The sequence below is a fragment of the Amblyomma maculatum genome, chromosome 1 (genome assembly GCF_055883805.1).
Source record: "Amblyomma maculatum isolate TAMU_Amacu chromosome 1, ASM5588380v1, whole genome shotgun sequence".
Lineage (NCBI taxonomy): Eukaryota > Metazoa > Arthropoda > Arachnida > Ixodida > Ixodidae > Amblyomma > Amblyomma maculatum.
Genome location: NC_139344.1, coordinates 121,352,562 through 121,424,650, shown reverse-complemented (window position 1 = coordinate 121,424,650; position 72,089 = coordinate 121,352,562). Strand labels below are relative to the sequence as shown.

General features: G+C 47.7%; 2 protein-coding genes and 1 pseudogene across 2 annotated transcripts; 2 read left to right on the top strand and 1 right to left on the bottom strand.

Moving 5' to 3' along the window:
• Positions 1-12,052: 12,052 nt before the first annotated feature.
• On the bottom strand, positions 12,053-14,166 carry LOC146203746 (uncharacterized). The gene has a single exon (XM_084585756.1). It carries the CDS (start codon positions 14,095-14,097, stop codon positions 12,121-12,123), a length of 1,977 nt encoding a protein of 658 aa, XP_084441882.1. The 5' UTR covers positions 14,098-14,166; the 3' UTR covers positions 12,053-12,120.
• Positions 14,167-22,047: 7,881 nt separating this feature from the next.
• On the top strand, positions 22,048-45,425 carry LOC146203744 (uncharacterized). The gene is made up of 2 exons (XM_084588920.1): positions 22,048-22,367; positions 42,295-45,425. Exons 1-2 carry the CDS (start codon positions 22,080-22,082, stop codon positions 44,575-44,577), a joined length of 2,571 nt encoding a protein of 856 aa, XP_084445046.1. The 5' UTR covers positions 22,048-22,079; the 3' UTR covers positions 44,578-45,425.
• On the top strand, positions 23,092-24,525 carry LOC146203745 (uncharacterized; annotated as a pseudogene).
• Positions 45,426-72,089: the final 26,664 nt, after the last annotated feature.

The following is a 72,089-nucleotide window of genomic DNA, read 5'->3' as shown; positions in this document are numbered from 1 at the left end:
GGTCTGGAGTATAGCCTTGTTGGCAACGGGTGCTGTTTTCCTGCACCGTTCTCTTCTTTGGTGGTAAGTTCTACAGACCCTTTGCAAAACTCTGGAAGTCAGCTTCTCTGCACAGCAAAAACCCCTTCACCATGGCGGCCAAACCTGTTTTGGGGGTAGAAGTTGGGTGCAGCGCAGAATACTTCTGGGTCAAGCCTGATGTGATGCATGAACTTGGGGAGCAGAATTCCTTCGCTTTTGATAACGAGGAGGAAGCATACGGGCGGGAGAGGCGATATGAATGGCACTTGCTAGGATGGCCTCTTAATGGCCCGATGGTCTCCGCCCCGATGGCCTCTGAATACCATAATTGCGGCAGCAACAACAGGCAGAGGGGTGCAGGAAATGGAATTGGCCATTATTGTCACAATAGACGTCTCCTGCACTGCACCCAACTTCGGCTCTCAAAAGAGGTTTGGCCGCCATGGTGCAGGGGTTTTTGCTGTGCAGAGAAGCTGACTTCCAGAGTTTTGCAAAGGGTCTATAGCCGGATAATGTAAAGAAAAAAATGGCAAATGGTCTTGGAACGCGGGCCTTGTCACGTCTGGCTAATTCTTTGTCAGGCTAGTGTGACAACGTATTAGTATTGACGGCATGAAAGCTGGTCGGCGCATTGACTGCAGGAACGCCTCTGATGGGCATTTAAGCTTTTCTTTCTTGGGTTGTGTCCGACAACAGGGCTAACTGCATTAGCAGTATGATGGGCGTAATAGCTCCTGAAGGATATTTTAGGCTGTTTATTTTTTTGTTTTGTTTTTCTTGGTCAGGGAAGTGCATGAGCTTCCCATAGACTTTGGCGTGAATCAGCTTCGCAGTATTCTGCAGTGACGATCATTTGAGATCTTCTGCTGTACTACACTCGTGTAACAAACGCTAGAGCGCCTTGTCCGCGGGTTTCAACAGCTCGCATGCAGGTACATGCTGGACGGCGAGAAATAGCGACGGAGAAATTCTCGATATAATTGAGGCTAATGACGGGAGAGAGCGCTCATTTTAATTGAAGAGTTCGAAGTAATAGACTGACATGAAAGGGAAACCTTCGGCCCTGATTTTGGCTTACGAAGCCTGCATCGTCCGTAGACGAAGTGGTGTCAGGCCACGTGTTGCACGCCTGCTGACGAGATATCGATTGTCTGTTTTTAATAAGTCTTAGTTAATTGGTCCTTGAGCTGACTCATTATGCACGTCGACTCACAGAAATAAAAGAATCGTGCTAAGACCAGGCATCGAGGATTCTCGTATCTTAACTCTGGTGTTGCGATATCTGAGGTTATCAGAAAGTGCATTCAGTAAGGTTTTTTCTTCCAACGACGAATGCGCGCTTTCGTTAACTAGCGGAAATTAGCAGCTGGCAGTATGCCGCGCCATGCTGCTTAACCTTCAAGAGATTAGGTATTCAGCAACAAAGAGAGGCACGAAGGAGCGCCACTTATCCGGTGGAAAACTCGCGGTATTCCAATTATGCTGCAGCCTACCTTCAAATATCCGAACTATGGTGGCGCTGAAAGCAGTTCCCCAGTGTATGGGACTAAATGCCTCAACAACACACATGGATACATGGATGGTTTGTTCGTGACTTGTTCGAAATTCCATTTTTTCCACTTATTTTAAACGCTAGGGCTTCTGGATAGCAAGGCTTTCCCATCTGGATGATTGGTCGGCCACTTTCAAACTTAATTAAGTGCCCCGAAACTTTCCGTTTACTTCCCGGAAGCCAAACAAGCTCTGTTATGCGGTGTCTGCGCTTCCATTCAAGTTTTTCTCCTTCGTGGGCCTCAGAAACACGGCTGATAAACTCGCGGCCAATACATGAATTATACAGATCAAATTACACTTAATGAGTGTGCATGCGGCGTAATCCTCAGAGTGAGCTATTCGTTTCAAGGTATACTGAATAAAAAAATTGCCGCCGAGATTTCCAGCGCAGATGGTAGCTATCCCATTGGAAGTGACTAAAACAATCCACTTTATGAACAGAAATGAGAGGAAAGTAAGTATTTTAATGAATATTTCTCATATCACCACACCTAGCAGGCTTCTATGAAAGCTCTGACAAAACCTGGTATCACGTCACAACACCCCCATTGCGGCCGGTTGCACCTGTTCATTTTTCCTTTCCCCGCCGGCACTCATTTCTTTATTTATTTATTTATTTATTTTTTTATTTTTTTTTTTTTGGTGCTCCTGTTCCTGCACACAATTCATGGTTCCCTGCCTGCGCACAAACAATTGTCCACAATACGCGCCCTCCGTACGCGTCCCGTATCATTGTTCACGGCGCGACGCGGGGGAACCGACACTGCTTGTAGACGGTCAACCAACTTCAGGTGCGGGGGCGGCGGCGGGATCGCGGGGCCATGACGTTGCTGAGGGAAGTTGTGACTTCACATCCGCCGGCTAACAGTCGGGAGCGCGCTGCCTCTGACCCGGCGGACGCTCCGAAAATGTAAAAAACACAGCCATCCGCTCAAAACTAACCCGAATTATGTGTCTGTACTAGTGTAATCGTGTCTTAAGAATGCAATTGTGGTGCTTTCTCAATATTCTTGGATATTTGTTCAGTACACCTTTAAGTTTTGCAATGGGCCTTTTTTTTTTCTTTTTTTCGGCAGCTCCCGCCACTTACGGTCACCAGGCGAAGCCTAGAAATATTATTTTTAAATTTCACACTGCATGCAGAATATGTTGTTGCGTTACTTTTTTTCTGCTGCGTATCTGGCGTCAACAGTACACATTCGGTTCGCGATCGAATGCGAATGAGTTCCCCAAACTCATTCGATGAAGAATGTCATTCGAACCTAATGACATTAAATTTTCTCGTGTAGCAGGGGAATAATCACACATTAGATGCTAATGTCATTCAATACGAATGACATTAAATTTGCTCGTGTGACAGGGGTATTAGTTGGGCAGGACAGCCATATTTTCTGCAGAAATTCTTTCCTTTTCCTCGTTTTTCTCCCCTCCTCATGCGCACGGAAGCCTACTGGGCACCCTGCTACTGGGCATCCCCTACCATAGCCTCCCTGCCTTTCTGTTCTTTTGCTTCTCTCTCTTCCTTTCACAGCAGGGGGAGGGGGTGACATTTCCAAAGTGTAGTTATGTGCAGAGCTTGTCTCAGCTATATATGCAGATAAGTTCAGTCATCTGTGGACACCCCCTGACAGACCTCCTTCCTGCACTTGATCTACCTAACCCATGAAAAAGGTGAATCTGACGTGAATCTGAGGTGAAGAAGGTGAAAGGTGAATCTGACGGCGTTTTCTCGCTTGTGCAAGGGCAGCAGGTAGGGGAAGGGACAATGCGCGCATTTTCGATGCAGCGACTTAACCTGGAGGGGAGGGGGGGGGGGGGGGAGGCCTTAGGCTAGATCAACCCCTTCCCCCTCCCAGAAAAATCGTGTTGTCATGCACCGCCAACTTGTCACTCTCCCATTGCCTTCATCCCCTGCATACGAGGCTGCTTGCTTCGTTTCGTCAGTTCTTTCATAATGACATGGGTCTCGTTTTTCCTGGCCGCTCTAAACTCTGAGCAGAACCAAGTTTCGCAAAAAAGAAAAAAAAAAAAGACTGCAACTAAAGCTGTGACGGTTTTCAGTGCGCATTTCTGATAGATGTTTGACAGACAATCGACCATTTGCGGAAAAGCGACCGCCACCTGTCGTCCAAAAAGGAAAGCTTCGCCGGCACTTATGGTTGGAAAGGGCTTCTCGAACTGGCATGCGCAAGGCAGCGTTCGGCGCTTCACGTGCGCTTAAATCGTTGTTTTAGTGCTGCTCTTTTTCTGAAAACGTGCATATGCTGGAGAAAGAGGATGACATAGAAGGAGAATGATGTAGAGCGCCTACTTTTCGGGTTGTAGCCAGAATAATGACCACGTATGAGCAATATACGTGCAGTTTGGGTCCTGAACTGCTTGCCAGGCGCATTCCAGCCTATGCTTAAAGGAGGAAGGCCATGTCAGGAACTTGACATAAGTTTTGATGAGAGTGAGCACCATCCATGAAGATCGCAGTGTTTATGCAACAATGCCATGGTTTGCGGTTGATTCGGGCCACATCGTTTGAACTCACTGCGATTGCGTTGCAGGGTGAGATATTTTGGTTAGAAACATGAATGCTGATACACAAAATGAACGTGTATTGCATGGGCGCTAATGCGCAGACCGTGTTACAGTGACATGGGATGCACTATTATGTAACACGTCCAGGCTTTACTGATTAGTAAACGACTCGTATATCTCAACCACGCTTGCGCTCATACGCGAGAGCTTCGCTTACTGACGGACCGCTTCCTGCATAGGCTGCACTCTGCCATGCTCCCGCTGTTCAGATATAGCGCACCTTGCTATTGTGTTGTTGGATTTACGATGAATGTTCATACAAGTATATAAAATTCATTTCCCACCAAATCTGTCGATGGAAGCGCTCTTATCAAACTGATATGTGTTCATTTGGCAGCAAGCGCCAAATACAGCAAGAACGCCCAGCTACAGTTCACTGTAGCCCAGCTACTTCGGAAAGGGCCGGATGGGCACAACCGACCCCATCAACGGCTTCGTCTTTCGCGCCTTGTATATCGTCGTGGTCCTCATTATATATATATACATACAAGTGTCGCTGTTGCATGGCCCATGCTTAGCTTAGATAGAAGGCGTTCCAGTCAAATAGCTGTCTTTAGACTGCATGCAATATTGAACAATGCTGTGCGTTTCTTTACTCCTTATTGAAGGCTCAGCGAAACCTGTCAGCATGTAGCAGGGCTGCTGTTGAGTGTTTCTGTGAGGGCACTAGGATGCTTCTTCTTGCACGGGCGTACTCTGCAAGTCGATAGTTCTTGGTGAAGGTATAGAACTCACTCCAGCAATTTACGTGTCAAAAGCAAGCTCTACACTAAGTTGTCTCAAGGCAGAGATGGCCCCTTTTCCGTAAATGGTGAGGTTGTAAAAGGAAGCAAAACTCATAAGAATAGATTATGGCACCGACAAAAAGGAAAAAAAAAAGGGGGGGGGGGGGGGGGGGGGAGAACAAAAGCGCCTCCACAAAGCAGCAGCAGAAGAGGACACCGAGCACACTACTTCGTTAGCAGACGACGCGCGCTCGGGGGCCAGACATGCAATATCCAGACGGCCGGCTTTCTTTTTTTTTTAAATGCGTGATAAGTTTTCCGGAGCCACGGGCACACACACACACGGCAAAAGCGAGACAAGCAACTCAAATCCTCCACCGCTCAACAGCGCAAGAACGCACGGCTAGGCAGCGCTGGTCATGTTTTCCAACCAAAACCAAATCGCCTACAGAGGGCGCTAGTTGCGCCTTTGTCGCGCATGCGCAGGAGCTTTTCCGCAAATGGTCCATTGAGAGCCATACGTGATGATAACATTTTTTATTGCTGACCAATTCATGACCCGCACATGTTTGAGAAATTAAGAACGTTTGTTTCCTACCCGGTTGAGTGGATGTAGTGTTTTCAATCAGCAGCTGTCAGATGAACGGTAGATTAGGAGCTTGTATTTAACGTTACGGAGCATACATTCGCAGTCCATGTGAGGCTTGTTCTCGAAGCCGGAACACTAGCTGTCTTGCTTGTCAAGTAACTGTTCCCCAAAAAATGTTTGTGTCAGCACTGGGTCATCTTTTGCGAAAGTCAATCTCCATCAGATATGCTGCAAAAAAAAAAAAAAAAAAAGGGTTGGTTAAAGTGATCGCAGTAGACCATCATTATTACCTTGTAGTGATGTTCTCTTGTGCCCAAACTAGGTATAGTAGGTACTTCGATGCGATGGCGTATATTTTGAAATAAAGGAAAAAAATTAGGCACGCAGAATGCGGGGTTGGCCGCTCGGCATGCCTGTGCTATGCGCGTGAATGCACAGCGCGACATCTTGAAATGCGGCAGTTCGCGAGTTCCCGTGATCCCTAAATAAAAGTTGAAACGTTTATCTATATTCATGTTTATTCTATCTACGTCGAACGTTTCTCCGTAGCATTAGAGTCGCCTGGGAACCTGTCGTACTTGCCGCACAACCCAGTCAGCAGCAGGATGTTTCACATACCTGACCAGCCACACTCGAGGGGTCCTTTGCATCCCATCCCTGCAACGCATGCACACAAAGGGCTTGTACGCTGACTGACAATACTGTGCATACCTTCGCACAACAGAAAACTCTCGATAGTATTTTAATGCAGCTTCAGAAAACGTAGCCCATCACAACGCACTAGAAGCGTGACAGCCGGAAGGGCAGCCATATTGGATTTCCAGTGGCGCCCGTGAAAGTTGCCGTTTTCGGCTACAGCGTTGTGCTCACTGAATTTGTCAGAAGTCATCCGCAAAGTTTTTCGTTTCCCCCATGAACCCCATGGCAGCGTTTCTACGGCGCCGTGTCAGCGTCTCGGCGGCAACGCTGAAAGACAGAGGTATCTCAAAATAACGGCTTGAGAGGCTAGTTGGTGCATCATCGTATTCAGAACTATTTGGGTCACGGCCCAAATAGTTGCGCCGATGTGGCAGTGATTCGTTCCGCCATCGGACAACAATAAGTCCGCCTTGCGCGGCAACAGCCCATTATGTGGCCCTTTTTTTTTTAGGACTGCTGCAGCTGAGGCTCTAAGGGAGCACTTCAGGTGAGGGTCAAAGGAAGTACCTTTGCAAGACAAACAGAACCACCTTTGCAGGCTGCGAGGTTCGAAACTGGGTTTGGGCCCACTGCGGAGGAGGGGCGCGCAGCGGGGTTTACGGAGCTTCTCCCAAACGTACACCCCTGTAAAAGCCGAGCACCAGGCCGGGGGACGCTTGTACCCATTTTTACCGGTGGGTGTCCGGCGGTGGGTTTCGAACTGACCACCTCCCGCAGCCGAGACGGGCGCTCTAACCACTTCTCCTCCTTTCTTCTCCTGTGTTTGTCTTTGTTTGCGCCACATATCTGAATACAAAGACAGAGGTATCTGGCGATGCCAGATCTCAGCGTCGACGCAGACAATAATCCCCAGGTGGGGAACAGTGACAAGCCACGCATGGGCAGGTGCAGCACCCACCGCCACACGCGCAACTCGTTTCCACAAAAGCAAGAGCTCCTCTTTTGTTCGCGCACATGCCTGCGCCTTTGTTCCCCTTGCCTCCCCCATCCTCCCTGGTAAGTTCCCGTCGTCGCTGAATTGAACTATTTTAGCTACGGACGGGGAACTTCCAGGATTCTTCCATGCCTTGGCTTGCAGACGCCAGTTGTTACGCAGTCATGTATTCGGTCACCCTTTCCGGCGCGCGCCGAGCGACAACGCTCGTAGACGAGACGCTCCGATGGCGTCCAATGGTGGTAGCCGGTTTGTGCATTATTAGTACCCCTTCTTTTCGGAGAATGCGAAGCAACGTCTCCCTCGCGCCTTTCTCGCGTGGGATGCAAGCGCGTGCTTGGACTCATAATGAAACTTTTTTTTTTTTTTTTGTACCCGGAACTGCAGCGCAACGTTGACAAACACGTGAATAGAAACACAACACATGCGAACACTACTGTAATATGAAACTGAATACGCACTTCCTCTTCATCATACAGCCACAACTTCCTTTTCTACTCCCAAGTACATCTCACTGGCACACCTCTTCTTTGCCAAGCGGATGTCTAGCCAACAATAAATGTTAGTAGCACAATCATTCCAGTCCATCACTCACATCCTTCAAGCATGAAAGCCACAACTTCCACCACACAGACACACACTAGAAAAACCACCACACATCTGCAGCTGCCATGTATAACGCCCTTGGTAAGACACTAGTCCATCCATAAAGCACCTCTAATAAACACAAATCCCTCCAACAACTCAGGACCATTACTCAAGAGAGGATAACATGATGGATAAAGAAAGTGGAGAATCCATGTTTTTTTTTTTTTGAGATTCGGACGATTCACCTCTTCTCGTTTCCTTTTTTTTTTTTTTTTTTATTTGCCGGGTAGAAATATTCCAGGAAGCCTCGGCAGTCCTCGCCGTCACACTTACTTCGCTTGGCAGCCGCAAAAGAGGTACTCTACTGGAAAAAGGTCCAATAACCTTTTTCCAGTAGCACTATTACGCATGCGCGAAGCCTCCTCAGCTGCCATTTTCGCCGGGATGCCACGCGAAAATAGGGGAAGGACATCGCGTCATGTGCTTTTCCGGGAACCGACGTCCCTCGCTTCATCCACGCCACACACCACGCTGCACAATAATTTTATCAATAATCAGGGTTTCACAGATGACTCACGGGTCTCTCTGCGCAGGCTAGGCGAGAAGAGCCCTGCACTCAACTACTGGCAATGGACGCAAATGGACCATTTGCGGAAAAGCTCCTGCGCATGCGCGACAAAGGCGCAACTAGCGCCCTCTGTGGGCGATTTGGTTTTGGTTGGAAAACATGACGCGCCAGCGCTGCCTAGCTGCGCATTCTCGCGCTGTAGAGCGGTGGATGATTTGAGTTGCTTGTCTCGCTTTCGCCGCATGTGTGTGCCCGTGGCTCGGGAAAACTTATCACGCATTTAAAAAAAAAAAAGTCGGACACGTGAAAAAAGGCTGTCTGGATATTTCATGACTGGTCCCCGAGCGCGCGTCGTCTGCTAACGAAGTAGTGTGCACGGTGTCCTCTTCCGCTGCTGCTTTGCGGAGGCGCTTTTGTACTCCCCCGTTTTTTTTTTTTTTTTTATGTCGGTGCCATAATCTATTGTTATGAGTTTTGTTTCCTTCTACAGCCACACCATTTACTGAAAAGGCGCCATCTCTGCCTTGAGACAAGGTAGTGTACAGCTTTGCTGGAGTGAGTTCTATACCTTACCAAGAACTATCGACTTGCAGAGTACGCCCGTGCAAGAAGAAGCATCCTAGTGCCCTCACAGAAACACTCAACAGCAGCCCTGCTACATGCTGACAGGTTTCGCTGAGCCTTCAATAAGGAGTAAAGAAACGCAGCATTAATTGTTCACTATTGCATGCAGTCTAAAGACAGCCATATTTGACTGGAACGCCTTCTATCTAAGCTAAGCATGTGCCATGCAACAGCGACATTTGTATGTATATATAACGAGGACCACGACGACATACAAGGCGCGAAAGACGAAGCCGTGGGGTCGGTTGTGCCCAACCGGCCCGTTCAGTAGTAGCTGGGCGTTCTTGCTGTATTTGGCGCTTGCTGCCAAATGAACACATATTGGTTTTATAAGAGTTCTTGCATCGACAGATTCGGTGGGAAATGAATTTTATATACTTGTATGAACATCCACCGTCAATCCAAAAATACAAAAGGTGCGCTATATCTGAACAGCGGGAGCACGGCAGAGTGCAGCCTACGCAGGAAGCGGTCCGTCAGTAAGCGAAGCTCTTGCGTATGAGCGCGAGTGTGGTTGAGAAAATACGAGTCGTTTACTAATCAGTAAAGCGCCTGGCCTACATCAGAAGCTGCAGGGACGAAGTCAGCAGGAACTCTTGCCCTACATCAGAAAACCCAGACAAACATTTGTGCGTGTTACAAAATAGTGCATCCCAAGTCACTGTAACACTCGTCGGCCCATTAGCGTCCATGCAATACACGTTCATTTTGTGTATCAGCATTCTGCACAAGAGAGATACACATCTTTCTAAGCAAAATATCTCACCCCGCAAAGCAATCGCAGTGAGTTCAAACGATGCGGCCCGAATCAACAGCGAACCATGGCATTGTCGCATAAACACTGCGGTCTTCATGGATGGTGCTCACTCTCATACTGATTAGTGGTATGAAGATTCAAGTTCCTGACATGGCCTTCCTCCTTTAAGCATCGGCAACGATGCGCCTGGCCAACAGTTGAGGACGCACTGCACGTATTGCTCATACCTGGTCATTATTCTGGCTAAAACCCAAAACGTCGGCGCTCTACATCGTTCTTCTTCTATGTCATCCTCTTTCTTCAGCATATGCACGTTTTCAGCAAAAGAGCAACACTAAAACAACGATTTAAGCGCACGCGAAACGCCGGACGCTGCCTTGCGCATGCCAGTTCAAGAATCCCTTTCCAACCAAAAGTGCCGGCGAAGCTTCCCATTTTGGACGACAGGTAGCGCTCGCTTTTCCGCAAATGGTCTATTGTAGGGAGGCGGGGCGTCTCTAAACGTGTCACTCCGCCATGTAGTTCGACCGCGCGGCTTTCGGTCTGCATGGACGTTGCAGATCATTTTCTTCGTTTGCTTCGACAGCCAGCGTCTCTTGAACTTGACTTGAACCTTGTATGTGAAAACGCTTCCAACCCTTGCGGAGTTGGAAGCCGTATAGGTGAGGCTATTATATTCCATTACTTTTTTTGGGTAGCCTCAAGCTCTCGTTACAAGATATCGACGCCGCTATCGCCGCGTTTCAATGAAGGTGAGAGTGGCGCATCTCATCGTGTCGCATTTCATAGCGCCTCACGGTAATGCGATGCGACAACGTTTACATGTAGATCATCTCTAGCGCGGTGGTGGCGGCGGCACGCGGTGTCGCATGTTGAAAGGATTAGTGGCACCAGTCTGTAAAGTTTTCACATTTATGTAATATTTATTTTATACATACCTATTATAAAAAAGCTGTAACAAATACTAAAAACAGCGTATGAAGCAAAATTAAATACTTCGTCGCCTTTGTTTATCGAACCCGAAGCTATTTGAATATCCCACGCTTTCTGTCCATGGCGCCCAACAACGCTTAATAAGCCTATCACCTGCTCGATTCCAGAAGTCATTTTAAAATTTGAGGCATTTTGTCATTGGATTGTGTGGTGCGGGCAACTTCAGATAAATAAAAAGCTTCGTCCACCATTCGTTTGTAGCGAACGCGAGACACCGTGGAGCTACAACGGTGAGGCGAGCGGCCACCATTGCGCTGGACGCCGCCATATTGCCCTTAATGCGATGCGACCGGGTTCACATGCACGGAGAAAGGTGAATTATTGTTCTCAATCCAGCTCTGTCTGGCGCATTAATGCGATGCGCTTTCCTAGCGCATGTTTACATGAATGCAATGCCCTAGGAACCGGGTGCGATGCGATGGCCGTTGTCCTCTTCCCCTCTTTCTTCTTCCGTAACTTATTACATAAGTTACGTTGTTTTGGTCTGCACCCCAATATCCTCGACTGGCTTCATTCATATCTCCAGGACCGCATGCAGCGTGTTGTAATTAACGGTTGTCACTCCGATTCCGTAAACGTCTCCTCAGGTGTGCCCCAGGGGTCTGTCCTTGGACCCCTTCTTTTTCTCATTTTTATTAATGATATTGTTCTTGACCTCACCTGCCAAGTTCGGCTATATGCTGACGACTGTGTGCTTTACCATGTTGTGGAAAGTTCTTCTGACGCATTAAAACTTCAGCGAGACTTAAATTTTATACAGTACTGGTGCTCAAAATGGCAAATGTCTTTGAACATTTCAAAATGCAAACTTGTCTCGTTCACTCGTAAGCGTTCCCTTTTACCGACCTGCTACTCAATAAATAATGTTCCCCTGGAAAAAGTTTCTGAATATAAGTATCTCGGCGTATATTTCACCTCTAACCTTACGTGGACGAGACAAGTTGAGCATATTACATCGAAAGCCTGCAGAATGTTTAATTTTTTAAAACGTAATTTCAGCAAAGCGCAGTCAAATGTCAAGCAGCTCCTGTATTTCACTTACATAAGGCCAATTCTTGAATATGCATGCCCTGTATGGGATCCCCAGTTTATTTACTTATCAGACATGCTCGAACGCGTCCAAAATAATGCTGCCAGATTTGTGTCTAACAATTATAATTTTTCATCTAGTGTCACGTCTATTAAACATCATCTTGGTTGGGAATATTTAGCTCACCGCAGAAAACATTTCAGACTTCAGATCATGTATCGCATTTATTTTGGAAAGTTCAGCATTGACAAAGACCGGTACCTGCTTCAACCTCACTTTTTGTCTAGACGACTTGATCATCAGTGGAAGATCCGCGAAATAAAATGCCGGACAGATGTGTATAACACCTCGTTTTTTCCACTGACGATCAATGGATGGATGGATAAAACTTTATTTGAGCAAAGGAGTTTGGGACTCGCAGATCCCTGGGCCCCCGCACGGCCCCACTGTACTCAAGCGTTCATGCCCCGAAGGTCCATTACGCTGGTAGCCCGGCTTGTGACAGTTTCCTGATCAGCCGGGTCCGTAGAGCGCAGCAGGGCCTCCCAGTCCTCCCAGGTGATAAGGTGCTCCAGGCCCCGCGGGGGAGGGTCCGCCGGGCAGAGTGTTAAGATGTGAAGGGCGTTAGCGTGTGATTCGGGACAGAGGGTGCATGCGGGTGTAGGATAGAGGGGATGATAGTAAGAAAGAGATTGAGGGGATGGGAAGGTGTGCGTTTGGAGACGTCTCCAAATAGTGGCACGTCTATTGTCTAGGGATGAGTGAGGCGGAGGGTATAGCTGCCGAGTGGCTCTGTAGGCCTCGGTCAGCTCGCTGAAAGTGTGCATGCGTTCCCTCGTGAATCCCAGGTCGGAGGCTTCCTGTGCCCGGTGTATGGTACCTCGGGCTAAAAAGTTGGCAGCCTCGTTGCCAGGGTTCCCGGAGTGTGCCGGCACCCAAATCAGCTCCACTTGGCGGGACGGGTTTTGCGCAGCAGACGAGCTTAGAATGTCAAAGGCTGGACTATGGACTCTGCCTCGCGCAAAATTTTGAATGGCAGTTTTGGAGTCACTGAGAATGTAATTTGCTTTCGTATGCGTTATGGTGGCAGCTATTGCAGCTTCCTCGGCTTCTTCAGAGGTGAGGTTTGGTAGAAGTGGCAGCTTAAAAAGTGGGGAGAGAGAGGAGTTTACTGCTGCAGCCGCGGCGCTTATGCCTGTGCATGCTGCATCCACCCATGCGGTTTCGGAGTCGGAGCCGTACTGTCGGTGGAGTGCCTTAGCACGGGCTATACGGCGCTGTTCGTGGAGATGGGGATGCATATTTCGGGGAAGGGGCTTAATAATAAGCTCCTTGTGGATATTCTTGGGTATAGGGAAGAGGTCTGGGTCATTTGCGGGTATCCTGACTCCGAGATGAGAGAGTATGTGGCGACCCGTTGATGTGCGTGTGAGTCGTATGTATTGGGCATGTTTGTGGGCTTCAATGAGCTCCTCAATGCTATTGTGTATGCCTAGGGCTGCAAGGCGTTCGTTAGGCGTGTTGCAGGGTAGTTTGAGTGCGGTCTTATAGGCTTTGCGAATGAGTATATTTAAAGCGTTGATGTCGTGTTTTGCAAGTGAGAGGTAGGGAGTTGTGTAGAGCACCCGACTAAGGACAAAGGCTTGAATGAGGCGACATAAATCGCGTTCTTTCATTCCCCTGTGCCTTACTGTTACTCTCCTAATGAGGTGCGATATGGTACCAGTAATCTGCTGGAGTTTCTTGAGTGTGATGGTGTTTTTCCCATTGGATTGGATGTGGAGTCCTAGTATCCTGAGGTTGGGAACCTCAGGGACGGGCCGGTCTTCAATGGTGACTGAAATCGGGGCACACGGAGAGTTTCGTGGACGGATGATGAGGAGCTCTGACTTCTCCGCAGAGCATGATAGCCCTATGCTGCTTGCGTGAGTTTGGGTGGTGGTAGCTGCTGTTTGTAGGGCTTCCTCTATTTCTCCGTCGTTGCCATGTGTGGTCCATATGGTTATGTCGTCAGCATATAGTGTGTGGCGTAGGTGTGGGATGGTGTTCAATTTGCTAGCAAGGGGTATGAGGGTGATATTGAAGAGGAGAGGCGATAGTACAGACCCCTGTGGGGTGCCTACACTTTTGAGGGTGAATTTCTCTGAGGTTAGGGGGCCAAAATGGATTTCAGCTGTTCTATCTGATAAGAAGGCCTTGATGTATGAGTACGTGCGTTCTCCAACATTGAGGGAGGAGAGTGCACTAACGATCGCTAAGTGGTGGATGCGATCGAAGGCTTTGGAGAGATCTAAAGCGAGAACTGCTTTGGTGTGTCCTGGTGTGAGGGGGTTGTAAATGTCGTTCGTTAACTGCAGCATAGCGTCCTGAGCCGACAGGTGCGGACGAAAGCCGACCATGCTGTGCGGATACAAGTCGTTGTCAGCCATATGGCGGGCAAGTCTGTTTTGAATAACATGCTCGAAGAGCTTTCCGAGGCATGATGTCAGGGAAATGGGGCGAAGGTTCTGTAGCGTGAGGGGTTTGTTTGGCTTGGAATGAAGACGATTTTGCCATGCCGCCATGATTGGGGCAGAGTGCCCTCATTCCAGCATTTGTTGAAGTAATCCGTAATCTGCACGATAGAATTATCGTCCAAGTTACGGAGAAGGGAATTTGTGATTTGATCTGCCCCTGGAGCAGAATTTGTTCGTAGCGCAAGAAGTGCCGCTCGGACTTCTGCCACCGTGATTTCTTCGTCTAATGTTGGGTTCGGGCATCCGTTGTAACATGGGAGAGCGGTAGGAGTGCCCGGAGACGTGTATGTGATTTTGAGGGTGTCGATTAGGATATCTGTGTCATCTATGTTTTTATGAATGAGGCGAGTAACATGGTGTTGCGTGGCAGATTTTGTTCGTGTTGAATCTATGAGGTGGCGAAGGAGTTGCCAGGCTTTTTTGGAGGATAGTTTGCCAGACATGCTGTCACAGATCTGGTTCCAATTGGAGCGGCAGAGGTCTTCAGAGTGCTGTTGGATTTGTGCTTGAAGTGCTGAGAGACGCTTCTTTAGCGTTCTGTTCAGTTTTTGGCTTTTCCATCGCTCTAAGAGGCTATGGTGAGCTTCCCAGAGGTGAGCGAGGCGGCTGTCAAGGGTAGGAATCTCCCCTTTTGTCTCAATGTATAGGAGGTGGGTCTGGAGATCCTGAGTGAGCGAGTTCATCCAGGCCTCTATGTCAGTGATGGGCTCTGACTCACGTGATTGCCGGGTAGCCCTGAAGTGGTCCCAGTTTATGAGCTTGTGTGTGGTGTAGGCTTTGCGCTTTTGTTGAAAGGGGATGGAGGCGAGAATGATGTAGTGGTCGCTGCCTAATGTATGTTGAGTTCTGTCCCATGTCACATTTGTTAAACAGCGGCTGAATACGAGGTCGGGGCTGGTGTCGACACATACACTATTGCCAATTCTCGTGGGTGTGTTGAAGTTGTTGTGGACGGAAAAATTAAGGTTTTGAAGAAGGGTCCATAATCTGCGGCCTCTGTGTGTGGTTTTGATGTAGCCCCAGTCTGTGTGGGGACTGTTAAAGTCCCCCCCAATGAGTAGAGGGTGCTTACCCGCCAATTTATATATACTCTTTAGGAGAGATTCTAGCGAGGCAATGGGTAATGAGTGTGAATGGTATATGTTGGCGACGTAGATGGATGGGAGAGAGTGGGTGGAGTGTATGATTTCTGTAACTACGCATGGGGCATCTGCAGCTACCTGGTGTGTGATATAGGTGAGACTACGGTGTATAAATGTGGCAGCGCGCGGTGCGTCTGTGGAGTCGGAATATATGGGAGTGTAGCCGGGGATGTGGGATTTCGTCCCGGCTTCTTGTAAGAGGAGAATTTGAGGGGTGGGGAGGAAGGTAGGAAGAAGAAGCTGAAATGGTGCTCGCTTGCCGCGAAAGCCACGGCAGTTCCATGTCAGAATGTTCAGGGAATCAAGTCGGACCCGCCCCGCCATGTTGAAGCGTTGGGGGTTTTAAAACGGGAGCAGCAGAGGCGTCTGCTGGCCGTGCAGCCTCTCCTATCTGAGGTGGGGGTAGGGGAGCTGCATGAAGTGCGGTGGTCTGCATGACTACCAGTTTCTGAAACATTGCCTCCATATGGGCTTCCATGCGCCGTTCTAAGGCAGCGGCATATTCGGCAAACTTTGCTGACAAAGTTTGATACTGGCTCTCAAATTGAGAGTTAAGGGTTTGAAGCTTTTTGTCGAATTGTTCGACTAGTTTCTGAATATGTTTGTCGAGTTGTTCGGCAGGGGCGGAATCGGTTTGCGTTTTTGGGTTGGGGGTAATTCGTTGCTTTTTTGCTGGGGGGCTGGAGCTGGTTTCTTTAGGTTTATCTTCTACTGGGCTTTGATTCGTCTCCATTGCGGCATGCGGCGGGGGTGGGGGTGGCACTGGGGCAGGAGTTAGGTGTTGTGGAGCGGGAATGGTGGGGCTATTATGGAGTAGAGTGACGATCAATGAGTGGAACCGGCTGCCAGCTGGCATCACTGAGTGTTACACTGAAAATTTATTTCGGGCTTTTTTATCGGATGTGTGACGTGGCGCCCAGTTCTCTTGCGTGTTTTCTTCATTACTTTGTTTTTTGAGTGTTTTCATCACTTCGTTCGTCGAGCAGTTGCCCCCTTTAGATGCATGTTTTTCATTCTGCATTATCACTTGTGTCATGTTATTTTCTTCATTTTTATGTATTTTATCACTGGCGTTCCCAGCAAGATTACTTGTCATCTCCCCCCCTGCAATAATGCCTTCGGGCGCTGCAGGAACATGTAATAAATAAATAAAAAAATACGGGGGGGGGGGGGGGGGAGTAAAAGACATGTGTCACGTCACTTAAGGCAGACAAAGCTTTGCAGGTGCAAGTAGTGAGGGAGACGCTGGTGCGCGACTTCCCATAAAGCAAAAGCCAATTCTCCTCACCCCGACAAGCTTTTCCCGCTCTCCTCAGTGGTCTTCACTGTTTAGAGGTCTCTCGGGATATAGGCGCGAACAGTTTGCTCAGTGGTAGACGCGTTAGACGCATCGGCGACAGTGCTCCATAAAGGTTCAACTCCGTCCCGCCTTCCAGGCCTTCGCGGTAAGCTGACATAAATTTTGTATTGGAATATACCCTTATCGGCAACTGTGTGAGGGACAAATGATGCTTTCGTTCTAAGAAACAGGTAAAGTCGGTGTTTGGATATTCTGAAGATATACGTTCTTGGTACGCCTCGGACGAAAACGCGAGTATCTGTCAAACAGCGAATAGTCGTAGTCTTCGTTCTCCGAAGCCGTATTATACCCCGGTCATACGGGCAAATTTAATGTCATTAAGTCGAATTGGTGGTGGCCGCTTCTAATCGAATGACATTGCATCAAATGTCATTATTTGCCTGCTGCACGAGAAAATTTCTTGTCATTAGGTTCGAATGACATTTGCCAAATTACCGTCGAATGAGTTTGGGGAACTCATTCGCATTCGGTTGCAAACCGAATGTGCATTCTCGACGCCAGATGCGCAGCAGAAGCAAGAAGCCCGAAAAAAAATTCTACGCGCAGTTACAGTGGCTAGCTAAAAATTATATTTTTTGAGTATTGTTTTAAGAAATGTTAATTAGGTGTCAAATTATTCGCACCGCAGGCTATGGTGGAACGCCATTACTCACAGTCACACAACGGTCCAATCATGCCAGCGACTCACGATCATTTTGCGATCTGTGTTTCTTAAAGCCCCTGTACCCTTTCTTGGTGCTTCTTTGTGGCCGCTTCTCCCCGTGGGGTTATCTGAGAACAATTTAACGTTCTAACTGAGCGCGTGACTGTTTGATGGCTTAATGTTATACGCACTAATATTCCTTAAGTGCAGTATTTTTTATAGCTTATAGTAATTGCCACCGTTTGAGAATAACATGTTTTACTGTGTAGCACCGAATGAAACTGAAAGATATGCGATGCATTGAATGACATTAAATATTATAGTGTGACAGAGGTATTAGATTTGCTTTGCAATGTATTAATGCGTGCAAATACCACATGGACCATGGCTTTATGCGAGGCTTTATTAGTTTAAAATGACCTGCTGCTGTGGATCTGGAGTACAGACTTGTTGACAATGGGTGCCTCTTTTTTGTATTTTTCTCTTCGCTTTATAGTGTGTCCTATTTATGCAAAGAAATATTAAATGTTTCTGGAATGAGGTCTTTTCAAGTTATGTTAGTCCCCTGTTACACTAGCGTGACACAGAGTTAACGATGACACATTGACATTTGGCCAACGCCATTGACTGGTCATTGCCTTTGAGGGGCATTTACAGCTTCTTTCTTGAGTTGTGTAGTTTGCTCTTTTGTGTTTGTCGGAGAAAAGCATAGTGTTCTATATAGTTTGGTGTGAATCAAAGGCGTTGTATAGATCAGCATGTTTCAGCTGCGGTTATCAGGTGAGTTCTTATGCTATGAACTTGTATACCTAACTGCTCACACTACCAACCAAGCTGTAAGCTTTAGAATAGAGACTATGCCGGTTAGGTGAATAGGACAACTGCGGGATGGGAGTACGCATGTGCACAACGCTTCGCTGAAAGGCCGAGGGTGCGGCTTTCATTATGAGCATGTGCACTCAGTTACGCCCCACTTACCATCTTCCCGTAACTGATAGGGTCCCCCATTATAAAACTGGAGGGAGCCCGAAGTTACCGGTTGTAGTATCCATCTAGATGTCGACGTGGACAGTCACAAACGTTGAGTCACTTTAGCACAGGCCCTGTGGTTTAGAGGTAACAAAGGAAACGAATATATCGGCGGTAGGGCGTTTGGGAGATTGGTGGCTAAGTAGCAAGGCGAGGACGAAAGTTTGCTAAATCGGAATTAAGCGAGTGTATTTAAAAATATGCCGTGCTTAAAATTAAAGCCCCCAAAGTTGGAGAATTGCCTAAATTAAAAAGGCTAAAAAAGATGGAGCATGGCGACGACTGAACCACCGTGTTTCAAAGGGGACACTCTTCCATCCATCCATGCGCCCTTTCCGCGGATTACAGCAGCTCACCGGCACATGGTGGACGGCGACATACGGACAGAGCGAATGGTAACAAAGTCTCAAAACCATGAACAGTACAGTGTCCCCCAGTGTTCAGTATTTAGTGAGTTGACTCGCTTGTGAAGCCTGAGTGCAGTTCTAAATCATGTGATTCAGATCGGCCCTATCATTACTTTTTTGTTTCGTTTGTGTGAGTATTGTTCTTCATAATAGAAGCTGTATAATTGGGAGTTTGGAAATAAGTTGGTTTGAATCCAAACCGATGCATGTTGCTTAGTAAGCGATCTGTGCGCGGGTGGGTATGTCAGTCTGGGAACCCTGTAGTGTTGCAAATACTACTGTGGCCTGTCTTTGTTCGTGAAACGCTCAGCTGGCCCGCATTGACCAGCTCGAAAAGTGAGAACTCGAGCTAATTCGTCGGCTGCCTCGTTGCCAGGAAAGAAGGCGTGAGCAGGAGTCCATACTATGCTAATTTGCCTACCAATTTGGATATTACGTAGAATTAGCTAAACCTGTGGGGAAACTCGTCCCACGATTTAGTTACTGATTGCTGTTTTATAATTGTTGAAAATGGTTTTTGTCGATGATCTTGCTATGGCGAGGGTGATAGCTAGTACCTCCTTCCCCGTGTACGTATTAGCCATGGAAACAGCCCCGCTAAACAGTAGGCTACCCTGTTACCCTGCTCGCTACCATTCTTCTTCGTCACAGCCCTCCGCGTCAACGTGCACCACCGATTTGTCATTATGACAGAGTTCTCACCGAGTCATGGCCAGAGCTTAAAGTCAGGGATCCTGTTTCTGGTGTTTCACCCCCCCCCCCCCCCCCCCTCCCAAGCACCTTAAGGGGTCTTGACCTCTTCACCCCCGCGCTCGAATCTATAAAGACTACATGAATTCCTTTTATTTCTGTCAGTGGTTGTCACATTTCTTTGTTGCTTCGGCAATTTTTCAGTTGATTTTAATAACAACCAATAACATATTTTATAAAACGTGAGACGGAGAAAAATAATTTCTCCAGTATAAAACGGTGTAAAAAGCAGGCCACCAGCCACTTTCTCTTTCTTTATTTACATTTTCATTTGTGCGCGAATCACTAGACCCCCTTCGATGAATCTATTAGGCTCTGGTTCTGTATCTATCTGACGCTCCGTATGGTGTTCGTGGTGCATGTTCTTCGGAATGGGCGGAATTATTAGCTGGCTGCGGACCACAATTGGCAGATTCACTCTTGTTCGAACCTGTCCCTCGTAGTTGTTTAGCTTGTTAAGGATGAATCGGTCAGTTGGTGCGTCAGAGAGGCGTTCACATTACCGCAAACCATTCAGATCTGTATATGTTTTTGTTCTTTTCGACAGCCACCGGCATGCGGCCTTATCACTATGATTCTGGCACGCGGATCAGTTCTCTATTTTTTTTTTTTCTTCATGCTCGTTGTCGCGAGATTCAGCTTCATCATATTCTTTGTCGCGCAAGATGTGCCGAGATCTGTCTCGAAGATTCCGGCCACTTGCGTATACGTTTCTGCTATGTTCTAGGTTGTGCTAGTCACCGTTTGCGGTTTTGCCTCGATGTTTCTAATTGAGCGTTGACGGGTGCGATGAGCATTCTTACTTCGACGACCGACGAGCACGTTTGCTGCTATAGCCAGCGCCGATTGATTATCTTAGTTCTTTTGCGGGCGCAAGTCAGACCCATAGGCAACCTGCAATGAAGTTTGCTGTGTCGATTGCCGTGCCGTAACACATATCCTAGCGAGAAGAGCAAACATTTTTGAGGCGTTTTCGCAAGGCGTTTTTAGGCCACCTGCATGAGGCTCATGAGCTTACAGGGATCAGATTGCACGCTGTGTCGAAGCTTTGCATGGCGTGAGATAACTGGGTTACACTAAGAGCGAAGGATGTTATCTGTTACACGCTTATCTGTAATGCTGCTGAATATGCTCGGTCTTTTATCGCGAACCAAGCGGCTAACAGTAGCATTTTCGAGGCGCGCTGAACATTTGCATCTCCACCTAGGCATTGCAGGTTCACTAAAGATTTTAATTCAAGTGCAACACCAGTGTCTTCATTTGTGGCTACTGGGCTTGTCACCACTATGTGATAATGCTGCGAGATCATAACTGCCTCTATGATCTGCCCTAGCGTATTGTGCACGCCTAGACCTAGATGTCGCTCGTTTAACTTTCGGATTGGGAGCCCTATTGTTTGTTTAATGCACTTCTTAAAATGATGACGACAATACGGCAGTAACTGCGATTGCTGGCGGGAGACAGCGCAAATTTTTAAGCGTTGAAGGGGCACGGTGACGTTTATTAGACCGCTAATTTCAGCCAATTTCTAGGTTCTTTGCACCTTGCCGACGTCAGTTTAAAGAGTTATAAAAATCGGTGCGCAGAAAAGATACTTATTCGATTTATAAAATTCTAAATACAAGAAAACGTACTGACGATTACGTTACTTCCTAATTCGAAATTTGAGCAGCTCATCAGCTGTTTCAGCTTTTCGATAGATTTAGGCAAAGATTTCGAGCAAGACACGTATGTAGAATTACAACTTTTAGACAGGGCGATTTGCAGTGGCGAACGCGGCGGCTACATGGCGGCTATGCGTTTCGGCTCGGGCGGTGCACATATAGAGATCCGCCGCCGCCGATCCGGCGCTCTGATTACCGCTGCACAAGAGTGGCATTTGAGGAGGAGTGAAGAGAGCATTAAAGGGGCCATGTCACAATCATCCAATATATTACAGTTTTGTAGTCTGGCAAATAATACTGGACCTTATTATTTTATATCCGAAATTTGAGCGCCCTAGACGCATTCGTTATTTCGAAATAGTAAATGGCAGAAGTTGACACCGTGAAGCTCCTCCCACCGAAAACGGTCGCCATGTTGAAACGCGCATTTTATGTGTTGCTTTTGAGACTCGTTTCAGTGTACAATGTATGCGCTGTTCGAGCGGGTCAGCTCATGCGGCTTTCGTACTTGAGCGCCGACGCGAACCTGAATCCCGCCCACAGATGTTATTCCTTAGGTTCAAAGAGCTAGCAGAGATCGACGAAAGGCTCAGTTTGCGGTAACCTCTGTAAGCGGCATGACTTAGGTTTCGCCGACATTACCGCGGCTTCGCGTAACCGCGGTTTACGCTGCTCGTGCACAGAACATGGAGCAGACGACGCGGCGGCGGCCTATGCCGTCACCGGCTTGTCGGTTGGCCAAGGGTTGGCTACGCGCGCTAAAGCCCCTCAACGCCACCTAGATGAAATTCTTCCAGGCCGGGGAGCCAAGGGGGAGCTCCCGTGGCCACGTGACCATACGTCATTGTTGTAAGGCCGTCGTCTTCCAACGGTCGTCTTCGGCGCGGCGGCTGCAATGGCATGTTTGAACGCCCACGTGGTCGTTTGCTCGAATCTTTATTTCTGTGCGTGAACTGGCAACGGCGACTGATATTGGTGTTTATCGCGTGTTATGTGTGGCGAACAGGGCTGTGCAGAATTAGAACCAACTGCGGAATGCCTAGGAAGTGTTGTGTGCCGCGGTGCAATGGCAATTACAAGACAGGCCCCAAAGCGCACGTCTTCTCGTTCCCTAAAGCCGACGAAGCAAGAAAAGCCTGGATAAGCGCAATTCAACGCGAAAACCTGGTCGTTTTAGCAAACTCTTGGGTGAGACAGTTTTGCTGCTTATTATTTTCCCAGCAAGTTGCTTCTACCGTTGGGGTTGCAAGCTTTGCTTACAACTCCTTTGTGGCACGTAAAGGATAAATGCGTGACGCATAGCTCGCGATGTCAAGTAGCCGTACTTATGTTAGGATATATTTATTTTGTTTAGGTCTGCGAACGTCACTTTAAAGCCAAAGACATCGTTCGAGAAGCAAACTATATTGACCAAGCCACCGGCCGCAGAGTGACCGCGTCGCTCTCGCGTTTGCGGCTTCGAACCGAGGCCGTACCGACGGTATTTCCCGATTGTCCATGCTACTGTCCAGAGTAGGGACTATACGAGAGGACCCAGAGAGCAAGCAAATACGCTTTTTCTCCGCTGCCCTTGAGAAAGTGCTCGCGGAGTCAATTATCACTGCCCAGAATGAGGATGAAGCAAACAAGCTTTGCGATTTGAAAGCTTTGGCGAAGCAGCTGACATTTTGGCATGTCATTGAGTGCAATGAACACGTCATTTCGGCTCACATTTGTAACGATGAGGCTCCTTGGAAAAAATACTCAGTTGTTATAAAAACCGACAGTAAACGGCGTAAAAGCACCAGTGAAGCTGCTCGGGTCCAAAGTGCTAGTTCCGTTGGCGGTCGACAGCAAACGACGGCTGCTGGATTTTCTTGAGGGAGTCGAGGATTTTAACAGTGGAGTGAGTTCAAGTTCTGAAAGCTCAGACATGGACATCTGCGAGACTGTCGCTTCTCTTGTGAGCGAAATATCCGCAGCGCAAGGAGATGATAACTCCCCGACCATTCAACTGCTTACAGAGCAAGTGCACCTAATATCAACAAAAAAAGAACGACGGCGCTACTCTGCAGGCTTCATGGTTTACTGCTGCATACTATTTACAATGTCGCCTCATGCATACAAATACATATGAAGTCATGGGAGCATCATCATGCCACACCCAAGGATTATTCGATAAATATGTTCATCACTCGGGGTCAACCCCCACTTAGAGCAGCAAGACTGCACATTCCTCCGCTACATCGCCAAGAAGATATCCGACTTGAATGGAGTGATTCGAGTGATTGGAGCCAAACACAACCTAAAACACCACGAAAGAACTACCAGTTTCACCGATATAATAGTAAAATGATCGCAAGTTGTCAACGTCAAAACTCTTATCAAAGGACTGAGACTAAGAGATGTATATCAAAAACCCGTCTACCCTTCTCCATTCGACTCGAGGCTTTCCTTATTGAGCGATTTCTTGGACAGGTTGCAGGAATGGAAGGAAAGGAGCGCGGACGCCCGTACACTATCTTATCAAACTCATGGCGCTTTGATCCAGACGACTCAAGCATTTATTGAGATTGTAAGATACTTTTTTGAGGAGCTCAAGATGTCCTTTATGCTCCTTGGGAAGTTCCAGACCGACTTTCTAGAAGACCGCTCTGGATGTTACCGACGACTGGCTGGTTCGCAATATCATTTGTCTGTAAGGCAAATCTATGCATGTGAGAACAAGTTGCGACTACAGAGCACACTTCCAAAAATGAGCGCGGTATCTGCAACTGACAATGAGAAAAATCAAAATTGGGAAGAGCTTCAAAAGCAAGCAGCCGTGCCAAGCAGAAAATGCAACACTGTTGTGACCGAACAGGCGCGGTCAAAATTGAAGGATGCAATTCCAGTCATTGCATATGTGGCTGCTTACTCGGTGCACATCGCTCCGAAGAGGCTGAAATGCGACAAATGCAAGGAGATCTTGACAATTGACAAGACTGTCACAGTTTCGCCTGACAATCACATGTACAGTCATGTCAAATAAATTGACAGGGTAGGCTGGTTTACCCAGCAATGCCAGCTGTGAATGCTGTGGCTCACTATTACGTTGTGGTGGAAGAGTTGTCCAAGCGAGCAAAATTTCTAAAGGTCCGAAACCAGCGCCAAGTCGCTGCGGAACTCACACTCCAACTGCTCAGCTATAAGGAGGAGCCTTCAGACTTCGAGGTCTGAGAATAGGTATACACGAGTGAGAAAGGGCTGAAATATGTGTTGTCGTGCAGCACAAACATTCTGAAAAATTTCTGCCGACGATTGAATGACAAGGTGTCTGACCCGGACAACAAGAGTAAGAAGCGGAAGCTGCAAACTCTGACCAATATATGAGTAAAACGCCGATGCGTATAGAAAACACATGACTCTCTGCCGTGCTTTAATGCCTGAGTTTAGGCAGATTACTGCATGCGCAGCCGAAGAAAAAAAAAAAATCGGTTGAGCGCTCTGTTATGCGGATTGTACTGAAGCGCTCCTTCACTTGTGCCGGCCGGCCTACGTCACGCAGGCAGCCCCCCCCCCCCCCCCCCCCCCTCCCGGCCTTAAGCCATGCCCCGGCACCTCCCATTTCGCTTCGCCCAGCGCTCGACTTGTGCAGAACCTATGAGAAACGCAGCATTCTGCTGACGTATGCCTGTTGCCTGTCCAACGCAACTTGTAGCCGCACTTTTTGGCAGCGACGTTACCATGGTAACGACGCTGCGAAGCTGGGCTATGAGATGAGCCTTCGCCGTCCATAGTCGACGCAGAGTCGATGTTGAAGTCTGGTCACGTGATGCTGGTCAGCTGCTGGTTTGCAGTGATTCCGTCTGTTTTGAGTCGATCGTAGTTAAGGGGCTCAGGCGTGTTTCCTTATGTGCGGTGTGACTCACAGGAAGAAAATAGTCTGGTAAGACCAGGCGCCGAAAATTCTATCTTCACTCTGCCGCTGTGGCATCCGAGATTATCACAAGGCGCATTCAGTTAAGTTCTCTAACTGCCACTTGGGAGAGCGAGGAATGTCATCACTATTAAGCTTCTTTAAGATATTTCGTTAGCTTCAGAAACTCGGAAACTCGCAGCATGCTGCGCTATTCTGATTGACCTTCAGGAGATTAGATATTCATCAGCGAAGGGGGGTACGATCGCGCGTCGCCTATCGAGAGCAAAACATGCGGTTGTTGCGATTATGAGGCTGCCTGCCTCCAGATATCCAAACTATGGTGTCATGAAAGAACTACCAGTCGGCGTCATGAAGTTGACCATTTGTGTGGGACTAAATGGGTTAACATAGATATATGGTTAGGCTTTCGTCTGATATCCAGGTAATGTCGAGCGCCAATCAATATCAATCAACTAATCCGATTAGGTTTATCATATCCCCCCCCCCCCCTTCGGTTCTCGTCTTCTCTTTTATTAATTGGCGCTCGCTGGCAACAGTCTTGTCATGGTCTTCAGGGATCTGAGATTTCCAATCTTGGAGGATTGGCCGAACGCTTTCAATGCGCTGAAACGTTTGCGGTTTCTTCCCGGAAACCGAACACGCCCGGTTATGCAATGTGCACCTCCATTTATGTTTTTCTCCTTCGTGGGCTTAGGATTCAGAAAAGCCGCTGCCAATGCATGTATTAGTCTGAGCCAGTCACTATGCATGCCACGTAATCCTTAAATGTGCTCGCCTTTTAATTTTTGTAATACAATAGTCTGTGCCTTGGATTTTGATAAGAATTCCGTGGTGTCGTAACGCGAGCGTGAATTCAGCAGTAAGGGGCTGACTGATTGCCTTGCCAAAATCGTAGCGAAAAAGAGACGCCTTAGTTGCAGTCAGCATGGTGGCATAAAAAAAAGTTTTACCAGTTCTTGCCATCTCTACAGCCCTCCGAAGTGTACAGGGAAGCGACCGCAGCAGCTTTGAAGTGGGAAAACTTAATAAGGAAACAAATATGCGCGTCCAGATACACTGTACAAACTTTTTGTTGAAAAGTACTGAAATTTTCTGGCAGCTGTACTGCCAGAAATTTTCGGTTCTGCTATGTTTTCTATTTCGAATTTTTCTGTGATTTTACAGTTGTTTCTGTTTAGAAATGATAAAAAAAAATTATAAATTGACAAAAATTTGCTGTTATACGGCGATTTCTGGTTATTTTTTTTTTTCTGTTGCAGTTAAAGGAACTATGCAAATATATCTTTTTTGCTCGTCCTTCAATTCACATGTTTTTCTGCCTGTAACTACAATAAAATTTCGTTAAGCGTCGATTTCTTCAATGCACACCACCTTGGCAACTCTTATCTCTCGGCGCTGGTAATACTCGATGACGCCCATATTGTTGGCCGCGCAGCAGCGGTTGTCTAGCCACCAAAGTGGAAAAATACATAACAGATACCACTGTAGAAGGGAGCCAACCAACAACAGATCTCAATGCGGCGCCACTAGATATCTTCTTCCGAATCAAAATTACAGGCAGCTGATCGTCGGATAGCGCCTTCGGTGTTGTCATACAATTTCGCTTTCTATTCAGCGTTCACCTACTTTTCAAGTAATAATCAATTTTCGCTGGAAAGTAGAACAGACGACAAAACTATATCGAAAATTTTGCATTCCAAACAAAGTTTCGTCTGCAAAACAGAAAATTACTGTATTTTCCATGAACTTATTTCGGTCAATGCAGTAGAAGGTATTTTCTGTCTGTACGTGGACAGATATTTTCTTTCAAAATACCTCTAATTTCACACATATTTTTTTAGTGTACAGTGGACACAAGATAATGATCAGAACGCTGAGCTGGGAAAGTTGACAACCTCACACACCAAATTCCCAACACTAATGCAACCCCCCCCTTCCCCCCCCCCCCCCCCCCCCCCCTACGCTACCCTTTGATGCTCGCTCCGTTGTCCCCACACTAGCATCCTTTCTGCGGAAAAGGACATATGCCCTCATTCCGCAGTGCACTTACCTCCTTCCTCATTAATTAACTAGATTGGAGAAGCTATCCCTTAGAATGTCTGAGGCGTCCCTCACCACGTCGTTCATGTACCGATGGGGTTCTGAAGGCATAGGACGGGCCACGTGCCGGAAGTGTTCTACACCGGCTGCAGAGGTGGATGTTCGCCACCTGCTGTGTACTTGCGCAGGGACAAAGGTCTCAAGGACACAGATTCTCCAGGAAGTGAGACAGTCGGTGACGAGGAAGGAATTTTTCCAAGGGGCAAACGGACAACGCTAAGAGCAAGAGCCTCCTGCAGTTTCTGGAAGAAAATGCTTTACATCATTTTCTATAGTATTCTTATGGCAATTTCGCAAAATAAAACAAAAACTAAACTGCCAGAGTGGGCAGGGTAGGAGAGAAAGAAAATTTGTTTTAAGCAAAGACGGGTAATAGGGAATCCAAGCTCATGTTGAGTCGCACGAAGACAGCGCCGCATTTCTCGCGTGGCGGGGAGCGTGAATCAGGGGGATACCGCCGGCTAGCTTCATGTGCATGACTAGCTTCATGGCTAGCTTGATGTACACTTAACTTTGCAGGAAATTATCAAGTGGTCAGCCGTTTCCTCCTTTCAACGCGCACCGCATTGCATGTCTATCTCTTGGTCCGCAGTACTCCCGTCCTAGCCTCTAATAACAATGAGCTGCTCCAAGCACTATCGCTGATGCTTTCTTCAGCTATTAGCTTCTTGGATGCCCTATGCATCTCCATTGCTGATTTGATCTACATCCCTCTTTTCCATAGAGCCTTGTGTTTCTTTAAATATTTTCTTTATCCAGGTTTTCAGGCTTGTCCCCCATACCTCTATACAAATATTTTCTTGCCAATTTTTTTGCCCGCCTCCTCTATTTTGTCTCAACATTTCTCACGTTGAGGTAACTGAATACTTTCCTAGCCGCTTGCTTTTCCCCATTTCTCTCAATAGTGGTTGAAATTCTATCTTCCTGTTAGCTCCTCTAGCTGCCCTTAAATGAAGACCATCTCAAGTTCCCTGTACACCCTGGTTTCGTGTCTTTCCATGAGCTCTGAAAGCAAGCCTACATATCCAGTGTTGTATAATATCCAACTGTGCTCGGTATTCCGATCTCATACACAGGACTGCACTAGAAAACGTCAGACTGGGAACCGTATTACCCCTTTCCGGATCCCTCGTACCAGATCATACCTGTTTTAATGTCATAGTGACCTATTTTTCATGACTGCTGGGTTCCCGGTGCATTTACCCGTTACATATATTTAATGCTCCGTTAGATACTCAGAAAGCCTGTAATGCCTTATCGTTGTCGACAGAAGGCTGTCAGCAGAAGGTTGGCAGCAGATGTCACGCTTTCGAGAGTGAGAGTTAAAAATAAATTAATAAACCTTGTCTCCACCAGGAATCGGCCCTCCATCCCTTGAATCCCCAGCCCAGCGCTTTACCACTGCGCCACGCCCCGGATCGTGAAACGCTCTTCATAATTCCGCTTGTCTACCGTGAGGATGATGGCGGGATTGCGCGAGTGAGATACAGCGCCTTCCCTTTCCTGTAAACGAATTATAGAACGCCGGTGAACTTTGATGCCTTCAATGAAATGCTGGTTGTGTTCGACAAGGGGCACGCGGTGTACCGTCATAAGTCACGACGTCTCCAGGCGATTCATGCATATACGAAGTTGACCCCGCCGGGCGTCCGATCCAGACGTCCGTGCGGCGCCTTTCATTTGCCGCTTCCTCGAACGCCGCACCACACAGCAAACAGAAGCAGACCCAGATGTCTAGGAGGCGTTAGTACAGCAGGCATCAGCGGCGTTTGAAATTGATTTTCAGGATAGATAAGGCGCAGTATCTGTCACAATTCACTGACTGTTGTGACTGAAGGAAGAAGGAAAAGAAAATGCACGGGCCTGCTACTGGCTCTGTAGCTGAGCCAACTCCACTGCCTCGTGCGGACAGAAGAGAAAATAGAGAAGAAAGAAGGGAAAAGAAAAGGTAGAGAAAGACGCGCGTCGGGCAACAGCCGTCGTCCACCACCGAAGCACTGGCGGGTACAATTCTCCGCGGACACATCTTCAGTTCAGTTCAGTCGTTCAGTCGTGTCCGACTCTTCGTGACCCTAGTGACCATGTCACGCCACGCTTTCCGGTCTCTCACTATCTTCCTAACATCACATAACTTCATCTGCAGTGCCTCGAGGATGCCATCTAACCATCGCGTTCGCTGCCTACCCCTTCTCCGGCGACCCTCAACCTTTCCCAACATCAAATCTTTCTCCAGCGACTCCTCTCTTCTCATCAGATGACCAAAGTAGCTGAGCTTTAACTTTAGAATTTGACCCTCCAATGAGCAGTCAGGGTTTATGGTCGACAATATTGACTGATTTGATCTTCTGGCAGTCCAAGGAACTCTCAAGAGTCTTCGCCAGCACCACAATTCAAACGCGTCAATTCTTCGGCGGTCAGCCTTTTTCACAGTCCAACTCTCGCATCCATACATCACAACTGGAAAGACCATAGCACGAGTTATACGGATCTTGGTTGGCAGACTAATGTCTCTGCTCTTTACTAGGCGGTCAAGGCTAACCATTGCTCTCTTTCCCAGAAGCAGGCGTCTCCTAATTTCATGGCTGCAGTCTCCTTCCGAGGTAATCTTGGAGCCCAAGAAGAGAAAATCTGTCACAGCTTCCACTTCTTGTCCCTTGATGCTCCAGGACTTGATAGGGCAAGACGCCATGATCTTTGTCTTTTTAATGTTCAGTTTAAGCCCAAACTTCTCACTCTCTTCTTGTACGCGCATCAGAAGTCTCTTGAGTTCCGATTCACTTTCTGCCATTAAAGTGGTATCATCCGCATATCTAAGGTTGTTGATACGTTTTCCAGCAATCTTCACTCCAGCTGAAGACTCGTCCAGACCAGCCTTCCTCATGATGCACTCTGCATATAGGTTAAATAGGCAGGGCGACAGTATGCAGCCTTGCCTCACTCCTTTCTCAATTGGAAACCAATCAGTAAGACCATGCCCAGTTCTGACTGTGGCCTCTTGCCCTTCATACAGGTTCCTGAGGAGACAGATGAGGTGAATTGGAACTCCCATCTCTTGGAGAGCTTGCCACAATCTGCTGTGATCTACGCAGTCAAACGCTTTCGCATAATCAATAAAGCAGAAGTAGATGGGTTTCTGGAACTCTCTTGCTTTTTCCATGATCCAGCGAAGGTTGGCAACTTGGTCTCTAGTTCCTCTGTCCTTGCGAAACCCAGCTTGCACGTCCGGAAGCTCCCGATCCACATACTTCTGCAGCCTACCTTGGAGGATTTTCAACATCACCTTGCTAGCATGCGAAATAAGCGCGGACACATCTACAACGCCGTAAAGGAAGGGAGGAAGGTGGGAGTGAAAGAATAGAGGGAGATAGAGGTGCCGTAATGGAGAGCGACGATATACCGCGCTATAATGACTTTCGCTTCATCGCACTTCAGTGGTCCAAAGTGCCCTCTAGTTTTTTTTTTTTGTTTTTTTTTTTTGTATATCGAAAGAATGGTAACATCGGATAGAGCACGAAAGAAAGATGTGAGAGTGACAGAATTGATTTCGGTTTTTTAGGTAATTATTTAGAGCCAAAAAGTGGTTTACAGGAAAGGAAGGTCCCAGTATCTGCCACTCGCGGAATCCCGCTGACACATGTCGCGGACAACGCTGTTTACGCTTACGCATTTCCCCAGTGTAGATTTTGCAGTGCTCTCGGAAATGTTTATTTAGTGCATACTGCAAACCACATCAGGATCGATGCAATACAGGCAAAGCTGAATAAACGTTCTGAAGCAAAAACCCAGTACAGTTGCAAAGATGTAAAAAAATTAAGTCAACCTCTGGCAGACCTGAATTGGATATTGAGTACATACTGCCTACGACTTATGAATTAGACTAGTAAACCATGATTACTAGCGTTATCCTCATCATAAATCAAAGAATACAATGTTATTAGTGCGCACGTTTGCTCTAGTCATCTTTGCGGGTATTGTGGCCCTATACCATGCACAGTAACTGTGGCCGAGTTGGGTTCTGGTTCATTTGGCGTCAACAGCCGTAAACTAGCCTTTTAGACCTGCACCGACAAACTCTTCGAGCTTTGCCCAGCGTGTAGAATGTTTATAAAGGAACAGTGGAAGGACCAAGTGATGTAGTTGACCGCTCGAATGGCAATGGGAATTTCTGCCAGAGCCGTTCTCGAATGTCAGGATATTCGGCACATTCCGGTACGATAAGGGTAGCTTTCTCTGGGCTTCGGCAGCGACGGCACATCCCTTCGTCGGGTCCGCTGTTCAATAACTACTGTCCTAAAGAAGGGGTTAATGCAGTGTTGGTTGCGAGGCGGCGCACTAACGTCCGTGTGACCCTCAATATCTCCTCAGCCATTGGAGGAATGGGGCGCGCCTATTTCTGGGCGCATTCCTCTCTTGTTGCGAAAGAGCTCAAGGGCGCCTTGCCGCGTGGGGGTGATGAAAACGTTTATTGATTCTTGAGCCTTATTATTGACTATATCGATGGGTCGGATCGATATCGCGTAGGGTGGCCGGGAGCTTGTGGTTCTGAGCGACTCTTAGAGCCCAGCCCACTAGCTCCTTTTGTGCAGCTGGGCCCGAGCTGGACACCGCGATCTCCCGTCGCTCTATGTCTGTTAGTTGCCAATTGCGGGGTCGCTGGAGCTCAGAGAAAATGTAGAGAATGTGGTGAAAGTCTGCTTTGGGTGCTCCGCAGAGGGTGTATACAGGAAAGAAAAGGCCGGGGTGGATGTGGGCGAGGTGTGCTGGAGATAGAAAGGTATGGGACTGGAGCTGGCGCCAGGTCACCTGCTCGAGTTTAGGGAGTGACTGGTGTGGGGGCAGATACTGGAGTCGTTGCTCCCAGTAGTGGAGAGTAATTTCGTTATAGGTAACCAGGCGTTCGCGTGCACTGCCTGGGTCTGTAGCTGGCCCTTCTCGGTTGACGTGCGCTCGAGCTGTGTTGTGGGCAGCTTCATTCCTAGGGTTGCCCGCAGGAGCAGGTACCCGTAGGAGTTCAACGGATCTTGTAAGGGGTTGAATAGAACTGAGAAATTTGAAAGCACTCGTGTGCATCCTGCCTCGTGCGAAATTGCGGATTGCTGTCTTTTTTTAATCACTAAAGATTAGTGTGGCAGTGGCTGAGAAGATTGCCAAGGCAATTGCTACGTCTTCTGCCGCTAACGAGGATGCAGCTTTAATCGAACCAGAAACAATAGGGTGAAGTGTATTGGAAACCACGCTCAAGGCATAGGCTTGATGAATAGCATATATTCTGCGGCGTCCACATAGACTACACTGGTATCTGCGTGGTATCCTTTGTGCAGTTCTGGCGTCTCGCCGAGCTAGGTGATGGACCGGGTGGACGTCGTTTTTCTGGAGTGGATGGATTGTTAAAAGAGATTGAATTGCTCCCGGGGTGGAGTGCATAGGTCTGAGTGAGCTTATAGGGTTGAGGCCTAGGGAAGAGAGAATATGCCTCCCTGACGTGGTGGATGATAGGCGTTCAACTTGTGCTGTGCGAGTGGCTTCGCTAAGCTCATCTAGGGTATTATGAACCCCCATAAGAAGCAGACATGTATTCGACCTGTGTCTGGGGAGATTGAGGGCCGTTTTATCGGCTTGCCTGATTAGTGAATTTACCTTTTCTTCCTCCACCTTGTAAAGAAACAAGCATGGGAGGAATTACACCACTCGACTCACCACGAACGCTTTTATAAGGCGGCGGAGGTCGTGCTCCCGCGTACCCCGGTGACGGTTCGCAATTCGTCTATCAGTCTCATGGTCTGGTGGACTGTGTTTGTGAGCCTAGTAATAGTGGCAGTATTCTTGCCGTTGTTCTGAATAATGATGACCACACAACCTGGATGGCCAACATATTCAACCGGTTGACAGTGCTTGAGCAGCGTCAAGGTGCACAAGAGGCGACCACGGCTCAAATGCAGACCCAGCCTAATGGGCTCTTACCCCCCGGAATCGCAGGATCGGCATGAGCCGACCAGTTCCCCCCCCGCCCCCAAGCCCAACATGGCTAAACACCGTCATGAGATACATGTGTGACAGTGGAATTGTAGGAGTTTCCATGCAAAACGAGATAACTAACAACTCCACTTACAAACACTTTCGAATGCCAACACTCCCATCATCATCGCCTTACAAGAAACACAAACAAGGGGCAAGGGCAAAACTTTGTAACTACACCACGCATGAACCAGAGGGAACGACACTCCCACGGGTCGCCACACTGGTCCATCGTAACCTAGCGGCTACGCACCACCACCTGGACTTGAGGGATACAGACAGCCACCTAGTCGAGCTTCTCCCGGGAACTCGCACAGGCAGCAGCCTATTCGTTCTAAATATATGCAGCCCACCCAAAGGCACATTAGCCCCTCTATTAGCAGCCCACCGAAAGGCCCTTTCTATTAGCCGCAGACACCCTTTAATTCTGCTCGGTGACTTCAATGCCAACCACACAAGTTGGGGTTACAAGAACTGCAGAAAGGGCACTGCGCTTTGGAAATTCATCCAGAATGAGGGCTTGTCCCTAATCAGTGATCTAGACCACCCAATAAGAATAGGCAACAGTGTCCAAACACCAGTACAGACCTCACTTTGACGAAGAACATACCACACAGTCGCTGGGCCAACACATGCAACATCGGGAGCGACCACTACATCGTAAATACAGAAATTCAGCTCAGTTCACTGGCTCGATATACTCGCCCCCCCCCCCCCCCCCCCCCCCCCCCCCAAAAAAAAAAAAATGTAAACTGGGATAAATTCCGCTAGATTCGCAATTCAGCTCCCAAAACTATTGCCGATCTTGACAAATGGACTTAATGCCTCTCCCAGGACGTGGCATTAGCTACCTCCACAATCCCACTCACTCTTGGTATCTGACATCGCAGACAGCCGCCACCTTCACATGTGGGAGGCCCATGCCAGCCTGCAAAAACGATGGTTAGCGAACAAACATAACAGAACCCTTACAAAAATGCATGTAGGGTTTCTATAGAAATTCGAAAGCGTTGTGTCAATACACGCTGTTGAAAGTCTGTCGATAATCGGCAACATCTTGGATGATGCAGTGTTAACCTCTTGTTGAGCGCTTATGAAATAGTGGCCCATGTGTTTCTTAAGAGCGCTTTTGGAATTCGCGCAACTGAAATTCTGTTGATTTCAGGCTCAAATGCTTCAGAAACTCTGCAAGTGACGCTTTTTGATTTTCTGCTACCTTTCCACTCCTGAACAACAGAAAATAGTACACGACCATCGGTTTGCCAGGAGGTGATTTTCATTAATGCAAAAGTAGTACAGTACATCTCCTAGCTGCGATAAGTCACCACATTCTATGTTCTGCCCGACCAATCAACAATCCTGTCTGATCAGTGCTGGTTAATGATAAGCATAGTGAGGCATAAAAGAACAAAACAGATCTTGATCTTTTAAGCCCCATTATACTTACTCACTCATTAACCTACACTAAACTGACTAAATTGTTGATTGGTCGAGCAGAACATAGAATGTGTTGACTGACCGCAGCAAGGATATGTGCTGTGCTACTTTTGCATTAATGTAAACCACCTCGTGCCTGTTCCTGGCTAACCGTTGATCACGCAGCATTTTCTGTTAATCCGCAGCGGAAAGGGAACACAGAATAAAAAATGCGCGTTAATGAGAAAGAAAAAATATGCATCTTTGGTGAACCCATAACATGAGCTGGGTTGTTTATTTGCTTTATTTCAATTCATGTGCAAGGTATGACGCCAGGCTGTTCTTTGCGTAAAACGCTGATACGTCCGGGAACTCCTCGCATGTGATGCTGAAATAAACAATATAAATCATAATTAAGTTGCGGTATATACTAACCTAAAAATAGAGCAAAGGCATTTGTGCGCTGCTCCACGTCATAGCAGCTTGTCTAAAATGAGTTGTCACTGTCTTTCACTGCTTAGACGGCATCGACCGCCGCCTCCACAGCTCGGCAGCACTACCACATCGTTCATTTCTCCCTGATAAACAATATATGCTGCCGTCAAAGATCCCATTGTGAATATAAATAGCAAAGCGCAGGTCACAAGCATTACTACCCAGAAAACTTGAAGCAAATTTACCAACTATAGGCACTAAAATGAGTGGAAACAAAAACAAACACTGCAAAAATGGCGGAGCTGCACAGATTCAATAATCCACAATGTGTGACAGAGGCATATTATGATCTCGATAATGTGTCCGTCTCAGCGCGAGTAGCGTATCGAAAGAGTACAGCACTGTGCCGAACAATCCGTCAAAAACGGTCACCGGTTAAAAAAAAAGAAAGAAAATGTCGCCATTCCAGCTGGCGTTCCATCGGCTCCAGCGTCCGCGTAGAGACAAGCCTCGTTCTCTCTCTCTCCCCCTCCTTTTTTTCCCGACGAGGCTGGTTTGTCTGCTAGAAATATTTACATGCGGGCTTCACCTTGTAACACACACTGTACAAGACTGGCACAAACACGAATAGGAAAAAGTAAAACACTCACCAAAGTGCAGACGCTCCCTCCGACCGCGCCGGCTTTTCGCTTAGAATCCAAAACGCCTGCGACTGTTAAACTTCTTAAACACGTCCTCCTTGCGCAGAAGCTGCCGGCCAAGAGCGGAGTCCTCCGAAGACTTAAATTCGTACGTTCGCGCTCCAATTTGAACAAAACGATCTTCGTGATAATCACCAGCGAAAAACCTACATACGGTGCTTCGTTCACAGTGCAAGATGCGACCACGGTGGCGGGAAAACGCCAACTGAACTGACACATCGCCGCACTCAGCGTACCCGCGTCTGCGTGCAAAGAAAACGGGGCGCAGAAGAACAGCTTCGGTGAAAAGCCGCCACCCCCGCTGCGCGACTGCTGAAGCCAAGGTCACCTCCGTGAAAGCAAACCACGGAGAAGGCAGAGAGCGGAGACCAAGCGGGAGCAACCCCTCCTCCCTCCCCCTTTTTTCCCCCCAGCCGACAGGAAGCGACCCTCGACCTCTCCGGACATGCTGGCGCCGTTCGCGGGGCACGGGGGAAGTGGGATGCGGACAGGAGCAAGGCGGCGGCCGAATGCTTCTTTGAAAAGAAGAGTCGCGCATGCAATCTTGTTTTTTTCTTCTTTTTTTTTTCATACGCGAATGTTTTTGCTATGCGTGTTAACTCTATGGTATCCGTGGGATCAATCGGTGATTATTAGAACCCCTCAATGTTTAAAGTGACTTCATTTTAGCATGGTGTCCACTTTAAGAAAGGAAAGAAAAGAAAAAAATTACAGTAAAACTCTCCAAAGACATAGAGCGGTGGAGGATTCCAATACAGACTGCACCTCATTTTGCGGCAATAAGCTACGGGCAAAAATACCTATGCTTGGGCAGAATGTCAGACCCTGAAGCATATATATAGTGAACTTTGGAACTGGTTTAAAAAAGCTCTGTCCTGCCCTACATGGTAGGTTCAATCTAGGATCCTGTTTGTTAGTATGATGACTCACTGAACTTGTTTTATGATAAATATAAAATATGTCCTACCACTAAAGTTACCTTCTGCGACATACAGAAGCTGATCCATTACGAATTCTGATTGACATTCAACGATGTATTTGCATTATTAGTGGAGGCTTTGCCATCATGAAGTTTTTAGGGCATATTTTCACTGTGTTGCGAAGCTTGAGCTAAGTGTGCACCGTTAATATGTACTCTTATATAACATGAACGAGCACGCAACTGCATGCTGCTCTTATATTTCCCTTTGCAGAATGTGGCCAATAGTTGATTACAAGTGAGACCAAAAATTCATAACGAAATTGTCACATCATGCTCTTATCATTTGTGCCTAAAACTACTTAAAAACATGGGTCAGCATGAACAGTACACGCTAATTGTTCGTGAACGTTGAAAACTGACAACAAAAAGCACATAGAAAAAATTGCACAAAAAGTCTATTGGGTAGAACACAATGAAAATTCTGTTGGCCCTGTAAAGATTGCATTCAGCTGGGGTTGAATGTCTATCGAAATTCAGTAAATTCAAAAGGCGGTCAATAGTCCAACAATAGAGTTTCAAAACTCATTTTTGTAAGGGAACACTCAGGATTCGCATCGCAACACTGACAAAAGAAATTGAAGCCTATGCAGGACAGTTGGCACGCCAGCAGTGGGGTCTGCTATGCGACCGCATGAGCGGAAATCTCTGCTTTATTATTACTATTACATTTCCCCGCTGTCTGCTGGATCCAGATCACACCAAGAGCAACCAGCGAAAAAATGTTAGCCGAATCCTCCAAAAATTCCCCTACAAGATGACGCCCTATTCGAAGCCTTAAAAGAACAATACCTAACTACCACTACTCGCACACCACTCTCTGACTATCGCGGCAACCCGAACCCCAAATTGGACGAAGACATTTCGCAATGGGAAGTACGGGCAGCCATGTATAAACTCAGAACGACATCAGCACCTGGGGCAGACAAAATCACTAACAAAATGCTCAGGAACCTGGATGAGCACTCCGTACATGCCATTACAGACGTTTTCAACGAGTGCTGGCAAGATGGAATGTTCCCATGCGAAAATCATCTTCACCCCTCAACCAGGAAAACCTTTGGATCTCAAAAATATCCGACCCATCTCTTTAACCTCCTACTTAGGGAAACTTCTTGAACATGTGGTGCTAACCCGCTTGCAGGAACACATGCAAGAACAGCACCTATTTCCTCACTCTATGATTGGATTCCGCAGCCATCTCCCACCCAAGACGTTATGTTACAGCTCTCGGAAGAGATACTACACCCCAGGAACACTAAACGCATCAGGGCCATCTTGGCCTTGTGTCTCACCAAGGCTTTTGACAATGTTCACCATTCGGACATTATGAACGCCCTTTCGAATATTTCAGTAAGAGGAAGGACGCACTATACGTAGCGGCCTTCCTTCGCAACCGAACGGCAGAACTAACATTTGGTTGACTCTCTTCACCAACCTTACAACTAGGTAACAGAGGTACACCTCAGGGCTCAGTACTCTCTCCATTTCTTTTCAGTATTACGCTCCCACCCATGGCAAAAACCCTGACAGTTATCCCCCACCTCTCCCGCTCATTCTACGCAGATGACGTTATTCTTTGGACATCAACGAGTAATGTCGGTCAAATGGAGGAAACCCTCCAGGCTGGGGCGGACATAGTCACGGCGCACGCCGCGGCGGTGGGCCTCACCTGCTCACCGAGTAAATCAGAACTGTTGCTCCTACATCCTTCAAGGTGCCGCACAGACATGGGTCCATCGCCCAATGTTCGAGTCAACATTGATGACCAACAAGTTCCTGGGCTTTGCTGCGTCGCTACCACGAGATTTATTGAAGGCGGAGGTCTCCAACGAACAGTTTTGGTACCCGCTATGGTGCTTTGGACGTGTGTCCGGCGCAGTTGATATTTTGCGTGCTGCTGCTCACGCCTCACTGTTGGCACATTCGTTGCTTTCAATGCGTGCGTGTGCAGGCGCCCAGGAAATATCGTGTCTGTACGATAAGCATATACATCAGGTCTTCAAATGTCCCCAATAAATCACCGATTATTTTTCCTAACCGACAATTCTGATCTCATTTGTAAATAAACCTGTGCGTTAAGCACTGATTGCGATCAGTTCACGCAGTGAAATCTCCATGTGGGGCCGACAGCGCTTCTATGCTTGAAATCGCGCAATTCATCACCTGCACGCGCTTATGGTCCTTCGCGAAAGGCAGGCCATTGAGAAGAGCCAACTGTTGTGTCGCAGGTTGTGGCAGCTTTAAAAGATCCTTCATGCGCGGCACGCACCTGTCATGTACTTGGGACTCCTGCGGGAGCTCATTAGCAGATCAGGCGTATGTCACTCACCTAAGTATAGGCGCACCAAGATATGGAGCACATTAAACGAGGTTTCGTTCCACGCGTAGAAGCAAGCAATCATCGAAGCTGCTCATAAGAGGCCTCTCCGTTCTGCAGCCGTTGTCACCTTATCGCAAGTAAAAGTTACGCGATTCACACGAAAACATTCGACATACATGGTTGAGGAATGCAAATGAAAGGAGAAATGAATCTCGACAAACCTGAAAACGCGATGTTTCGAGGTGTACTCTGTTTCCTTATTCAGGATAGAGTGCGCCTCAGTTGCAACTGAACGTTTAATACACTTCAACCGTGAAGTCAATGGACTTACCGTAAGCGAACGAAAAGGTAAGGGTTTATTACATCTGCTGAATTGGCCATGCCTGAAGCTGCATTCTATGCGAGTATGACGACCTCCAGCTCAATATATATATATATATATATATATATATATATATATATATATATATATATATATATATATATATATATATATATATATATATATTTGCGATGCATGTGAGATATTGACGAAACTATATATATATAGTTTCGTCAATATCTCACATGCATCGCAAAGCTCGGCAGGCGCGCTTCGCTCGTTGTTCATTTTTCTAATATAAGCTTTTTACTGCTTCATCCTTTCTACAAAATTCTTAGTTTATCCAATGTACAGCGCCAGGCATTCAGGGCAAGGGACTGCACACCACGGCTTGTGCCCTTTCTTAATTAAGAGAGGGTCTTTTTTGCCGCGGCAGGAGGCGTACGATGGTAGTCATGTACACTTTTCACTTCTCTTTCTTCCCAAGAATATGCGCTCAAAGATTTCGATTAAGACCATCTTGTTTCTATTAACGGCATGCACTGAAAACGTCTTACTGTGTACTACAAGTTTTCAAAGGCGGTAGACGCGCACGGCTGACTGCCGCTCTCCGCAACGGAGATGGTGCGCTGTCTGTGGGCGCAACTGGTACGATTGGACAAGGTGAAACCCCCGATGGTCATTCGAGTGGAAATAGCGTGCCAGTGTCATTTTTACAACACCACGGAGAGCTGCAGTGTGGACGCAGCGCAGTGCCGGAGTCACATCGGCGCTTTCTCCGGTACTTGCAATTTCGTTACGCGGCATCTTCGCTAATTGAAGATGGATGGAATATAGGAGCGTCCCCTTTGAAACGGGGTGGTAGCAGTAGCTATCATGCTCATTTTTCTCCATATATCTTAATTATTGACTTAGATTGGTTAACTAAACCATCATTCTATTTATTAAATTTTTGTTTCTACATTACTAACATTATGTCACTTCTCTGCTTTTAAGCCACCAATCTTCCAGTCGTTTTTTGCTAGTTTCCACCGCCGGTTTATTCACCCGGCCACTGGTATCTCTAAACCCCAAAGCTTCAGGAACAGTGATTGCGCCTGCATCAACTTCCGGATTGATACCATTACATTCGAGTATAATATGGTCAATTGTTTCACTGGAGTTATCTCCATTGTTAAATTTCTTTTTGTAGCTGCGTGTTCTAAGGCACCCTGATATAGCTTCAAAAAGTAGGGCACTGCCTTTTGAGTTATCAAAGAAATCTTCCTTCCTAATCTGCATTTTTCACTTTCGGTATAATTCCACACTCTGTTTCTTTTTCATCGAATTTATCCAATTTTTACCTTCTGTGTTTTTCACCTGTTGCTTATTGCTCTTTATTTCTCCGTCCTTGTGACCAGCATACTTAGTTTCCTAGTTCTTTTCCTCCATTGTGAGTCAACGCTTTTTAAGTACAGGTATTTAAATACTTTAGCTGCCCATCTGTTACTGTCCAATTTCCTCAGGCGTTCCTCATATAATATTTTACTCTGAGCTTTCCGTACTTCGAAAGATGCCCAGCCCATATCTCCCTGTACCGCCTCATTTGTAGTTTTGCCGTGGGTACCTAGTCTAATCGTCCAACGGATCTCTTATTTATTTCTAATGTCGACTGTACCTCTGATTTTAGGCACAAAACCGCATTTCCGAAAGTAAGTCCGGGCACCATAATTCTTTTCCAAATACCCCTCAAGACCTCATACCTATTGTATTCCCACAATGCCTTATGCTTCATTATCCCGGCATTCCTTCGCCCTTTGGCCTTAAGTGATCGCTCATGCCTTCCAATGTATGCCAATCCTTCGTTTACCCATACCCCCAGATATTTGCTTGCCGATGGTGGCGCTGAAATGCGTTTTCTTTTGTCCTGTATTGCCCTCCTGCTTGGTCTATATTGACTGCAGTATGTTCTAAATAAAAAATAAATAAATAAAATATTTATATTCTGCTACTCTAGGTATTTCATGGCCTTGTATTTTAAGACCCTGATCAGTTGAGCCGTTGAAAATCATCAGACCCGACTTAACTGCGCTCCCCTTCGTCTCCGCAATACTTAACTAGAGTTTGCAATTCTTCCAGACTCTCCGCTAGCAGCACAATATCGTCTGCATACATCAAACCGGGGAGGCGCTGCTCTACCGCCTTTCCAACTAATCTATATAACAGGTTAAAACCTAGGTTACTGTCTTGTATCCTCCGTTCCAGGTTTATCATATAAAGCATGAACAGCAGCGGTGATAGAGGACAGCCTTGTCTTAATCCTTTGTATACTTTGACATCTTCCGTACTTCTTATCCCTTCCCACGGAATTTCTACTTTGTTATCCCTGTATATTTCCCGTAGGAACTCTATTATCTCATAACCGATACCTTATCCTTTTAATATGTTCTACAGGAGTTCCCTGCTTACGTTGTCGTACGCCCCGTTTATGTCAAGGGAAGGCCAAATACAAAGGTCTATTTTCCACTCTAGATATTTCGATGCATTGGGTAAGCAAGAACAGGCTATCATCTAAGCGCCTACCATTTCTAAAGCCGTTCTGAAGTTCTCCGAGTATCTTGTTACTTTCTACCCATGCTTGCACCTTTAATTTCACCGCCTACATGGCTAACCTGTACATAACAGATGTTATGGTAATCGGCCTGTAGGATTTTATATGCATCCTTTCTCCTTTCCCTTTATAAATCATAGTGCGACCCCCGCAGTGTCCCCTGGCGACGGCTGCGTATTTCTGCCAAAAAAGAGGCTATTTTTTTTTCTACGTAATGTTAATTCGATATTCAAGTTGGCAGCGTGAAAAACAGACCCATTTTTGCAAGTGCTGCTCACGCGCCCTGTTCTTGCGGTTGCCCCTCTGACCCATCTCCTGATGCTTATCTTGCAGGCCTGTTCTCGACGTGTCGGCGCTACTGCGATGACAAAGCGGGGGCATGAAGTCGACGACTGTTCCGACGAGCATCGCCCTATGGCGGCCGAGATTCCAAAAGATACCGTTGAGGTAGGGGAACCGCCACAGGCGCTTGAAGGCATGGACCACAGCCACTACGATGGTCTGAGCATCGAACACCGTCGGCCGTGCACGAGCAGTGAAGGTCACTTGTGCCACATCTTCGGAAATTTGAAAGCTTGGAACAGCATCCTCTGGGTCGTCGGGCTTGAACTTCAAGAGGAGTCCGCTTCGGAACTGTCCCTTGTGTGGGCGAGTGACGGCATGTTCCTCACACGTTGGGCCACGTGTGAAGAGAGATTACGAGCAGCGTCGTGCCTGTATGAACTGCTGGCCAGGCACTGCTGCGTGGTCGAAGTTACCCTAAACGACGACGTCATGGGAGATAACGCATACATCGTGTGCCAAGCGATTCTCAGCAGCCGAGCGCTGAAGAGGATCACACTAGCGTGGTGGAATTCGGGAATGCGAACCTCGTCGATACACCTGGCCAAGGCGATAGCTTCCCTGCCAAAGCTAGAATCGCTCTCATTGTGCGGGCATATAGAGGGTGACTTTCTTGCCGCACTTGCACCCATACTGGCGGGCACTTCTTTGACAGTGCTCAACGCTAGTAACATCTATTTGCATGATTCACTTGAGAATCCGTCTGCAAGCATCTTCAAAACAGTGATGTTCCAAAACACTGGCGTTACGGAACTGTCGCTTTCTAGAGACGTTCTCGACAACCGCTCTCGTTTCTACGGTCCGGAAAGCCTGGATCTCTGCCTTACTACGTACCTGCGAACAAGCAGGTCGCTCACATCACTGAAAATAACTGATCCATCTCATAGTTTCCTTGAAGACTTCTGGACTATATGCCTTGCTCTTTCGGATAACAAAGTGCTGATCAAGCTAGACCTAGAAATTGCCTCGCTCTATCCTTATTATGCCCCACCAATAAAGACTCTTTTAAACCGCAACAAAACGCTCAAGTACTTCCACCTCTCATATAGAACCTTTAAAGCTGACAGAGAAGATTTTGAGGGTTTTGAAGACTTTCCAACTTTACCTCAGTACTGCCCAGACTGCCTGGAAACCCACTCTGAAGTAACTGAGCATGTGAAAACTTGGATCACGGCACTGTTGGCCGATGAGATGTCCCTGAGGGAACTGAAATTCTCAATGTGGGCCTTCTGCGCCGTGGAATGCCAGGGATTTCTGCGAGCGATAGCAAGAAATAAGTCTCTGGAGAGACTCACGATAACAGAAGTATACCAGAACACACTGCAGGTGTGCAGCGTTATCAGTGAAAGTGGCATGCAACAAAGGGTTCTGGTGGATAGCTGCTTCACCTTGGACTACCCAGACATAGACATTGTCGCCCTACCCTTCAACATCCTCCTAACAGCTGGAAATCATATGATGGCAGGTCAAATCACAGAGGTCACTCTGAAAGTGTCATCCATTCTTTGCGCGACCGGCGAAACGGAGCCAACGTCAACGGTCATTGTTCAGCTAATCGAGAGAGCGTCTTTCATCAGACACCTGGTGCTGGATGTTCAATCCGGGTGCTGCAACAAATGCTGGAATCTGTGCGCCCCCGCTATATGCAATGCCGTTCTCCTCAACCCAACAGTCAGGGGTCTAGCCATCCGCTTCTGGCGGCGATGTGGCCATGACATGGCGCCGTTGGCAGGCCTGCTGCACCGAAGCAGGACCCTGCGCCAGTTCGAACTTCTACCTCCGTGCCCCGAAGCATTCACAGAGTTTGTCACGGAGCTCACGACGCCCGAGTTCGAGAGCAATCATGCGCTTCAGAGTCTAACTTTTTCTTACAATAGCACTGGCGGCGAAATGATGAGCGAGCGCCTGCACATTCAAAACATCTTGCAGAGGAACCAGGCCTTGGCAAAGCGCGCTGCTACCTATGTTACGGGAATCCGGGCTAAGTACACCGCTGAAGCCTTTGAAACCACGTTAAGTTACCCTGTGTTAATTGAGGAGCTTGAGACAGCGGTGCACATCCAGAGAGACAGAGCAAAGCAACTGGTTGCTGAGAGTGCACGCCGACTTGCGGATTTCACAGAGTTCATGCGCCTCGCAAGTGTCGTGCGCGATTCTGTGGAGTGCAACCCTTGCGACGACGGCAAGGCACAGTTGGCGGACTTGCCCGAAGAGTGTTTGCATCACATAAGGCAGTTCCTGCGCTTTAGTGACGTTCGGGATCCATGCGAGTAGGCGCAGCACAGCCTGGTTGGTGTTGATTTGATGGTGTTGAGGAAAGGTCGGGGAATAAATGGAATATAATGATATCCTGGTAGAAATAAAAACGAAATTCATAAGCCGTGTATAGAGAAGGGAAGAAAACGATTGGTAGTTAAAAGCATAGAAATGAAATCTCAGAGAACTTAACGTATAGGGAAAGGCTGCAAAAAGACCGGTAGCAGGTTGAGATTGGGAATTCGGCGAGGGTACAGTGATAACAGTTTCCATAAAGATTTAAGCAGTTATAGAGATATTAACAAAGGTTACAAAGATATTGGACTGACCGGCCGTTATCCTGCACTGAGCGTAGTCAGGCTGAAAATTTTGACCGGTAATTTATTTTCCGCATGGAATAAAGTGATCAGTGATATTAAAAGCCAATTCGGAAAGCTTTTTAAGAGCCCTCCAAGAACTCTACTGTCTGTTCTTCCAGTCTGCAAGTGCCGGTCGCTTTGACCTGATCTCCGGCTCGTGGGACCAGAATAAATGTCTCCTAGGAGTAAGGGCCATGGTAGTAAATGGATTGACAGATCGGGTTCCTGATTGGATTAGTGGAGGAACTTGTTTCTTCGTTATTATGTAATCCCCAACTGTAGTAGTTTCGTTTCAATAGCGTTTAAATGTTGGGATAGCTCTGCCTTGACACATGGTAAGTGTACTGACTTTTGTTGTGTTTAAGACCGATGACATGGTAGGCGGTATGCCTCTATACTGAAAATATAGCGCGTTTGTGATGAGTGGAGTGTCCTTTTCCTGGAGTATATGATTACGATTGTAGACGCGTGTGATAATACGCGCGATTCGACATGCTTAGGTCTGCAGGGGATGCTTCCAGATCTTCAATTCGGTTGAAAAATATCAGAAATGTTTTTTCATTGTCCAAAGAATTTTTTTCAGTGTTCGCTGTTTTCTTCAAATTAGTGCGATCATATCTCTGTACTAAAACGTTATATAAGTATGAGCTTTAGCAGTTCGATAAATACGTATGCTGAGAACATAGTGCGGAGTTGTTGCACCTCTACCATAAACCTTTTTTGATATGAAGGTCTGCAAATTAGGTAAAATTTCGCTTCCTGGAACGATATTGAGAAATTTCATCTACACTACCCAAAAAAGCTAAGATTAACTGAATACTGAATTTACTGACTACTGAATAACTGGATACAAATAAAGACATGTATGTATTTAGCCAGACATTTTTCAGCTACCTAACATTAACACATTTTGCGTAATTAATAACCAATGTTGGCCAAAACAGCAAAGAAAAACGCAGCACTCCACCTCTTCGCCATTATGAATTCCCTTTGCCTCTAAAACAATTTTGGTAGCAAAGCCAACTTTAATTCTTTCCAGTCATCCGGAAACAATATATAAAATTTTGAAATAGCTATAAAAGATCGACCGACCATGTTTTGTTTGATCTTACGTGGAAACACCCTCAAGATTAGTTTCTTGTTTGTTTTGGGGCGAGCCCGCGTATTTCGCGATACCGCGGTTCTTGCCAATACCACGGTCGACGTGTCTCTATCATCCCGCATACATTGGCAGCGCATTTTGTTGCCCGAGTTTCTTTTCAAGCTTTAGCCTGGCATTTAGGTGTCGTTTTAGAGATATAATTGCTTCGAAGCGCTTTTCCAGGTAAGCATTATGCAGACTAGCAATATAAATAAACAAACTGAGGGACACTTAACTTCCGCATTTAAGTCTATATAACGCAGCGACATTAATGACTGCCGTCAGCAGATATAACATTGCGGATCTCGCGTACGCTGCTCGCTTAATCACTAATATTTTAATTTGTACCTGCATTAGCCCGAACATGCTCATTAACCGTAAGCTACAACATTCTGTGAAAGACTACCCGACGTAGGTATTTTGCCAGGCCAAACTGACGGGGAATAATAGGGCAGCAGATTTAACTCGATATTCATGGGCTTTGAAGGCTTGCATTTGATCTGCCTCTCTCAAGGCGAAGCCCGAGTTCATGCGGTCTCGTGACGTCACACAGCCCGAAAACCAATCAGTGCACGGCCATGCCATCTGCCGATTATGTCTGTGATTTTTCACTCACAATACCGACGCCAGGTTTTTCTGGAGAACGGACCTCTAACACTATCGCGTTGAAAATGGAGCTCGAGCCGTTAACGAAAACTAATATTGCCTATAGCACAGTGCCACTCGCTGACGAGAGCTCGGAGGCAGACAGTCGCTTTCTTGGTTGATTGTTACGGGCGAACGACCTGTCATTGATTATATGGAGAGCCGCGATTCCAACGTACCCCTACGGTTAACGTCCCAAAACACTTTTTTTAATCGATATTTATTGCCTCATGGCCCAAAACATTTACTTGTTTTATGTGCGCAATGGCAAACTCCACGAGAAAAACTCCAGTAACGATAGCAAAATCGTGTCATCAGACCTCCGATACCACATCTTTGCTGCTTATCACGATGAACCCACCTCTGGCTGTTTAGGAATTTACGTGCAGTTTATTTATAGCGAGCGTGTCTCAGGTCAATTATTGTCCAAAACTAGCTGCCATTATACACCGCAACGTCAGAGGTTGCCGAATGTCAGCGCCGTAAAGTACGTCCTCTAAAGCCTGCGAGTCTGCTCTAACCATACATGGCAAAATTACTTTTGAAAAGTAATTAAATTACATTACTAATTACTTTGCTGAAAATAGCAGAAAAGTAATTAAATTACATTACTCATTACTGCTCCCCAAAAGTAATGAAATTACATTACAAATATTTCTACTGAGTAATTCAATTACTTTGAAATTACTTTCTAGTTTCCATAAATGCAAAAACTAAGTAAAGCTATTAAACAAAACAACAACTTTTTCTACAGAGTATTCTAGTTGACTATAGTTCTGCTCAATCCTGTCTCCTTTTGCCAATCCGTTACTCTGACTTCGGATAGCAGCACATCGTTTTTGCTTTCGCGCACTCTACTTTGTTGTCTATTGAAGGAGTGATGGCGCACTTTAGTAAAAGTAATTTCGAGAGGAATTAATTAGTTTGCTGCGAAATTACTCCCAAAACGTAATTCACTACATTATTAAATTACCAAACTGAAAAAGTAATTCATTACATTACAAATTACCAAAAAGTAATTAAATTTCAGTAATTTCATTACTGTAATTCAATTACTGCCATGTCTGGCTCTAACGAATTGCGCCGCCCCGCAGTCCTTTTGACCAAGTCGGCGTGAATCTTCTGAGCTCATTTCCGGCAATAATCGAATTATAGTCGCGATTGACTATATGACACCTTACGTGGAAACCAAGGCTGTGGCTCGCGACACATCGTCTAAATTTGCGAAGCCATCTATTCGTGCTTGCACCGTATTGTTTACGGACACGGCGCCCCGTCCTACATGTTGTTACGGATGGGATGGGGGATGAACTCGAGGTAGAACAGGTAGCCAGGCCAACGTCATTCGCATTTCGTCAGCCTCCTAACTACAGTTCACATCAGTCACTGCGCAGCGCGTGACAGTTTCCCCCGTTGCAGACGAAGCCCGTCCTCGAGCAAGTCAGGTTGGACGACGGACGCAACGCTTAAAAGCCACATGGGCTACTTAGGTGGTGCGAGAGCAGCGATTGTGGGCGGTAACTTTGTCGATCACATAGTTATCTTCGCTTAACCTAGTAACCACGACGAAGGGGCCAGTGTACCTGAACAAAAACTTCTGGCACTAGCCTCTCTCGCGTAAAAGTGTTCAAAGCCACGCGAAATCTCCAGGCGAATATTTAGTCTCAACGTGGCGCTTGTCGTAGCGTTCTTTGTAGTGGAGCTGTAAGGACAAAGCGCGCAAGCGGGCCAAGCGACGAGCTTCCTCAGCACGACATACCACCTGATAGACTTAAGGGTCGTCGTGAGACGAGAAGGGTAACATGGTATCTCAAAACGTGCGGGGCATCCTGAGGTAAGTTAGAACGGGGAAAAACCCTGTGATTTCATGCTTCGCGGTGCTATACGCGTATGTCACGAATTGCATCACGGTGTCCCAGTTCCGGTGGTCCGATGCGACATACATGGACAGCATGTTGGTGAGGGTGCGGTTTGGTGCGCTCAGTCAAACCATTGGTCTGTGGGTAGTAAGGTTTGGAGTGGCGGTAGTTGGAGCCGCACAACCGAAGTAATTCTGCTACGATGTCAGCAGTGAACTGTCGTTCGCGGTCGCTGATGATGACACGGGGAGCAACATGACGGAGAACAAAACGAGTGCAGCATAAACGGCGATACATCAGTTGCAATTGGCGGATGCAAACCGGCTGCAGCCTCCACAAGCTTGTCAAAAATCCACACAGACGATAACCCAGCGGCGTTCTTCTGCAGACTTGGGAAATGGGCCGAGCAAGTCGATGCCAACTTTTTCAAAAGGCGCCGATGGTGGCCGTACCGGTTGGAGAAGACTTGCAGGGGAAATGGGGCGAGACGTGAGGCGCTTACATTGGTCACAGCTGGAGAAGTTTTGTCTAGTGGTCTTATATATTTTCGGCCAGTAAAAGCGCTGGCGACGTCTGTGCAATGTGCTGGAGAACCCAAGGGGACCCTATGCGATGTCGTCGTGCATGGCGTGCAGCACATAATTGCGGAGATTTTCCGGGACAACCAAAAACACTGTACCATCAGCCGAGTAATTCTTTACAGTCGAGCGCGATTAGAACGTTATCGTGCGAGCGTCGACTAGCCTAGCACTCCAGGCACCTGGCGGCCGGTTTTGGAACAGGAAAAATCATGATTTCGCACTCTTCTCCCTCGTTCACTGTTCCATATAGCAACCACCACCCCAGCGACGAACGCACCGCCCTTTCTTTCTATTCTAAGCTTTCCATTTGTTGCGATAAAGTGTAAAATTTCAGATAATACCGAATAATACGTCGTGCGCGCTACCATCCCTGCCGGTTCGCATGACCGAAAAAGAAACTGATAGCCCAGCAGGGAGTGACGGCTGCTGAAGGAACCGCTTCAGCAGCCGTTATTTATTACTTCCTCAGTTCCAAGAATCGACATCGACGCATTGTGCTCACTGCTCAGTAATGCTCAAGCCGCGGTGGCTCACGCCATGGGCCCTCCCACCTATCACCCCCTCCCTATCCTCTCTCGCCCTGTGGTGATGAGTGTAACCAGGCACCACTGTGCCCTAGCCGACGCAACAGGGAGTGGCGCTACGCCGCGCTCCCAACTAGTTTTCAACTCCAGCCTTCTTGCATCATCTCTTCCTTCGGCATTCCCTTGACGCCTTGTATCATGCTGCTCGGAGAATGGTGTGACCCTGCTTCACACGAGGTCTCAGACGCACTGTTCTGCTCAATTCTGTCTCCTTTTGCCGATCCGTTACTCTGGCTTCGACTTGCCGCACGTCGCTCTTGCTTTCGCGGCACTCTACTTTGTTGTCTATTGAAGGAGTAGTGGCGTACTTTAGCAAAAGTAATTTTGAAAGGAATTGATTAATTTTGCTGCGAAATTACTGCGAAAAAAGTAAATCATTTCGCTACTGAATTACCAACCCGAAAAAGTAATTCATTACATTACAGATCACCGAAGAAAATAATTGAATTACAGTAATTTCATTACTGTAATTCAATTACTGCCATGTCTGACTCTGTGCCTTTTGTATCTACAATAGAGTTGTCTGAGTACTTTTTTTTTTTTAGCTGTTAAACCTCTGTCGCGGTGTCTCAGTCGTAGCTAGAGTGCTCGACTGCTGATTCCAAGAACGAGGGGTTCGATCTCAGTCGTTTCGAAAGGCACTCCTCGGCTGTGGGATTTGATTGCACGTTAAAAGATCCCACGTAGCCAATGACACCGAGGCATCATCCGTCATATAGCCGACGTCGCATTGCGCGTTAAGCCCATATATGCATTTCATTTCTTCTTTTTTTTTTCTGTTGAAGGATTCTGCGCATTTGTAACAGTGACAATGAGCCCATTTCGCTTTAGAGAAATGCTCGAACGTTTGAGAAACAAATCTTGGCAGCACCTGTTAGACTAAATATTACACAGTATACATATATTAATTACAGTGGTTACGGCGCTCGACTACTGCACCCAAGGATACGGGATCGAATCCCGGCCTCGGGTGCCGCTTTTCGATGGAGGCGAAAAGCAAGACGCCCGTGTGCTGTGCGATGTCAGTGCACGTTATAGAACCCCAGGCGGTCTAAATTTCCGGAGGCCGCCATTACGGCGTCTCTGTTAGCCTGAGTCGTATTGGGACGTTAAACCCCACAAACCAAACCAAACTAGTAGCTCATTCGAATAATTATAACCCCTTTTTGTCTGTGCTGTCTTTCGAGCAAACTGGTTGTCTCTGACAAGGGGAGTAAAATAGCTTCATACGGGCTTAACAATCGGTGTTTAGTTCGGGAAGAAATACATATTTATGGTCACATGATAAGATAAACTCCATTTCTTTCAGGATAGTTTTATATCCGGCATCTGTTTTGGAAGTATACGAAAGAACTGCCGCAAGTCACTGCTCAATAATAATTACAATGATAAAGAAATCTTCAGACTTCAAAATTATTTGTCAGAACATGACATCGACAAGCGCAGTTTTCACGATGTCTTCGCAGCTACTGATTCGTAACTTGGACTTTAACATCCCTTACAAAAATGCATGTAGGGTTTCTATAGAAATTCGAAAGCGTTGTGTCAATACACGCTGTTGAAAGTCTGTCGATAATCGGCAACATCTTGGATGATGCAGTGTTGACCTCTTGTTGAGCGCTTATGAAATAGTGGCCCATGTGTTTCTTAAGAGCGCTTTTGGAATTCGCGCAACTGAAATTCTGTTGATTTCAGACTCAAATGATTCAGAAACTCTGCAAGTGACGCTTTTTGATTTTCTGCTACCTTTCCACTCCTGAACAACAGAAAATAGTACACGACCATCGGTTTGCCAGGAGCAGACACGAGGTGATTTTCATTAATGCAAAAGTAGTACAGTACATCTCCTAGCTGCGATAAGTCACCACATTCTATGTTCTGCCCGACCAATCAACAATCCTGTCTGATCAGTGCTGGTTAATGATAAGCATAGTGAGGCATAAAAGAACAAAACAGATCTTGATCTTTTAAGCCCCATTATACTTACTCACTCATTAACCTACACTAAACTGACTAAATTGTTGATTGGTCGAGCAGAACATAGAATGTGTTGACTGACCGCAGCAAGGATATGTGCTGTGCTACTTTTGCATTAATGTAAACCACCTCGTGCCTGCTCCTGGCTAACCGTTGATCACGCAGCATTTTCTGTTAATCCGCAGCGGAAAGGGAACACAAAATAAAAAATGCGCGTTAATGAGAAAGAAAAAATATGCATCTTTGGTGAACCCATAACATGAGCTGGGTTGTTTATTTGCTTTATTTCAATTCATGTGCAAGGTATGACGCCAGGCTGTTCTTTGCGTAAAACGCTGATACGTCCGGGAACTCCTCGCATGTGATGCTGAAATAAACAATATAAATCATAATTAAGCTGCGGTATATACTAACCTAAAAATAGAGCAAAGGCATTTGTGCGCTGCTCCACGTCATAGCTCAAGAAATTTCTTGTCTAAAATGAGTTGTCACTGTCTTTCACTGCTTAGACGGCATCGACCGCCGCCTCCACAGCTCGGCAGCACTACCACATCGTTCATTTCGCCCTGATAAACAATATATGCTGCCGTCAAAGATCCCATTGTGAATATAAATAGCAAAGCGCAGGTCACAAGCATTACTACCCAGAAAACTTGAAGCAAAATTACCAACTATAGGCACTAAAATGAGTGGAAACAAAAACAAACACTGCAAAAATGGCGGAGCTGCACAGATTCAATAATCCACAATGTGTGACAGAGGCATATTATGATCTCGATAATGTGTCCGTCTCAGCGCGAGTAGCGTATCGAAAGAGTACAGCACTGTGCCGAACCATCCGTCAAAAACGGTCACCGGTTAAAAAAAAGAAAGAAAATGTCGCCATTCCAGCTGGCGTTCCATCGGCCCCAGCGTCCGCCTAGAGACAAGCCTCGTTCTCTCTCTCTCCCCCTCCTTTTTTTTCCGACGAGGCTGGTTTGTCTGCTAGAAATATTTACATGCGGGCTTCACCTTGTAACACACACTGTACAAGACTGGCACAAACACGAACAGGAAAAAGTAAAACACTCACCAAAGTGCAGACGCTCCCTCCGCCCGCGCCGGCTTTTCGCTTAGAATCCAAAATGCCTGCGACTGTTGAACTTCTTAAACACGTCCTCCTTGCGCAGAAGCTGCCTCCCAAGAGCGGAGTCCTCCGAAGACTTAAATTCGTACGTTCGCGCTCCAATTTGAACAAAACGATCTTCGTGATAATCACCAGCGAAAAACCTACATACGGTGCTTCGTTCACAGTGCAAGATGCGACCACGGTGGCGGGAAAACGCCAACTGAACTGGCACATCGCCGCACTCAGCGTACCCGCGTCTGCGTGCAAAGAAAACGGGGCGCAGAAGAACAGCTTCGGTGAAAAGCCGCCACCCCCACTGCGCGACTGCTGAAGCCAAGGTCATCTCCGTGAAAACAAACCACGGAGAAGGCACAGAGCGGAGACCAAGCGGGAGCAACCCCTCCTCCCTCCCCCCTTTTTCCCCCCAGCCGACAGGAAGCGACCCTCGACCTCTCCGGACATGCTGGCGCCGTTTGCGGGGCACGGGGGAAGTGGGATGCGGACAGAAGCAAGGCGGCGGCCGAATGCGTCCTTGAAAAAAAGAGTCGCCGTTAGAAGACGCATGCAATCTTGTTTTTTTTCTTCTTTTTTTTTCATACGCGAATGTTTTTGTTATGCGTGTTAACTCTATAGTATCCGTGGGATCAATCGGTGATTATTAGAACCCCTCAATGTTTAAAGTGACTTCATTTTAGCATGGTGTCCACTTTAAGAAAGGAAAGAAAAGAAAAAATTACAGTAAAACTCTCCAAAGACATAGAGCGGTGGAGGATTCCAATACAGACTGCACCTTATTTTGCGGCAATAAGCTACGGGCAAAAATACCTATGCTTGGGCAGAATGTCAGACCCTGAAGCATATATATAGTGAACTTTGGAACTGGTTTAAAAAAGCTCTGTCCTGCCCTACATGGTAGGTTCAATCTAGGATCCTGTTTGTTAGTATGATGACTCACTGAACTTGTTTTATGATAAATATAAAATATATCCTACCACTAAAGTTACCTTCTGCGACATACAGAAGCTGATCCATTACGGATTCGGATTGACATTCAACGATGTATTTGCATTATTAGTGGAGGCTTTGCCATCATGAAGTTTTTAGGGCATATTTTCACTGTGTTGCGAAGCTTGAGCTAAGTGTGCACAGTTAATATGTACTTTTATATAACATGAACGAGCACGCAACTGCATGCTGCTCTTATATTTCCCTTTGCAGAATGTGGCCAATAGTTGATTACAAGTGAGACCAAAAATTCATAACGAAATTGTCACATCATGCTCTTATCATTTGTGCCTAAAACTACTTAAAAACATGGGTCAGCATGAACAGTACACGCTAATTGTTCGTGAACGTTGAAAACTGACAACAAAAAGCACATAGAAAAAATTGCACAAAAAGTCTATTGGGTAGAACACAATGAAAATTCTGTTGGCCCTGTAAAGATTGCATTCAGCTGGGGTTGAATGTCTATCGAAATTCAATAAATTCAAAAGGCGGTCAATAGTCCAACAACAGAGTTTCAAAACTCATTTTTGTAAGGGATTACTGAAAACTAATCGCTGATAGTCCTAAATTTTTTCAACTGTGTAAAAGTTCTGTCACATGATGAAATTCATTGCCATTGAAAAAAAAAGTTATTACACTACTAATTTGCCATTTTAAATATCACGCACATCAGAAATTTCTCATACTTTCCTCGGTTTCAGGAAATCGTTTATTCATTTCAAAGCGTCAGATTATCTGCCGCAAGGAGCATCCGCCTTGTTGTGAGCTCGGCAAACTCAATCTACTCACCAATCCCCTTGTGAGCAGTCAGCTTTCCTGTGCGGCGAGGTTTCTTGTACAGTGTCGGCGTAATCTATTTTTTGGTGAATACTTGTGCCTGGTTGTCTACCAGAGTTGATGTCCACTCAGTCTACGTGAACCCGCCGTACAGTACGCTGTCAGTGCTACATTTAACCTGCTTAATCATCGAGTCAAGTACGATATAAAGAACCAGGCTGCCTTGATTCATTCTAAAGTACTGGAGGTCAGAGCACGAACCATGTATATCCGTGGGCTTGACACTAAATTTGCCTGTCTCATTCGACACGCGCACGCTGTTGAAAAGGCGATAAGATATGTCATGTTCAGGCCCAAGTATCAGGCCTGTGAGCGCCAGACAACGCAAAAAGCGTGCAAAGCGATGCCAGTAAATCTAAAAGACGGGTGGTTGAGTGCCTTGTTTTCCTAAAATCCGCGCATCTTTTTTAGATTATTTTCTACAATATTAGAACACTTAAACAGTATATCACTCATGCTTTGCATATGGCATGTTTTCGTCGCTAACAAACCCGCCGTAAACTCGGAAGCAGACATACGCCGCGTGCGTTTCTGCGAGCGCCGCCGGCTGCCGATCGCCATTATCGGAGCGACGGTGGCGCCACCTCTAGGTCGATCTCGCGGTGAATAGATTCTCACCTTCTCACTATCTGGAACAACCGTCGGCAACTTATCAGAAGATAAGCTGCTGTGAAGTTCCGTGATGCATGCGCATCACGGAACTCACCACCGAGGCACAGATATACGCCACAAGGCTATTCAACCAGAACTGGCGGCAGTTCTGGGAGTCCCTCAAGGGAACGCTAGGCACCTCCAGACCATGGGTGATACTGCGACACCTGGTGGACCCTGCCTCCTTACGCACGGTCACAAACCGGACGCTCAAACAAATCGCGCAAATGTTTCCGGGGAACAACTGTATACAATGTTCGGCGCACTAATAACTCGATACATCGGGCCACCAGTCCCACCCTGCAATCTCGACTACAAAGGCGTTCGAAATGCGCATCTTGACGTCCTGATCAAAGAGGCAGAGGTATAAGCCACCTTCCGCTCATCCACCCGCAACGCTGCGGTCGTAGCTGATGGAATCACCAATGGAATGGTTAGAAACCTCAACGCCACCGAAATTAAGGCACTTACTACCTATCCCAACCAAGAAATGTGGCCCACGGGAGACCTTCCACACGACTGGAAACATTCCGAAATGATCATGATTCCTAAGCCAGGTAAAACACCCAACCGGGAAGTACTAAGACTTATATCTTTAACATTATACCTTGGCAAACTTTACGAACGCGTAGTCCACACCAGACTACAAAACTTTGCATAAGACCAAGACATCCTGCTACCCATCATGATCAGTTTCCGGAAAGAACTCAGCACTCAAGATGCCTTCCTTCTCATCAAGGAAGAATGGCTACAAAACATTCCCAAAGGGAACGAACACTGCATAATGGCACTGGATCTCAAAGGAGCCTTCGACAACGTCTCCCACAAAACTATCCTAACTGAATTAAACAGAATGAATTGCGGCGAGCGCACTTTTAGGTAGTGTATCAAGACTTTCCTTACAAATCGCATGGTCACCATAGGAATTGGGGAAGTGCGAACTGAACCGGAAACGGTCCCAAATCGCAGCACGCCGCAGGGCTCCATCATCTCCCCTTTCCTTTTCAACATTGCAATGCTGCCTATTGCAAGGGCTGTCCAAGACATTCCAGATATCGGCTACACTATCTGCGCCGACGATATTACAATCTGGACAACCACGGGATCTCTGATCACAAAAGAACAAACTCTACCACGGGCGGCCTGGAATGTGGAAACACAAGCGGCGCTCTGCAACCTGCAATGCTCGCCGAAGAAATCCGAAATCATCCGTATACACGACCATGCCTACACTTCACCGGGCCCAATTGGAATCCAACTAAATGGCACTGCCATCAAAGAAGTGGAGCTATGTCGCATACTGGGGGCTTTGGCTTCAAAACGACAGGAAAGCTACCCGTACCCTACTTCGACTAAAGATCACGTCCCAGCAAATCGCATGGATGATAAAGCGCGTCACCAGGAATAAGAAAGGGATGAGGGAAAAAGACACCATACGCCTAGTGCGTGCTCTGGTCATCACTCGCCTTGCGTATGGTCTCCCGTACCTGTCTCTCCTCATCGTGGAACAAGAACGGGCCGACGTCATCATTCGAACAGCGCACAAACAGGCTCTTGGTCTCCCGCTATCTACAGGCACGGACAAACTCATTGCACTAGATAATCAGCACATTTTTCGAAATTGAAGAAGCGCCTTCACCTCACAGAAAGAACGCCTCTTCGCTACCCGTGCGGGCAGATATTTACTGCAGCGCATAGGCAGCCCGGCAGACGTCACCAAGATAAACGACACCACGGAAGGACATCTCAGAGACAACCCGCTTACACGTGGCCCCCCTCCCCAAGAACATGCAGGCCGGCATTTATGACGGCAGGCGAAATGCACGAATTGACAGCTTGTGACGAAGCCTTCGGCTCACTAACGACGTCATTTACACAGACGCCTCCATGTGCTCGCAATCTAGGCACGCGGTGGCTGTCCTCACCAACGCCACGAACCAGGAATTTAACAGCATCAGTATCCAGCATGTCAACCCGGTAATCGCAGAAGCGGCGACAATCGCCTTGGCCATCGCTCACGCGGACTCTACACACCGAAGCACTACAATTGTTACCGATTCAGAAGAGGCCGGCTGCATTTCGTCCCGCATTGCACACCTTCTAAGAATCAGCAATACCAACAAGAAATCCCGCTAACTTGACACAGAATCACCTGGGCTCCAGGGCATGCGGTACTGGAGGGAAACGAAGTAGCAGACATGTTAGCTCGAGGACACACCAAACGAGCGATCGAGTCTCATTCTCCCCCCCTAACTCCCACGTACGGTGAAAGTCTCACTACACTGCGACTGCAGCGCAGACAATTCCCTTCACCACACCGCCTGCCTCTTAACGCCGAGGAGGTTAGAGCATAGAGACTGGCGACGCCTCCAGACCAACACGTGCACTAACCTATATCGCCTGCACCTCATGTTCCCGACCGAGTATTTAGACTCGTGTCCGTGGTGCGATAACACCCCTACTGCTTACCACGTCACCGCGGGGTGTAAGGGACACAAACCCCCGCACATCACAACATACATCTCTGAGGACGAGTGGGAGAACTGCTCCGACCTGGTGGTTCAGCGAGGACTGACTCGCCAGGTCGGCACCACAGCAACATTCCTTGGAATCCTGTACAGAGGAAGCCACCCATGATCAACTCCTCATCGCCTTTTCTGCACCTCAATAAATGTTTTTCAATCAATCAATCGACGCTGTCGTGTTTCGCCCCCCCCCCCCCCCCCCCCCGATTGTGCTTTTGAAGAGCTGTCAAGGCAACAGGCAGCAACTGCTTATGTCTTAGCATATAACGTCAGTTCATGACTGACCTGCCCCATTATAACCGACCACCAGGCAGAGCTGATCTTCCAGATCCCAGCTGGACAGCGTTATACCCCCCACTGCTCCGTGTGGCGTAGTGCATGATGGATACTGGAGATGCATGTTTACAGCCCCATGTCGTATGCTAAAGTATGGCTTTGCCACCACTCGCATTAGCTAGCGTTTCATTGGCTGCCGCGGCAGCCAATGACCACTATTTCGGCGGCTTCATTTCGGCGCAGGTGACATTGGACAGCGATACATAAAATCCATGTTGAAAATCAAACTAGCGCACTTCAAAACAAGGACACAGAGAGAGAACGACAACACAGCGCTGCGCTCTCTCTGTGTCCTTGTTTTGAAGTGCGCTAGTTTGATTTTCAACATGAATTACCAACTAGCCCGTTCTTCCACCCTTGCATAAAATCCAGCAGTCAGCAACATATTTGAACTTTGATAATTCAACGGCGATGTTTACGATATCGCACTGATAATAAGCATATGCGCCCGTCTCTATTATTATTATTATTATTATTATTTTATTTTTGTTCCCTGGGTTTCGTAGCACCAGTGGGCGCAAGCAAAAGCTTATTCGAGCTTATCACGTGAGCGAAAGAGAAAGCCTATATACTATATAGTATGAACATCTGAACGCAGTTCGTTTATCTGCACTCTCACCAGCCTTCCTTTCGAGGGAAAACCAGAGATGCTTATTGCCCACATGCGTGATTCAAGCGCCGTCTTTTATTTGATTCGTAGATCTTGCAAATTAGCATATGTGTCGTGTCGCCCTCGCATTGTGCACACGAGCAGCTCGAGTCACTTTATCACGTCGCAAGGGCGGACAAGTACGTGTCATCGGCGCGGCCAACTTCAAGGGCAACGGCGCCGATGGCCGCACGCAAAATGATGATGACCTCCGTGCATGCTACACACTTTCGTAATCTGAAATGACGCTGCCGCTTGCTGGATAAGCTGTTTTATTCCTGAAAAAAAAAAAAAAATGAAGTATGCGAAATGCATGGTCAGAACTCAACATCCGCAATCATACGTCAAAAATAAAAAAAGGGAGAGAGGTAGAAACCTTCGTAGACTCCTCAGCAAATGCAGCAGTCATCGTAAAACTTTCTCAAGCCTTGCACACGGTCGTACGTCATATCCAAGCATCACCGCAGGTAGCCAGGAAATGTCATGTCTGTTGAAAATCTTGCGCAACACCAAGCACACTATAACCGACCGCCTGCCAGTCCGCCGGGATTCCATAATGTCGAAATCAACGGCTCTCAAAGTGCGCCACTCTCCGAGCTCGACCGTAATATGAGCCCCAACACACGAATCAGTCACAGTGGCTTCAGTTAGTTTAGTTCAAACAGTCATACAATTCACTTGAACGGGTGGTTACGACTGTGTATGTGTAGTCAACGTGTATCAAAAAATCCTGAAATTTTTCTGCAGTAATATTGACGCATGGGTAGCCCCACCGAATCACGAATTCCACGAAGGTCACCGAAATAAAGCCATTTTTTATGCTCTAAAGAAAACTGACTTTGCGAAGCACACGTATTTTTTTTTTTCCCTTCCTGAATGCACGTCGCAACTGCTTTGCTCGTCACAATCATTTGCCCTTAGCAAAACATCAGCCGAGAGCACGGAAAACTTCGTGAGGTGTGCTCAATCATCAACAAGACGGAGCACTCGTTCGTTCTCTTCTTGTTTCACCAGCCACCATATGTTTCGCAGAGGTTCTTAAGTATACGGCACTTATGTTAGGGCCATTCATTTGAAGGTAGAGGAAAAAATCGACATCGTAAGCGCAAGATTACAAACAATGTCTGAGCTCGAAATATCGATAACATCAGCGCCACTCTTCCTGATCCGTCGCGCCACGGTGGCTCAGTGGTTAGGGCGCTCGACTGCTGAACTCAAGGACGCGGGATCCAATGCCGGTTACGGAATACGCTTTTTAGACTACGGCTAAAGCAGACACCCATGCAATGCCAGTGCATGTTAGAAAAAAAAAAAATCTAGATTTTCCGGAGCCCTTCCACACGGTTTCCCCCATACCGTGGGTCGCTTTGGGACGTCAGCCCCGCAAACCAAACCAAAACATTCTTCCTGCGCCTTGTAGCCTTCTTTGTCCTCTTTGTTTCACCTACCTAAATGATGCTGCAGAATACAAGTGGAAAAGGCATCTAGAAAACATATTTATTGCTATCTCCAAGCATGCTGATTTAGTCTATGTACAGGATCGCATGTCGGCTTTTATTCCAAGAATTATGAAAGGGAAGTGTGCCGCCTGCAGTGCAGTTGGTGGAGAATTCGTCGCGCTGGAACATGGTTATCAGAGATGTGGGAAAGGGAATGTCAGTAGGACACAAAAGTTACATCAAAGGAGAGAGAGAGGAAGAGAGAGAGAGAGGTGCATGAGAAAGCTTGGAAGTGTTTACAATGTGTAATCCTAATACAAAACTTCATTTACAGACAGTGTACAGAAATACATACGTGTGGCGCCCTGTTAGCTTGAGACGTTTTCATTGGGCTTGTCTAAATGCCTCCTCTCTGGATTGTAGGAAACTGGTTCCACTTCCGCTTCCGCCGGGCTAGCGCGAGGTGCTCAAGACAGCCCTTATCGCAAAAGTTGGCAGGCCCAGTTTAATGCCACGAGTCACTTTGGTTCACTTTGATCCGCACGTCAGCAGCCGCGGATATATCAAACTCGAAGAGGATCGTGAAATAGTTCGATATATCGATTATTCGAAGTATAAAGCATGCCAAGATATGAGCCCCCGTGTAACACAGAAACGTCAATACGATGCATACAAGCTAGCGGGCACACTTCCTGCAGCTATGTGCTGCACGCAGGCGTATACTGGCAGCCCATTGCTCGTCTCGGGCGTAACGATCCCCGCGGCACAAGTACGCACACCTGAGCGCCGAGCGTCACCTCGACCCACACGCTAAAAAAATGAGCGTACCCCCACGTGGCCGCTCCTATTTGGTCGAGCCAGATCGGAGCGTCGAAAGCTCACGCTGTTCGCACTTAGCGTTCTAGCGCCGCGTGGCGCATATGTACCGTTGGCGTTCACATCAAAGCTGCTGCGGACAGTGTTTTTGGAAATGCCACCGGTCACTATAAGAGGTGTAATGCTGTTACTGGTATGTTATAAGCACTATAAAGAACCGGTTAGAGTTGATTTCTCTGTCTCCTTCAGCAGCGAAGCAGGCCGCGCGACAACCGCCGCAAGCCTTCGGTCAGCTAAGCTGGCTTCTTCAAACGACAACCAATGCAATGAACTTTGGCTAGCCCTCATGACAGCAGTGTCGCGTTAAAAACAAGTACGCCAGACAGAAACATAAGAGAGTTTTAGTACTGCGTACGTAAGCATGCGCAGAACCCTTGCGTACGTAGGCAGCCTGCGTGCTGCTTACTACGCATGCGTCATACTCAGTACGATTCTTGCGTACTGCGTATTGTTACGTTCCCCACCGACAAGTGGGACAGCTGACGCGGCCACCGCATAGCAACAGGCAGAACCGCGAGCAGATCGGCCATTTCGGCGCCGTTCATCGGCCGCGCAACGCTTCCTCCCGCGGACAAGTCTCAACGTGATCCTGCCACGCGCCAAATGTGTGTACGTGCGTGTGTGTGCAAACGCCGCCCTCGCCCGTCTGCAGGAGGTGGAGGAGATTCGTTCGGACCACCTGCGATTGAGTCATCTCATCTTGCCCAGACTTGTTGGGCGCTCCATTTCCTGTGAGGGTTTACCCTTTCCCTGTGAACTGGAAAACCTATAAAAAGCAGCGGCCGACTCCGCTGAGATAGAGACTACTTTGACGCGCCGTGGAGACGACGCTAGACACCAGCTGTGTGAACGTGTCTGTATTCTCTCCGGGTCAGCTTCTCTGCCCGTTCCTTCATGATGTTTTAGTAAAGGTTGTTCCGTTAGAAGACGCCTCGTCTTTCCTGGCACCTTTGATGCCGTCCGCCGTCCACGGAGCCGCCAGGCCAACGCTACCGAGGGGCCGCGCGCCGCATGTAACCACTGGCGTCAGCGGTGAGCTGAGCACGCGAGCCAAAAACGTAATAACTGGTGGCAGCGGTACGCGACCCAGGCACTCGCGACCCCAAACCTAATAGTATACATTGCTTGCATACGTAGAAATCCCTACCTCTGCATGCGTTCGCTGAACCGTCTGCGTGTTGTTCTCGTGTATGAGAAAGCTCGGCAGACACGTTTGGTTATATACAGCCGCGCATGATAAGCAGCAAACACACAGCACGTTCGTTTCTTTTATTTTTATTGCAGACGATTTGGCGTTTCGCGAGGAGTAAAAACTTCTAATTCATTTGATGCTTAGCAATACAGGGCGAGAATTGCAAATTGTGCTTATGCAACGCACAAATTGTTTCGTATGGATGCACTGCGCGAACGCTCCTACTTCTAGCTGAAGCGCTCGTTGTGTCTTCTAATCTTGTGCTCCCGTCCACGTTCCGCGCTGTTACCTCAAGAGTAAGTACCAAGTTTCCCGTGGGCTTTACACCTATAGACAAACGCCGTGTTTACAAACAAATGGGACGCTCGGGACCCCGCCGCAGACTGGGGGTGAAATGTACAGGGTCTTGAATATTTGGGGGCTGGGATTTAAAAAATTCCTATGCAAAATCTACTACCCCATTCGAGCTGAAATAACGTTGATAAAGTAGCAAAATATCTTCTACGTTATCTGATAAGTGATTCAACATCGGCACTTGCCTAGATTTTCCGAAATTGAGAAAAAACTGTTCTCAGAGGCATGCACAATTTTCGCAGAAGAGAGTCAAAAAAGCTATTTTGACATGATACGTCATCTGTCGAGCAGTGAGACAAGCTCCATCCCGGCCTTTGGCGTGCTTGCTTCGCTGCCCGACAGATGACGCACCATGTCAAAATAGCTTTTCGACTCTCTTCTGCGAAAATTGTGCACGCCTCCGAGAGCAGTTTTTTCTCGATTTCGGAAAATCTAGGCAAGTGCCGATGTTGAATCACTTATCAGATAACGTAGACGATATTTTGCTACTTTGTCAACGTTATTTCAGCTCGAATGGGGTAGTAGATTTTGCATAGGAATTTTTTACATCCCAGCTCCCAAATATTCAAGACCCTGTATAGGCTTACCACCCATGAGAATATGTGTAAGCGAAGGATTTCAAAGCCGTTTTTTGTCTGCACGCAGCACCTATGATGTTTTTGTTTTTTTGGTATAGACCAACTACAAACATCCTAGAACAGACTGTGAAGATATTACATGCCATTTCTAAAACAGGAGAATCTCTATAACACTGCGAGACTTATAGGGGTACGAGTTGGTAGGGCTCTTAGAAAACATGTAAACACAACTTACCACAGTATCTTTCTAGTTTAGTACAGTACCAATGGAGGCTGCCTATCAATAAAAGTTGACGAATGCTTTGAATAAATGAGCTACAAAGTATAAGTGATTCTGTGGGTAATCTATTTATAAGCACCGCGTATACAATATGTGTTGTGAAGCCGCACATACCGCATACACGCTCGCTATGCGCTGGGTGCTTCTCCCAATCGCGGAAGCTTCTCGTATACAGCTGCCGTATGTACTAAATTTTCTTAATACCTGTCACTCAAAGTAAGCAGCCCATAGACAAAGTTACATTCAAAAAGCATTTTTAAACGTCGGAAGGGAACGGTCCATTGTAGCAGACTGCGCCGACGTTCTATGCGATCGCAGACGACGCCGACGACCGCGAACGACATTCGTGTGAGCAGACGGATTGTTGATCGCCTGCTGCTGTGCACGGTTCGTTTTTCGCGCCGAGTGATGACTACCTTCAGATTAAAAGCTTGTATCATTTGAGCGGCCGCATTTAAGAAGGAACATTGAAGCTCTCGGAAGAGCGGACAGCTAGATTTCAGGCGTATGTAGGTCTTTACAACGCAGATTCATCAAGGCGCGTTAAATATTGTTTGGATGCAAAAAAAGCCGTAGCATATTTTGTCATACTTTTTCTAGAAAACATTCGCTAACTTTTAACCATCTGCCCTGTGGCTGTACTAAACCAGAATATTATTTTGGTAAGTTTTCTTTGCATATGTTTATGGGCCATGCTCCCGACTTTTACGACATACGTTTCGTGGCATTTTAAATATAGGGGGTATTCACGTAACCTCACAGCTGACGTCAGTATGCAGCTGACGCCATCTTTGCGTCCTGTTCTGACTAGTACTAGTACGGGGTGGCGGTTAGCTTAGCTGTTCGTGCGCGCCTGTTTGCTCTGTCACTCTGCCTCATGCCAGCATCGTTGTTATGAAAACTCAGTCGGTATCATGAGCGATAGTTCGATTTATGGGCAAAGTGTGCGCGATGCGGACAGAGGCCTGTACGAAACAAAACTTTGGTACCGACCCGTGTGCAGTCGATATGCGCAACTGCACGGTAAGTGTCGGCCTGTGCCCACGCAAAGATATGTGCGACATTCATGAATTCCTTGTCATAAGGACAAACTTCGTCAAAAGAAACTAATCGCAAGCCTACTGACCACCCGAAGAACGCAACTACGTTACAAGCGGCTGGGTTAAGAACCGTGGTTGAAGCAGACGAACTCGCTCTTTGTGCAATTACGTGCGTGCCATCCAACGTTTATACCAACTAAACCGCTGCGTTTTGTAGCTGATATTCTGCATAGAAATGAGGTTTGGCAGTCAGTACCTTTTATACAAACCTTGTTTGGGGTACTTGCAGTTACGTTCGTGGGCTTCGCACAGAAGCGAGATTCCGAAGGGGCGACCAAGGTCAAGGGCAGCTTGAAGCGGGCTGATTTATGACGGTCGCGCAGGCGGCCATTTCCCGGAAGTGAGCCCAGAACACATGGCAGCGGGCGACGCTGCCGGCCCTGTCCGTCCCGTGCCGCGAGGGAGGCAGAGCAGTGCAATTAGAGCGCACAGCGTAGCCTGTGGTTGTGGGTTCGGCGCTAACTGCTATGTCTCCCGGTTCGAGTGGAGAGGGCGCGGAGGCCATAAATCCCGAAACGCGACGTAACACGGGCTCTGTTCACACATGTCTTCCCGGGAAGACACCTGTGTGTCCCTTTGAATCCGCCGCCCGCGCGCAACCAACCAAGAGCAGGGATCGGAATGTTTGGGCCTGAGGTTTGCGCGTGTGTGTTTTTATGTATTTTCGGAAGTGTAACCGTCGACGCCGTTTGTCTTTGCGACTACTTGGCGCCTCTTGCGTGGGAGGATTTTGGAGAGGGAAAAGTTGCAGATGTATGTGTTTGTGTGCACAACCACTCGCCGCTTAGGGCGTGCTTTGTGTGTGTTTTATTTGACATGCGTAGGAGAGGGTGTATGTGGCATAATGAGTGGCCAGCCCATTTTGAAACACTGAATGTTATTGGACACAGAGTGACTAGTCGTTGATTGGTCAACGGACTATACTCGAATTTTGAGCGCTAAGGAAGGAGCGTTGAGACAGTGGGGCTCGGAGGAGAGTTGGGCTCGGACGAGAGTTGAGGGCAGACGGGTTGTTCGAGGAGGGAGGCTAGGCTGACGGAGATCTCAAGGGACTACGGCCTAAAGTGTAGCAGAAGGCCAAGGCCTGATTCTGCTAGCCTCTGACCTCCGATCGTACACCCAGTTGCAGTTAGCCCTCTATATTTTGATGTCGCATCTGACGACGTTATTGTAAATAGTTTGTAAACAAGTGTAAATAAACGTGTACAGTTCGAGAAGGGAAGTAGTCATCTCCGCACCGCAATGTGTCACTGAGCCACGGACGCAGCGATGGTCACCAACACCACTCGGCACGAACGAAGGCAGTAGAAGAAACACCCGCTGTTGACAGGGAAGTACATCTATTCCCCATCGCCGACGCTCGAATTGTTTAACTCTTGCCTCAATCGATCAGAAGAAGTCGGATGTTTGCATCGCCTTTGGCGGTAAGGAAGCAAAAGAAACCGCTGCCACAGCCACAGCGATGACACCGGTGGCGCCACCTCGTTGCCTTGCGGGCTCGAAATAACTTTTTGCAACAAAACTCTTGAAATACAGCGCAGTTTTGGCCAAGCTGAACTTGATTTGTTATTAGAGATAAATAAGTTTATAAAGTTCTTCAAACCTTCTGCAAAACAACTCTGCCCGCTTACGTTCCTTGTGGTTTCTACGTGGTCATAGGCCACCAACCACCGTGGGTTCGAGCGTCGCGCGAGCCGAAGCCCCGATCAGCCGTCACCACGCGCACACTGAAACACTGCAGCGCGCACTCAACCTCCAAAGGAAGGAGAGCACTGCGCTGCAAGGACAACAACCTCCAAGTTCACAAAGGAGACGTTTATTGAAACGCCATCCTCCAGCGGCACACACACACACACACACAGACGCACACACATACACATATTTACAAACGCACATACGCATATTTACAAACGCACATACACACACATACGCAGTCACCGTGTCAAAGGAGCGCGCGAGGAGCTAGGCTCCCCTGCGCGCACAAGTGACACGGAGTGCGCGCCGCAAGCACGCAAGGGCGTGCTGTGATCTCTCTCGCAGTGACCAAAGGGTTCCTTTGAGAGAGTGTGGGCAACCACCGCAAGGTACGCCTGTCGCGGATCGTTGGATCACGATCGACAGGCTCAAGTTGCGCTCTCAGGTACGACCCGGAGCAGACGAACTCGAGTACACACTGGTCTGCGCGGACAAAGGCCGGCACACAAGAACAGTTGCGTACGCACCTTGCGATGTCTCGGAGGGGTCTCTCTCTGGGCTCCGCTCGGACAGTCGCGCGAGCGCGGCTGTCGATGCGGTGCCGTGTTCCCGCCAAAAGGCGCCAATGAGAACAGCCACTGGGACGCCAGGGCGGAGCTGTGGCCCGAACGACAGTGACAAGTCGCCCGAGCCCCTCTCCGCCGCCTCAGGCGGGAGAAAGGGAACGGGGAGAACAACTGGGAAGCGGGCGGCGGCCGCGCAAAGGGCAGCCGCAGCAAGCCCGTATCCCACATCCTTTAGCAGCCGACACAAATGATGCGAACATCCGACTTCTTCTGATCGAATAAGGCAAGTACGGCGAACACAAAGTTTAGCGAGCCCTCTTTGAAGGATTTTATTGCAGCAAAACACAACGAGGAGGTGTTCGCGGCGCGCTGCATGCATGCGCATGCGCTGCTCTTTTACCGGGGATGTGTCTTGCGAGTGCATGAAGAACAGTCGTGCACGGATAATGACAAAAGCTGGCTGCTAGGACACATCCGAAAGATTCCAGTCCAGCCCATTTTGTTGATATACATTTCTCATATTCTATGATACTTGTGCGGTTGAGCCGTGCCAGCCATACGTGATGTCGCATCTCGGTAAGGTGTCTCGTTCTAGTGGAGTTGTTCGTGTGTACTTCCGGAACCTTAAAATGCCGAGGTCGTTCGCGCAGCTCTTCAGCTTCCGTTGTTTACACTGTGCACGCGTCTATTAAAGTCTACGATAGTTCAATAAACAACATATAGCTGCGGATGCCACTGCTTGTAGAACCGCACGACAGCACTTGATACGTACGTTCGCCCCGTTCGTTCCGTGGACACAAAAATGGTCGACTATGCCTCAATTACCCACAATGCACCGCGTACAGCGCGTCAGTGAATACCCTCTATACTCCGCCTCTCTCATGAGACTTCGTATAGTTTCGCAGTGTGTTCTCCGAGGTTCGTAGTTACCTTTTGCACTGAATGATGACATCATAGGTGCACTGTGAACTCAGGAAACTGCTTTGACATGATATCGTTTCTCTCGGCCCAATGGTTTGCTTCTTCGGATTTAAATTTTGCACGGGGTTGCATTGTTAATTTTTGCTTTCTACTACGTTTGCAAGGGGTAGTGTCCCGATTCGGTCAAAGTTATTCATTATAGCCCCATTCTCTGCAACAACGACGGCCCAAAGCAGTACATTTGCAGCATGGGTTCTATCTGTCGCAATTGTCGGAAAAAACAAAGAAGTAGGAGTGCCTGCGCTGGAAAATTCAGTTTTTGGATGGGCTGCGAGATGACACCGCACAGGCCACTGTGCTTGCCGCGTTAGCTTTCAGACCTGCGTACGTATGCGCTTCCGCCCTGCTAAAAGTCTTTCTGTAGCATGTACGCGACCATGTCGTAGCGTTCCGCAAAGTAGTACGTGGGCTGTGCGTACGTAGCGCTCACTACGCAGTACTAAAACTCTCTATAATTTCAAGCGGACTCGGCGTTCACCTCATCAGGCAGTTTTACAGCGTTAGTGCTGCCAGTAGGTACCCAAGGCTGCGCAAAAGACCCGGCTTCGCGCTCGAAAAATGGTCGTAGGGGCGCCGAATAGGAGAAGCGTACTTTGCAGGAGCGCGGCGCTCAGTTCGACATATCAAATGTTTCGCTGAGCGGCAGTTCAATAAATGCGAACGCGACTTTACTTCTGCACGGGATTTTCAAGGGGATATTTTCAAAAGATAAGCAATAGTTTTATATACCCGGGTTCGATATATCCGGGGTCGCCCTTTTTAATTTTGCATGTGATTTGTGCGCAGGTGTCCTATGCGTTACTGGCAACTTTTATCATCACTGCTTTTTCAAAGGAAATACCTATATGGATGACAATAATTATGACGTTGTTTCCATTCCTCGGTTTTGCCCATTAAAAAAAATAATAAAACTCCTCACATATGTCCTCAGAATATTTCTGCCGACAGCATACGCCTGATTGGAATGGGATGCACTGGCCTTCATATCTGGCGAAAAGCTCCACTCGGGATTCCCCAGAACTTCGAGCCATTGTTACGTTTCGCCACCGACAAGTGGGACAGCTGACGCGGCCACCGCATAGCAACAGGCAGAACCGCGAGCGGATCGGCCATTTCGGCGCCGTTCATCGGCCGCCCAACGCTTCCTCCCGCGGGCAAGTCTCGACTTGATCCTGCCACGCGCCAAATGTGTGTGTGTGAGTTAAGTTGCGTTACGCCGGGTGATGACTGTCGAAGTGATCAATATGACGTTGTTGATCGTTTGGGCGTCAGTCGAACGAAGAGCGCTAAGCTCCTTCGTCCGCTCGTCCGGCGACACGTTGCAAGTTGGAGACTTCTTCAATATATATATAAGCTGTTTATTTAAGACAGCCAAAGATAGACGTACAGGGCGGTTAAAACGATGGCAATCCAGAGGCGGCCGAGACCCGGCGCGCTCTCCCTATTTCGCGCCAAAACCTCCCCTTAAATCAGTTTTACCAGGTTTCTGCGGCACCTCCTACGCATCAATCGCAGTCCTACCTCGGGTAGCCAATCCGGGAATTTAGTCAAACTGAAATAGGCCAATGGCGTGTCGGGGCAAACGAAGTTGTTTTTATTTTTCAGCCCCGCACGTTTCCTCGAAACTGTGGGATGCTTAAACACATGGCCACAGCCCCGCGGACCGACACGGAAAAGCACTTAACGAACAAAAGCGTCGCGCAGCAGGAACCATCCGTGCGGTCCAAAGAGCAGTAGCCATAGTAGCGGTCCCCATCCCGTCTCCATTTCTGGGACATCCGCGCGCCGCATCAAAGCAAGCCGCCGCATCCTCGAGGGCCATAAAACACACTTCTCAGACACAGAAGGGCTCGCGAGGACGGTTAGCTTGTCTTCGTCCGAGTCGCACCCCTCGACACAAAACTCAGCCCCCCGGCGACGGCCATTCTTTCACCGCGGGTGCCCCGCGGGACGCACACAAAAGAGGGGGACCAAGTCAGCGAGCAAGGGGAGGAGGGGGAACCGGGGCGGCCGAAGGCTCGCAACCTAACACCTCCCTACCAAGAATGTTGGGGGACGTTTGCCGTACTCCAACATAAAAACAAAACACTCGCTCCCCACTTTACATTGACAAGACCCGAGCACAGGCGCAGCGCGCCGGAGGGAATAGTGCAAATGAGCTCTGACGGGGCAGAGTCGGAGAGCATGACGACTATAGAAGGGCAGAGCCCTGCGGCGCCGGTAAATTCCAGCGACCAGGGCAACATGAGCTTGAGAGAGAGAGAGCTGGAGATCGAAGCGTTGAGATTGAAGGTTCAATTGCAGACGTTGTTGCAAATGGGTCAGGGCGTCTCGGATAATGGCGGCCGAAGAGCAAAATTGGGCCAGTATGCCGATGATCTGAGAGCAGTCCTCGCGCCGATGCCACAGGCGGACGATCTCATCCCAGCCTGGTTCAAAAGCGCTGAGAACATGTTAAGAAGTTGTGAAATTCCCACCGATGTAGCGGGGTTAATTATAACGCCATTCCTAAATGAAAAAACCAGAGCGCTCGTAGCCAATCAGTCAACTGACGAGGTCATGACATTTGACGAAATTCGTGAGCTAGTGCTCACAGAGCTAAAATTGACGGCCGAGGAGTACAAGCGAAAGTTTTACGCTTGCAGAAAAGATTCAGAAAGCTGGAGACAGTTCGTCACCAAGCTAGAAGTTACTCTGAACTATTATCTGCGAAGCCGCAAAGTTAAAACTCTGGAAGAGCTCCGGGCCCTAATTGTGGCGGATCGCACAAAAGAAATTATGCCTGAAGAAGTGCGCGAGTACGTTCTTCAACAGGAGACGGAGAAATGGCTTAAACCCAGGGAACTCGCGCAGGTAGCCGAGCAATTTGAATCCAGTAGGCTAGAGCGTTGCCAAAGAACGGGAGAGGCATCAAGAAAAAACGAAACAAGACCCCGCGAGGGAGGTAGTCAAGGCGGTCGAGTCAGCGACGACCGTAGAGGTCCCCTGAAATGCTATGGCTGCGGAAAACCCGGCCACGTGCAGTGGAATTGCCCACAGACTAGACCGAAGGTGACTAGCCCGGAACCACGCCGCAGGCACCAAGACACCAGAATAACTGCGAGGGCCGCTTGTGAACCATCAGCCCAAGCTGAGGAGACAGTGAGCGGGGTGGCGCAGGTATCGCGGATCACCTGGGTAGACCTCGTTTGTGGGGCGCAGCCTTTCAAGGCGTGTCTTGATTCTGGCGGAGACATCACGGTGCTAAGGAAGAGTGTAGTGCCCGAGGAAGTCCGGGAACAGGGAAGCGGGACGGTGCGCCTACGAGGTGCATTTGGACACACTGTGTCAGCCGAGCTCTGTTACGTCCCGCTGAGTCTACCTGCGGAGGATGGCGGGGCAAACCCACAATTGCGAACGCTGTGCGCTGTGACGGATGAATTTGCAGCTGATGTCGACGCTCTGCTGACGCCAGATGTTTTCGAGGCCCTTAAAAGAGAGCAAAGGGACGCCGCCGACCTCGCGGTTAGGGTTGCGCGAGCGGAAGCCGAGATGGCTCAAGATATTCAGAGTGCATCCAGGGATGTGGAATTCGAGGCAAATGAGAGTGCTGGGGAGAACGTGGCATTGGAAGACGCAGATGGTGAGACGTTGCAGCCAGACGTAAGTGCAGCGGACCCTAATTTTGCCAGTGAGCAAAAGGCGGATGCCTCTTTGACGGAATCGTGGTCACAGGGCAAGGCAGGTACACATAACATGGCAATAGAAGGAGGGCTACTCTTTCATCGGGAAATTATAGATGGCAGGAAGTGCCTGCAGCTCGTGCTTCCACAGAGCCGACGGAGAGAGGTGCTTACCTTAGCACATGATATGCCTTGCGGGGGGCACTTTTCTGAAAAGAAAACTAAGCAACGTATCCGCAGCGCATTTTATTGGCCCACCATGGCCGCCGACGTCCGGCGGCATTGTCAAACCTGCCATACATGTCAGAAGTTCGCGAGAAGGAAGACAACGGATAGGGTGCCAATCACACCGCTGACTAGGCCACGAGAACCCTTCGAAGTAATTTGCTTAGATTGTATCGGACCTATAGAACCAGTGTCAGCGAGGGGGCATCGATACGCTTTGTGCGTTATCGATCTTTGCTCCAGATGGCCCGAGGTAATGCCACTGAGGTCCCTAACAGCTAAGGCGACGTGCCAGGCGCTGCTCGACATTTTTGCGCGGTTC

Bases quoted from the DNA above. Each gene is read 5' to 3' on its own strand.
- LOC146203746 (XM_084585756.1), bottom strand. From the start codon at position 14,097: ATGGCTGACAACGACTTGTATCCGCACAGCATGGTCGGCTTTCGTCCG.
- LOC146203744 (XM_084588920.1), top strand. From the start codon at position 22,080: ATGTTTGAACGCCCACGTGGTCGTTTGCTCGAATCTTTATTTCTGTGC. The intron at 22,368-42,294 runs GTGAGACAGTTT...CTTATCTTGCAG, and splicing joins TCGTTTTAGCAAACTCTTGG to GCCTGTTCTCGACGTGTCGG.